This window comes from Dipteris shenzhenensis, chromosome 13 (assembly GCF_047967505.1).
Source record: "Dipteris shenzhenensis isolate YYH24624 ecotype China chromosome 13, Dip_SZ_1.0, whole genome shotgun sequence".
NCBI classification, from domain to species: Eukaryota; Viridiplantae; Streptophyta; class Polypodiopsida; order Gleicheniales; family Dipteridaceae; genus Dipteris; species Dipteris shenzhenensis.
Window position 1 is genome coordinate 15,200,625 of NC_141608.1, and position 72,089 is coordinate 15,272,713.

Below are 72,089 nucleotides of genomic sequence, written 5' to 3' on the forward strand. Positions count from 1 at the left end.
GAGTATACCTTGGTAACTTGATGTGTAATGTCCCTTTGAAATGCCTTGGATAGAGATTCCCCACCTTGATTTGTGTGGAGGGTTTGAAATTGGCATTTAAATTGATATTCGATGAAGACGACAAAGTTTTTTGATCACATTATGAACTTTGGTCTTTAGCTTAAGAGTAAAGATCCAATTAGAACATGTGAAGCCATCTATGATTTTATATAATGAAGATGAAGTTGACCTACAAGAGACAGAGTGTACATGGGTTCACAAACAGCAGTAGAATGAGTTGTAGTTTTCGCGTGGCCCATAGTGTACCATCCTTGGGGAAGGAAGCATGGTACATTTTACTCAAAATATGGCCCCCATATATTTGGTTTGGAGGAGACTCCAAATAAGGTAAGGTATCAATCACTTTAAGCTTTTGCAACAATTTAGTCTGCCATAATATACATATCCAAACTTGGCATGCATAACTCTACATCTTGAATGGTAGAGGTAGAAGCCACAAAATTTGAATATGCTCTTTCCTCATAGGCATCAAGCTCAAATAACTTGTGACATAATGTACTGATGAAACCAAGGCATAACTTCTTGCCTATCTCACGGACTATACATGTGTCTTCATCAATGATAACGTAGTTACCTCTTAGAGAATGAGAAGAGATAGTGAATTCTTCTTAATCCTAGGGACATACAACACATCTTGGAGATCATCCCCGGTTGTGAGTGAGAAGAATTGTTCGCACAAGAAATTGGCTTCTTAATCGGTGCAGTGGATATCTTATCAAAGAAAGATTTATGTGAGGTGATATGCCGACTCATTTACACTAAAATGCGCAACTCCCAGGAAACATCATAGCTGTAGGTAAAGAAGGCTCAATTATGCTCAACAACATGAGTAGAAGTATCATCCATACCTTTATAATGAGTTGTGCTTGGAATTGTCATACCTGACTCTTTCTTCTTCTCTTTTGCAATCCTCTTGGGGCTTTCACTCATGTGAACCAGGTGTTTTGCAATAATGGCACTTGCCTTTCTTGAAAGGCAAGTGCTCCTTTTAATCTTTCCCACCTGCATGTGCATTTCCAAAATCAATGCTAGAGGCATGATTGAACATTCTTTTTGCCCTTAACCTTTATTGAAATATCATGCTACCCACTACAAGGATGCGAAGCCATATCTTTTTGTGTTTGCACCTCCTACACCAAGAGTGCTACCAACTCTTGAAACGTGAGGCTCTCATGGAAAGGTTGAGAGATGTGAATAGGAAGATAAGACTATGGCTAGAAGTTGAAAGTAATGGTAATAAGTTGACTTCATTTTGTTAGTAAGAAAGAGGAGCTTTTTCCATGTTTGACCAAACCCTAGGTATCCTAGCTACATAAATTGGAGCCAAGGATGCATTTAAAGAACTTGCCAAGTATATACATGAATTAATTTAGGATTTTGAATATTAGCTTGATATTGTGAAAAGATCGGTTTCCATAGATTATCTCAAGTTCTAAAAAAAGGCTTGGGGATCATCGAGTAAAATATTTCTATCCTATGATATGACCTTTATTATCCTTGTTCGGAAAGAACAAGTAGAAGAAAGAGGCCTCACATATAGATACTCTCTCTACCTACGCTACTAATGCCCTTCTCCTTAAAGATGGTTGTGGCCTGTACACGGAAGAGCCTCTTAAGCAGAAAAGTAAAGAGAGATAAGTGGATAAAGCTTTGGACCTATTCCAACATGCTTCCACGAAACCCCCATCCAGCATGGAGTAGTCATCTACCTCAAAGACAATTTCCTTTGACCTGATAATAGAAATATAGTCCTATTCCCTAATCATTATTGATGGAGAACATTCCTCTATGACATTGATGTAGTTTTTGGTTTGAGGGAAAATGAGGAATTGGGTGTGCCTAGTGCTTTTGATGTTTGGCAATAGTGTCAAATATATGCCCAATCGTTATAAATATAAATTGAGAAATAACTGTCAAATCTAATTTGAAAAATTTAGACATGAAACTACATAATAAAAGCATCAAAGTTATGCACTATGTTCTACGTCCTCCAATTCATGCAGCAACTAGATCCGGGCAAGCAGTTGGATTGAGAAGAAAATTGCATTATGTTGTTTGGTTGTAGGATTTGTATAGTTCTATTCAAGAAAGACATGAGCTTGGAATTGAATATTGAAAATAAGACAATGTTGTTGTGTTGTTAATTGAAAAGAAATTTGCATTTTGTTAATAGTACTTTAAGTTCTTTAGTAACCACATGTTTGTGTGAGAGGAGAGTTGGCTCGCTTACTTTCAAAAAATTATAAGTCCAAGATGCGTGCCCTTCCTTGGGCACATAGTAATTTGCATTCAACATATAGCACTTTGCAAAGTGAGCTTGGAACTGAATATCGAAAAAGATATGTTAAATTATTGGAAAGCATTTTGCACTCTACACATAGCACTTTGCATTTAACGCATAAATAGCTACACAATTTTGTGATGGCATAGTTAGCACGCTTCATCTCTAAAAATTATAGGGTTTATAGCTCATTGCATTTAACACAATAATTTGCATTCAACACATAGTATGCAGGTATTTCATGGAAAGTAAGAAATAATATGTAAGGAGAGAAGTCCCAAATCAATATGATATGAAGGTTGAATTGCAGCACATGATTTTCCTATGAAATGGGGCCTTCTATTGAACATTTAAAATTCTTGAACCCATGATTTGAATGAAGGTAGAAAAAAGCTTTTTTGTTGAAACAAATGACAGAAAGTATGCATCTCAACGTTTGCAAAGAAAGAGAACAAACAACAAAAGGGGAGGGACTCGCATGATGATGTAGATACTCTAGGAGAGCACTTGCAAGAGGGAGACCTCTTAGGAGTTGGAGAGCAATGGAGGGGAACACCCTTCTCTATGTTGAGGTGGTTTTTTTTGTAGGTGTGTGAAGCATCTTAATAGCTACATAACATAATGTTTAATGACTTGAGCAAGGAAATAATAAAATGGATTAAAAATTGGTCCACTTTCACAGACGAGAATGATGACTCCTAGCTACCTTGTTTTCTAAAACTGCTTGTTTCTCCCTTGTGGCTTGAGTCTTGTACAAAATTTAAGGATCTACGTTTTGCATTGAGTTGCTTTAAGACATGAAAAACGTTGAATCCTTGATACTTGATTCCCTTGTGGTTTTATTCTCCTTCTTAAAGTACACGGAGTTTAAGAGTGAAATAGTCTAACTAATCAAGTCGCCAAAAACTTATCAATACAAGCTATCAAAACCTCCACTTCTTGCAATGAGAATTGAAATCCTTAAGCAACAATATCACCATTGATTACAATACATGTGCAACCATCTGTCAACATGCAAAGCAATATGCTTGCAAGACTCAGTAGAAATCATTCTGAAAGAGCCTCATTTTACCACAACAAAATTTCTATTAAGAACTCTAACCTGCAAATATGAAGGAGTAGTCTTTGTATCAATTTTTTTATTCTCATCAACCTTTGGACTTTTAATCAATTATTTCTCTCTCTCTCTCTCTCTCTCTCTCTCTCTCTCTCTCTCTCTCTCTCTCTGTTTCTCAATAATATAGCCAATGATTAAAATACATGTGCAACCATCTGTCAACATGCAAAGCAATATGTTTGCAAGACTCGATCGAAATCATTCTAAGAGAGCTTCATTACCACAACAAAATTTCTTGTAGGAACTTCAAGCTACAAACATGTACGAGCAGTCTTTGTATCAATTGCGTTTAGTCTCTTCGACCTTTGGTCTTCCGAAGACTTTTAATCAACTCTCTCTCTCTCTCTCTCTCTCTCTCTCTCTCTCTCTCTCTCCACTTATCAGTGCATTATTGTATCAGGTTTCAAGATGTGATCTTGGCATCCGTCTCATAATTTCCAAATTTGGACCAACTCTAAGGACTACACCTTGCGCCTTAACTTGCTAGATGGATGTTTTGATCCGTTGTAAATTGCCATTGGAATCAAAATCCTTAAGTTACAAATTGCAGATTCTTGAGCCTCATCGTTTCTTAGCATAGTCTTCTTATAGGGAGAAAAAAAAGCAAGATAATAAACATATGAACAAAGCAATCATGAAAGAACAAGCGCAAGAGAAGAAGCCATTGGATAAAAAAATGCCTCTTAAATCAAGCATACTGATTCTTAAATACCTCCATACACAAGTGCAAGAGAAGAAGGAGATTGAAATGCCTCTCAAATCAAGCAAAATGACTCCAAATACTAGATGCAAGTTTGGGTAAAGCATAGAACGCCTTCTGGAAAACACTTTGCATATGAGGAAGCAGGCTTCTGTCCATGCGTGGGATATTTGGTGGAGGAGGAGAGAGGAAATTAGAAGGGGAAGCAAGGTCTTTAAAAAGACATGGAGGAGAAGGCAAGGAGGGGGAAAATCTAAGCAGGTAAGGAATAAGGGAGGGAGGGGAAGGGCAAAGAGGAGTTCAAGGGGGAGAGAGTTCGCCATGGAAGCTCGCAAGGAGGTGCAAAGGGCGATAGAAGAAGGGAGAATCTTGATGAAGAGGAAGCTCATGAAGAAGATTAAATCATGAGATAGCTTTGTTTAGAGCTCAAATGTGGGTCAAGGAGAAGCCAAAATTTCATTTCATGTCATCCCAAAATGTTGCTTGCCTAAAGGCATGTAAATGCCAAAATCCAGAATCTTGAGTTTAGTGCCTACAATCGTCAAACACATTGTTTACTATCTTAAATGTTGTAAGAGAAATGAAATTGGCATTATGCATGCACTTCTGTGTGCCCTTATCTACCTGTTCACCATTTTAGGTTAAGTTGAAGGGTTCTTACGTGCCATCCTCCATGACCACAAGACGGTCCCTTAGAGTCCATTGTGATGTGACAATCACATTCTTGATATCTTCTTGATCAACATCATTACCCCTATATTGTCATCATTGTTAGAGTCATGGTGAAGCTAGCGGCAACCTATTTTCTTACAGTACTTGTTGTGGGGGTTAAAGGTCATTGTGCCTTTACCCCGGTTATGTACAATACTCAAACACATATATAAATGAATGAAAAAAAAGATTAGGGTGGTTCTGCACCCACTAAAACTTGTGTGGCTCTCTGTCTCTCTCTCTCCTTCTTCTGTTCTTGCTTCCGTTGAGAGCACTCTCAACTGGTATCAGAGCCCGGGTGATCTAGCTGAGCGTGCGTGAATGCTTGAAGCTCAGCAGCTCTATGGGAGAAAGGAGAAGCTCTGTGGGAAGCTTTGTGGGCGACTTTACTTGCATCCGAGTGTGCAGAGACCTTGGAGGAACCTTTGGAAAAGTCACTTTGGTTTTGCGAAGTGGTTTTGAGAGCCTGTTAAGAGTTTTCAAAGAAAAAAGTCGTTTTTTTGAGCTTTTCCCTGTTCCATTCGATGACAGAGACTCCATATTGACTTGTAGAGGCAACTATTGCTTGCTTTTGGTGTCCACTTCACTTCAGAAGCTTGGAAACACCTTCATTCTTGAATCTGGAATCATTTCATTGGATTTCTGACTCACTGTGTCAGTTCTTGCGTTTTTTGCCCGGGTGTTGGAACTCAAGTTTGGAGCAACCATTTGCAGATCTGTCAGTTCCGGTGACTCAGGAGGTCCTAAAACTTCTATGTTGCTCATCATTCGCACTCCGGTGGAGTTTACAAACAGCTCTGTTTGTAAAAACGTTTTTCAGTCCGTGTGTTGGACCCAGTGATTGAGACCACGGTTTCCAAAACCGTCTGTCGCATTGCATTCCGGACGCCCAAAAACCCCTACCTATCAGTTCTTGTGCGATTCGGTGGAGGATTTTCAGAGTTATAGATCTCTGTGTATTCGATTTCGTCTCTCTGTTATGCATTTTTCATTCTAAGGTTTTGAAAACTTAGATTTATGCCACATGGCAGTGGATAAGTGTTGACTCCCATTTCTCACTCATCGGTTGGGATTTTGGAGTTTTGGCAGAAGACAGATATTTGTAGATTTTCTTGCTGAGTCCGATTATGCAATGGCACCCATGTTTTGAGGCATCTCAGGTTCTATTTTCACTAGCGGTCATTACTGTGGGACTATGATTTCTTGAGCATACCTTATGTCGATCACTCTGGTTGCAGTTTGAGCAGTGTGCGCTAATTTGTGGTGTACATTGGGTTGCAGTGGATGATTTATAGGCCATTTGGATGCATTACGGTCCTTATTGGATGCACTGATAGGCCCAAATTGCCTTGTGGGATGCTATTTTTTATGGACGCTTTGCACATGGATGCTATTTTATGCTGAGGGACAGCTTTGACACATTGCAGGTGATGCACTGATAGTGCTATGCTCTCTTGGATGAGATATTATTGATGCATATGCCAGTGGACGGTGTTTATGCTTGAGTCATTTGGCACTTATTGGCATTTTCTTTTGGGCCAGATTTGCTCATATGGATGCATAGTATATGCACATGAGTCAGATGTATCTTTTGATGCTTTGAGCTTTGAATTTTAGTGATATTTCACTCTATTGTGGCATACACATTTGGGTGCACCTAGTATTTGGTGTGATTCTCTCTTGCAGGTACTAGCATTTGGGACTTTGTTTCATTTGCATCATGGCGTCCTCTTCCATGTCTGAAAAGGAGTTTTTCAACATTAAAAAGTTTGATGGGACAAACTTTTCTTTGTGGAAAGAACAAATAAGGGATGTGCTTATTCAAAAGAAGCAGATTAAACCCTTGGCAGGGATTGAAGCTAAGCCTGCAAATATGTCTGAGGATGATTGGAATGAGTTGGATGCATTAGCAAAGTCTACTATGGCGTCCTCTTCCATGTCTGAAAAGGAGTTTTTCAACATTAAAAAGTTTGATGGGACAAACTTTTCTTTGTGGAAAGAACAAATAAGGGATGTGCTTATTCAAAAGAAGCAGATTAAACCCTTGGCAGGGATTGAAGCTAAGCCTGCAAATATGTCTGAGGATGATTGGAATGAGTTGGATGCATTAGCAAAGTCTACTATTAGACTTCATCTTGCAGAGTCAGTTCATTTCACAGTAGTAAATGAGTAGACTACGGAAGATTTGTGGAAGAAACTGTGTGCCACTTATGAGAAGGAAACTGCCTCTAATAAAGTTTACCTCATGAAGAGGTTGTTTGAGCTGCTGCAGATGAAGGAAGGGGTCTCCATTGCTTCTCACTTGAATGAATTCAATATTATTTTCAGCCAGCTTCAGGCTCAGAAGATGAATTTTGATGCGGAGACTAAGGCAATATTTCTCTTATGTTCATTGCCATCCTCATGGGATACCTTCCGTACAGTTGTCAGTAACTCTGCACCTGGTGGAGTACTGAAATTTGATGATGTTGTGGGTAGCTTGTTGGCCGAGGAGATTAGACGAAAGTCTATGGATGGCAACAAGCAGGATGCAGCCTTAAATGTGCAAAGGGGTAGATCACAGTTCAGGGGGAAGTCCCAAGAAAGAGGGAAGTCTAGTAGCAAATCCAGGGCATGGAACATTGAGTGTTACCATTATGGCAAGAAGGGCCATATGAAAAAGGATTGCTACAAGCTGAAAAGAGAGCAAAAGGATAAGAAAAAGAATGCAAATTGGGGTGCAAATCAAAAGGAAGAGAGTCCAAGGGAAGACAAAGGAAAAGTGAAGATCGAGGAGATCAATGCAGTCACACATGATAGTGACAATGACGTTCTCTTCATGTCTAGTTTATATGCAGAGTTGCTTACCACTTCAGATGATGCATATTCCCAGGATTGGATTTTGGATTCTGGTGCTTCATTCCATGTTACTCCCCATAGGGAATGGTTCTCCACTTATGACAGTGGAAAGACAGGTTGTGTGCATCTTGGAAATGACTATGCATGTGACATAGTGGGAGCAGGTGACATAAAGTTTTCTTTTGCAAATGGGTCTGCATTTGTTTTGAAACATGTGAGACATGTGCCTAAGCTGACCAAGAGTCTTCTTTCAGTGGGTCAGCTAGATGATGCTGGTTTTTACACCACTTTTGGCTTTCAGAGTTGGAAAATTCAGAAGGGCTCTATGCTTTTGGCCAGGGGTGCCAAGTGTGGGACTTTGTATCCCTTACATGTATCAGGGGTATTTGATCATGTTGTTGCAATAACCGAGCAGCCAAGCACTTCTTTATGGCATTGCAGGTTGGGGCACATGAGCCAGAATGGAATGAAACTCTTATGCCGTTTGAGTTATGTACCGCATTTGAGTTTCTCTGATTTTGAATTTTGTGAGCACTGTCTCTATGGGAAGCAGACTAAATCAGCCCATAAAAGAAGGGGAAAGAAAGAGTTTGAAATGCTTGATTTGGTGCATTCAGACGTATGTGGTCCCACGCCTACACGGTCATTAGGACGGTCATTAGGCGGGGCTGAATACTATGTGACATTCATTGATGATGCAACTAGGAAAGTGTGGGCTTATGCTATAGCTCGGAAGAGTGATGTGTTCCAGGTATTTCAGAAATGGCTGGCCTTGGTTGATCAGTCAGGTAGAACGCTTAAATGCCTACGGACTGACAATGGTGGAGAGTATCTCTCTCATGACTTTCAGCATTTCTGTGATACACGTGGGATTAAGAGGGAGTTCACATCCCCTCATACTCCAGAGCAAAATCCAGTTGCAGAAAAGATGAATCGTACCATTCAAGAAAGGTTGCAATGCATGCTTTCCAATGCAAGTCTTTCTGGTGGTTTTTAGGCTGAGGCAATGAAGAGTGCAGTGCATGTGATCAATAGATCACCTAGTAAGACTTTGGATGGTGGTATTCTTGAAGAGGCATGGAGTGGCAAGACGCCCTCTTACTCTCATTTGCATATATTTGGGTGTGAGGCATATGCACATGTGCCAAAAGAGCTTCGAAAGAAGCTAAATCCCAAGTCTAGGAAATGCATCTTTCTGGGTTATGGTGAAAGTGGAGAGATGGGCTATCGTCTCTGGGATCCAGAAGCAAAGAAGATCATACGCAGCCATGATGTGGTCTTCAATGAGAAGAAGATGCATAAGGCACCCATGAGGGATGTGGAAATGAGGAGAATCACTTTCCAGGATGTGAATCCACTTGCATATGTTGATAGAAAGCAAGCTGTCCATGCACCAAATGTGCAAGAAATGGTACCACCAAGTACTCCCACAGGTATACAATCAAGGGTAGATGATGGATCATCTATTGGTGGGAATGATGAGCCAAATGTGGCTGATATGAAAATGGGACAGCAAGCTGAAATGCCCTTGAGAAGATCATCTAGAGTGTCTAGACCGCTTGATAGGTTTGTTCCAGGGGTAGACTATGTGATGCTTACTGATTGCGGGGAGCCTTCTTGCTACAGAGAGGCTATGATGCGTGAGGATCAACGCAAGTGGGAGTATGCTATGCAATCAGAGATGAGTTCACTTATGAAGAATAAGACTTGGGACTTGGTTTCTTTGCCACATGGAAAGAAAGCATTGCCATGTAAATGGGTCTACAAAATGAAGGTCACAGGTGATGATGTGCGTAGGTACAAGGCCCATTTGGTCGCTAAAGGGTTCAAGCAAGAGAAGGGTGTGGACTTTGATGAGATATTCTCTTCGGTTGTGAAGATGACCACACTTAGATGCATGCTTGGACTAGTGGCATCAAAGGATATGGAGCTTATGCAGATGGATGTCAAGACAGCTTTCTTGCATGGGGATTTGCATGAGGAAATTTACATGGTGCAGCCGGAAGGTTTTGAAGAAAAGGGCAAAGAGCATTTAGTTTGCAAGCTAAAAAAGAGTCTCTATGGTCTTAAGCAAGCGCCTAGAGAATGGTATAAGAAGTTTGATGCTTTCATTCGGTCCCAGGGTTTTAGAAGGAGTGAAATTGATCACTGCCTCTACACTAAAAGGGCTAAGGATAGTAGCCTGATAATCTTGGCACTATATGTGGATGATATGCTATTGGCTAGCAAGAATACTTATGAGCTAGATGCATTAAAGGCCAAGTTGCATGAGGCCTTTGATATGAAGGATTTGGGATTTTAAGGTCATATTGGCCAACTGGTTCACTTTGATCTTCACTTGTTGGTTGCACACATTGGAATACAAGCTCTCCTTCTCTTTGGTGTTGTATGGCATTATCTCATAGTGCCTTTCATGAATTCCGTGTTCTCTTCTGATCTTCCCTTCTTCTCCTCCTCTCCCTTCTCCCTCCCTCTTTTTCTCCTTATAGATTCACGATCACAACAAGCTGAGAGTTGTTAGGGTGACACTAGTGGATGACATTTGCATGCATTGCTCTCAACCCAAAGTAGCTTAGAGTACTCCATTGGCATTCTTACAATATCCCCACGACATGTGAGTCATCATTAGACTAAACATTTTTGATGCCATTACCATGGAGTTCCAAGTGCGCTTTTGCATTGCATTTGCCCACATGTAGAGTAGACTTCGCTATGAAAATTTCCTTATGATCCTTCTTACAACTTTTCCTTAATAGGGGGTCACATTGAAAACCCTCTCTCAACCTATCTTAGGTCTTCTAAGGTAGCCAATGAAACTACCTTGGACCACACTTTTGATGCAGCAAAGTGATCTATAGGATAGCTCCAAAGCTTTAATTTACAAAAATGACTAATGTAATGTAGTTAAGTGTGATGTATAATGGAACTTCTACAATGGATCATTTTAATATAACAATATATTGTCTTGTGTTAGTCTCTAGAGTTTTGATTTCATTCTTACATTTGTGTTTTTTACTAGATTGGAAGACTGGAAAAGGAGAAGTATGTGTGCTATGCAAATATACTATTGATCACAATGATTTCAAACCATCTACCTTACCACTCTAGGTTTGTGAGAAATTCTATGAGGTTGTTTCCCTTCATGTTTGCTAGTTCAACAATTACTGGAGCTAGCCTTGGCTTATTTGCACTCAAAACCATTGAAATTGAGAAAACTATTCTACAACATGGAGGATCAAAGTACAAATCTTCTTATTTGAGGACTCTATGCTTGTTAAATCATCGAGCACTAAAATATTCTTTTGTTGGGGACCCAGAAGTTGATGGTGAAGAGAATCAAGTGTACATTGTTGGTGATGTACATGATGGTAATGAGGGAGGCTACATAAACTATTGTAGAGATTGGATGGAGTATTAAAATGTATGTTATATGTACTCACGCACCCTAGAACCATGTTAATGTTATTCTTGTGAGTTTAACTCTATGAGGCTACATATGGAAACATTACTTACAAACAACCCGTGATATCAACACAAGGGAGGGACTATTTGCAAACTATGACTTTTATTTTATTTTTTAAATTGGTTGTCATCGATTTCCCAATATGGTGTTTTAAATTGTTTATCTTCAAATTAATTTGAGGTTCTATTGCAAACTACTTTCTGCGATTTTGTTGGGAATGCCAGTGTCAGTATGTAGGTTAGTATAGGCTTTGATATAGACATCGATAAACCACTCAATGACAAGCAACGCCTATAACAACCTATATATTGATGCCTGTATCGACAATTTTTTTGCCCGCAACAGTGCACCAATTGCAATGCAAAAAAAAATCAAAGGCACTCAAAGCATATGTGTCAAAAATGATGTAATAACCTTACCTTACATGGGTGTATGCCAAGGTCTACCTAAGGTTTGCACAAGACCCAAAGCCTACAATTTTAGATCTATGGTCATTGTCACCTTGTAGATTATACATCATCATTGTTAATATGGTTTATAATCCTTGACAATTGAAAGGATACCAAGGTGGGTTCATTTCTTGTAGACATATGATCAATGTTAGTCCTAGATGATGTTGATTAGCAGTTAATGGGAAAGGAAAGGGATTAGCTATATAAGGATGACACGTTGATTGCCAACATTTTACTTCTACTAGATCTCATTGTGAATTTTCAAATGCGCACACCATGCACCCACCAAAGCCTATCACAAATTCTACCAAAATTTTGCTACAACACCCTATCACATTTTTTCCATGAAAAAGACTTCTATTAAGTAAGAACAAAAACCCGCGAGAGCAAGCTCAAAGCGGAATACATCATAAAATCATGAGGATAAATTAAAAAACCCCTCAAAGTGAGGTGGAAAAAAGCCAAGGCTGAGGCTGAAAGTGCCATCTCAACCCTGTAGTAGTTTCAGAGAAGAAAGGAGAATCCTTCCATTCCCTGAAGAAAGAAGCCCTCCTAGCTGAGGCTGCACGGGAGTCCCCCTGCATACCCGTCCATACGGCCATCAGAGTGTGTACGATGTCTATCCAGATACTAGCCAATGTGTGCGAGGGATGAACCTGAGTACCCTCCATAGCCTCTGTGCATCTGGCTCTCCAGATATGCTAGGCTACTATGCTCGCTAGAATCTCCCAAGAAGTATCCACACAGGCATGTACAGCTGTAAAAGGACGGTGTGGTACCACATCCAACGAACAGGCCGATGACGTCGAACCGAAATGGCCCGAGAGGAGTCAACTCCCTCATAGAAAACCTGAGGTCCTGTAAGAGAAAGCCAAGCCACCGAGCCCCAAGTCATAAAAAGTGGGGAATGGGCAAAGTGACTGAAAATCCTGGCTATCCCCATCCAAATCAATCTCGCCTATCTGCAATCCCATAAGCAATCTCGCCTGTGTACCTGAGGGAGGTGGGGGTCGAGGAGCAGATGAAGGACCTGTACCACCCCCTGGTCGAGGCCGAGGAGCAGGTGCTGGACCTATACCACCACCTAACTGAGGAGGACCGCCATGCGAAGGTCGAGGAGCAGGAGCTGGACCTATACCACCCCTCTGTCGAGGTCGAGGAGCAAGTGCTGGATCTAAACCACCCCCCTGTCGATGCCCTGGGGCGGTAGCTGTACCAAAGGGCCTCTTGGGCCTTTTCTTCTTCCTGGGGCAATCCCTGGCAAAGTGTCCAGAGGTCCTGCAAATCTTGCACTGGTCCTGCCTGCCTGAAATCTCTACTCTCTGGCAAAAAAAGGAACCATCCAGGCGCTGGATCATAACCTGATCCATCTTGAGGTTAGGATCCTTGCAAAGGACCCTAATTCTAGGAACCCCATCAGCCTTGGTTGCCTCTGCTACAGTCAATGGCAACCCAAGGAGGGGTGGGATCTCAGCAATTGCACCAAAATGCTCCCCAATAACAGAAAGAAGTCGATGGTAAACCTGGGGAAGCCCGGGGAACCTGATGAAGAGCGAGAAGATTTTCTTATCTACCTTTACTGGGTCGAAACCAATATGAAAGGCTTCAAAGAAGATCTTCCTGTGTCCCAGGTGTAAAAACTCAGCCTTGAGCACAGTGCTCACAGCCTCTGGAGTGTCAAAAACAACCTGAAAAAAACCTCGTCCCAGAAGACGGACATCTAACAATCGTGGAGTGAGGTCTGGGGGGAGAGCCGCAAGCATCCAGTCTCTGGCTTGGGATCTGGAGGGGTGAGACCCGAAGATGCGTGCTAGCAACGTGGTAGAGCATTCAAACTCTACATCCTTCTTGAGCTGCTGCAACTCGTCTTTAGAAAAAGTGATAGTTTTCACGACCGGTGGAGGTGGAGTAGGATTGGCTGACGGAGTATCCATCGCCAATCGGGGTGAGGAGGCCGACTCTAACAAATTAAAGGCTCCTTCCGTTCCAAAAAAGCTGCGGGAGAAAAGGGGGGCAGAAGAAGGGGAAAGGAGGCAAGGAGGAAGCAGGGGGGAAGGGGAGGGATGAAGGAGAGGGGCTGAGAGGGGAAAGGGGCAAGCTGAGAGGGAGGGAGGGGGCACTGGAGGGGAGGGCTAAGAGGGAGAGGAGAAGGAGAGGGAGGGGGAGAGGAAGGAGAGGGAGAGGAAGGAGAGGGAGGGGCAGGGAGGGGGCGAGGCATGCTGGGAGGGGGAGGAGAGGGAGCGGGAAGAGAAGGGAAGGGGGAGGAGAGGGGGGGGGGAGGGGGCGGAGAAGCAGGGAGGGGGCGGGGGGGCAGGGGAGCAGGCTGAGAGGTAGGGAGAGGGATGAAAGGCAGAGAGGGGGCGGGGGAGTAGGCAGGGAGGGGGCAGAACAGCAGGGACGGGGCAGAACAGGAGGGGGGAGGCGAGGGAGCAAGCAGGGAGAGGGGGCGGAACAGGAGGCAGGGGGAGGGGGCGGAAAAGCAGGGGGAGGGGGCGGAACAGCAGGGAGGGGACGAGGGAGCAGGCAGGGGGAGGGGGCAGAGCAGCAGGAAGGGGGAGGGGGCGGAGCAGCAGGGAGGGGGCGAGGGACAGGTAGAGGGAGAGAGGGAGGGACGGGCTGAGGGAGGGGGTGCAGCAGGGGAGCGGGGAGGAGCAGCAGCTCGATGCCAAAAGACCCTATCACATTTTGACCATCAAATTTGGCAAAATTATGTGCATTGGTTGCACCTTGCATCAGTAATTTGATAATTATGTATAATTCACATAAATTCAAGAAGGATTGTTCTTCTAAGGAATGTGGTATAACCTATGGGAAATGACCAAATATTTAAGTTGTTAAAATATTCCTTAAGCAAAAAGGCATAGAACTTTTCTTTGTCTAATTGTTGAACATGTTGGCTAGCACTAAGTCGTTTCTTTTCTTTTTTTGGAAAAAACTACGTGGGCAAAAGAGAAGCTATTGATTCCAAAAATTAATGGATGCCCTCTACTCATTTGTCTTGTGTTTGCAAATCTTGGGAAGTTAGGATTCCTACTTGAACTTATAACTTATAACTTCTAATGAACTAGCTAGTTCTTTATTCCTCACATGAGTGTCCTCCCATTGGTCATCCCTTGGCTATAGAGTAATGCATGTGTATCTTGAATAAATAGCCTCTCAAAAGTGTGCAACTTTGATTGTATAAATGAATTTGTATTTGCCCTTTAGGATTCCTTTTTTTTCACCCTTTGTATCAACTATCATTCTGAGATAATGCTAGTTTGCTAGCTTTTGTTTAACTTGAAGCTCATCATTTAAATCCATGTATCAAAAGGGGGGAATTGATAGTTTCATGTATATTTCAATTCTTACTATCCTCATTATCTTAATTGTGAATATGACAAAAATAATCACAAAAATGCCCAATAAATTCGGGAGTCACATATTGGAGCTTGAATTTAAAAGCAAAAGGATTAGGTAAAGGTGAAGAACTTTGGACCCAAGTATTAGGTAAAGGTGAAGAACTTTGGACCCAAGTATATCAAGACTTACACTGGCAAAGAAACACAAAGGGTCATGCGATAATTCAATGCAAATATGAAGTACATTATTGCAAGTTACATGAGATTTTTAAAGGCAGGACAATCGTTGATATTTGTGAATCTTGTCTTAAGGTATTTTGTTGCTCTTTGTGAATATATAACTATAGCCCTATTATGTATCATTCCTAGAAGTGAATATTGAATTACATTCAATGTACATTTAGCTCCTTGGAAGCAACTTATAAATGTTAAGATAAATTTCTTATTCAAAGCTAAGTTTAATAACCTACTTTGTTGGGAAAAAAAGCTTGAAATAATGGAAAGAAAAGTTCCATATGAATAAATATATCAGGTTGTGAAGCCTCAAGTTTGAAAATTTTTATTTTAAGTTTAAGAAGATAGAGCAATTATATTTTGGATAATTGTATGAATTAGGAAGTTAATCTCTTAATGTTTTAAAATAATATGGTCTTTTGATTTTGTTCCCCTTTACCAAAATGTGTTGTGACGTAAATCCATATCAATATTTAAGATTCTTATGTAGATTTGGTTAAGCTCTATAAACATAGATATTTGATCCCAAACCATTCATCAAAGCATGGATGACCAAATTCTAAAATAAATCAGCTTGAGGAAAAATGAACGTTGTTGCCACATGTATGGTTTTAATTACATAGAAGGAGCTAGACTCAATATGAAATCCAAAGTACATGAACATGGAAATAATGGATGGAGATTGATGTTGGGGAACTATGACCTTGTAATTTAATCTCTACTTGAATGGTAAAGGATGCATAATCTTATGTGAGATGAAAGTTGTATTTTTGTTCATCATAAGTCAAATGTAAACGTGTTCACATATTATAGATGAATGCTCTTAGGAAGAATCCATCTAGAAATGAATAAATATGTAAGGTAGTTTTAACAACTACCACATGCAAATTAAATTTCATCCAATAATGATCCCCTTTTGGTTGAATATCACATGGCAAAAAAAGAAAATTGTAGCTTCTTGAAGTTCATGGTATTTTCTCCTCCCATTTGTCTCTTCAATTTACAAATCATTGGCAATTGGGGATTCCCACTCACAATCCTATACATTTGAAGTCGTGGTCCATCAATAGCTAATTCAAATTTCTTGGCTCAATTCTCCGTTAGGTTGTTTGCTCTTGTAGAATTTGCACACCCATATATCTGCAAGGAGTGTCAAAGATTACATTCAAGAACATTTTACTCATGCGATTGGAAGAAAAGACTTAGGTTATATGTGTGCATGTGAAGGGTCGAGGGTGGTTGCATGATAGCACAAAAGAACAAGTTCGAGCTTTTGGTCATTGCTAACAAGATCAAAGTTGACAGTGACCAGATTCATATAGACATTTGCGACACTGTCAACTTGGATCCTCAGCCCTTGATGTTTCTTGAAGGTGCTAGGGTTGGCTACAACCCCACATCGAGCCTCTCGATTATCGACCCTTTAGTTGACAATGTGTGTGTGTGTGTGTGTGTGTGTGTGTGTGTGTGTGTAGGTGTGTGTGCGCACATTGTCAGTGGGAATCACACTTGCCAAACGTCACATTGCACCATCCACATGTTTACGATGTCAGGGTCCTTCAGAGACCGTCCCTCATTTGCTACTGCCCGTGTTCTAGGAACCTCCTCGGGAGAATTTCAAATCATCTTCGGCTCCGTTTCCCGAGTCACTGATTTGGGAAACATTTTTGGTTATTTGGCAAATTTATGAGGTCTTTGTCTCAATACTCACTATTTCTCTCATGGGTGAGATATTGGGCTCTTTGGACAATCTGGAGTGAGCATAATTTGGCATCCTTGGGTCGGCAGATTCACAAGTCATATGAATCTTTCCGAGCCTCATTGCGGCAATCCTTATATGATGCCAGCCATGAGGGTGATATACATGCTTCTTGCATAGAGCTTTTCTTTTTATGTTTCTGATCTTTGGGATACTCTCCATTTTGGAGACTTCCCGTCTTGTAAATTTATAAGAATATAAAATATACTGCACTGGATTTTACTAAAAAAAAAGTGTGTGCGCGCGCGCACGCTTGCTTTTCATGCCACAAGTTTGGCCATGTGGCTTCTGAGTGCCCTACTGTATTGCATCCTCCCCCACCTGCTGCCATTCCCCCTTCACAGAATCAGCCAGCTCAAAAGCAAGATAATCCTTTGCTGAAGAACATGGATAAGAATGTTGCCAAGAATGGTAAATTGGTTGCACAGATGCTTGCAACAGGAAGAGGAAAAGATAAAGGCAAGAAGAAAGCCAAGGATATTGATAATGATAATTTCCAACAGCCCAAGAAAGTTTTGAGGCAGAGGCCTCTTCAGTCTCGACACTGGGATGCGGCAGCCCCTACCCCTGGTCAAGCCTCCACTTCAGCCCCCTCCCAAATCCTTGAAAACTGGGCTGCAATCCTTTAAAAAAATATTCCACTCTGTGAGTCAGAAGATTAATTGGCCTTTCACATTGAAAGAGAAGGGCTGCAGCCTATGATGGCAGATGCATAGACTTTTATGTCTGTATATTCTGGGTTTCTGATTCTTGTATATACTCCTATGCTTTATACTATTACTTCTGTTACTTTCAATGTACAAGGCCTCTGCAATCCTTCTAAGTGGAGGCTACTTTGGAATTATGTATTGACTAGGCAGCCAGATGTTCTCTGCTTGCAGGAGCATAATCAACATTCCATGGCTGGTCACGCTGGTTTTTTTGGGGGCTATGATATCTTTTATGCAGGTACTAAGGATTTCTCGGGCCTCTGCATGTTAGTGAAGCATGATATGCAGCCTCAGGTTGCATTTAATGATTGTGATGGCAGATGGATGGTTATCCAGTGTGATATAAATGGTGTCATTTATGAATTTGCTTGGGTATATGCCTCTCAGACTTCTTCCCTAAGGGCTACCATGTGGCATTCTCTTGCTTCTTACCCATGGAGATCTTCAGCTTTTCTTGGAGGGGACTTTAATAATTCTCCTTTGGCTACAGATAACACCTCTCACAGGTCTCATATGATGCCTAATGAGAAAAGGAGATGGCAGGAGTTCATTATGGATACTCATGCAGCTGACATATGGGCTAATATGCACAGTACTGAACCGGGATTTACCTATCATCATAATGCCCTTACTCATTATTGGGCACTGTATATCTTGCATGCTCAACAATTCACTGATCTCAGCCTTGACATCAACATTGATCACTCTCTTGGTTTATCAGATCATGCTCCATTATGGCTGAATATTCAGTTTGGTATGCCTTGGGATGATATGCCATTGCACACCATCAGACTAAAACATATTAACAAAGCTTATTTACAGCATGATGAATTTCAGCATATGGTTAGATATGCCATTTCTCCCCTTGAGGCTCATGCACAATATGACTGCAATTTTGCTTGGAAAGGACTAGTGGACAGATTGCAGTACGCAATTCAAGACTCTAGCAAAAATAACATGGCTGATTGGAGGAAGCAAGTCCAACATGCTAAATTCCAAATTCAACGCAAATTAGCCAAATGGCAGACTAGAGCACGGATGAGGCAAATGATGGACAAGGGTTGCTCTTCTAAATCTTTTTTCCGAGGATTGCATGCTTCCAGGAGAAAGAATTCTTGTCTTAGGGTCCGCAAGGTGGATGGAGAATGGACTCAGTCCTTCTCTGAGCTTCAACATGAATGCTGTTCTTATTTTCAGAAAGCATTTGCCCCTCCTGCAGCCACCTCTAGGCAAGAGTTGGATGCTCGGCACACACTTCTGCAACATGATTGCTCTGGAGGATGCCCTTAAGCTTGACATGCCTTTCACTGAGATGGAGCTTGATGATGCTTTGGCTCACCTAGGCAAAGGCAAAGCTCCAGGATGGGATGGCCTCACTGTTGAATTTTTCTCACAATTTTGGGAGGATTTAAAACAGACTATTTTGCGGATGATCAATGAGGCATGGACTACAGGAGTTTTGCCTCCTTCATGGAAGCATGGCATAGTCAAACTTATTCCCAAAAAAAGTTTATGTGACCATCTAGCAGACTGGAGGCCAATCACATTGATGCCTGTCATCTATATATTATTTGCTAAAATGCTGGTACACCGCCTTCATGAGATGCTGCATCATGGATTGCATCCTATGCAATATGGGTTTGTCCCTAGGAGACAGATACATGACAATATTGCCAATGCTCTCACTGCCATTGAATATGCTAAATATTCACACCAGGATGTGTTGATTATGCAAGTGGATATTGCCAAAGCCTTTGATACTGTCAACTGGGACTTCATCTCACAAACCATGAAGAAGATGGGATTTGGGCCCCGCATGGCTAATGTTATCTACTGCATGTATGCTGACTCTACAGCTCAGTGTATTCTTGGCAGTCACTTGACTCAGTCTTGGTCTCTTGGTAGATCTGTGCGGCAAGGGTGTCCCCTCAGTGCATTGTTGTATGCTATTGCCACACATCCCCTTCTCAGGTACCTTGACCATCTCACGACAGGGGGCCATCTCACTGGTCTACAGGTTCCTTGTGGCACAAGCGTATGCAGATGACTCTTTTTTCCTGCCGCATAATTCTCCAACAGTTGCGGAGGCTTATGGACACCCTTTCTTTGTACGGGCTTGCTGCTGGTCTGCACGTAAATTTTGATAAATCTACACTTCTGCCTCTAAAACACTGTGATTGGCATGCCATTCTTTGGCCGGGCCAGATTATGCAGCCTCATGAGGTGGTTCGGCATTTGGGCTATCCCATTGGTTGGCAGATTACAAACTTAAGTGGATTCTGGATAAGCTCCATGTCAAGCTTCATTATTGGAAGATCTCGACTTGGCCTCTTCATGTCAGGCTTAGGATAGTGCAGTCTATCCTCATGGCTTATGTGCAGTACTATTTGCCTTTATTGCATTGGAATCTTCACGACATATCCACTTTTATGTCTCAAGCCATGGAGGTCCTATGGAAAACAAAGTCTGGGGTTAAAGCCTTAAGACTTATGCGGATGGAGAAAGTTTGTTCACCTAAGATGCATGGAGGTTTGAATGTGCTGCATATTGGTTATCATGCCCTGGCACGGAAAGTACCGGTTATGCTTACTTTCTTTGCTCAGAATCAGCCCTGGACGCACATGCTTGCTGAAATGTGTACGGCATTGTGCACCTCTGCATATGGTAAATGGAAAACTGATTATTGGGAGGTCATCTTGGGTAGATTTGAGGGATCTATACCAGGCTGTCCATTTGCCAAGAAGGATTGGAAGAGGGTTCTCTCTCATATTGACTGGACTCCTCAGCTCCCCTGCAACTCCCTTAGGAAGGAAAGTATTTACTGGAGTGTGGTTTTAGATCATGCTTTGGCTCTTCAACAACCAGTTCGAGCATATAACTTCAGTAAATTGGGGATACGCTATGTTGGTGATGTGGTGGATGATCATGGACACTTGCTTTCCTTCCCTCAGGCTATGGCTGCATATTCATTGGGCGTGCACCACAGGCTCTTCTGGAACAAAATTTCTCATTTCTTGCAGCCTTTCCTTCCGATCCCTCCTTTGGCAGCAGATAGGGACTGATTACAGGACTGGTGCTTGCGACCTGTGGGCATCAATTTGCGTCCTATCCCTCTCTTACAACTTAATGCTAAGAACACTTACAACTTGCTACAGCCATCTCCTTGGATACACTTGCATGCCAACTTCATTTGGCATCTTAGAAAGCCTCTCTCCTGGTGGCGGAAGACACTGAAGAATTTATGGAAGAGTAAGAAGCTTCTACTCAAGCAGAGGCTCTTCTTATGGAGATGTCTTACAGGTACACTATCCGTTGGCGTCACTCTTGCTCGACGCAGCATAGTGTCTGCCGCTTGTCTCCGCTGTTTGGCCCCTTCAGAGACAGTGCTTCATCTTCTCTGGACATGCCCTGGTATTATGGCTCTTCTAAACAAAATATCTGGATTTCTTCGCCTTCGTTTCCCCACCTTCTGTTTTGGGAAACAGTTCTGGCTTTTTGGCAGGTTCCCCTCCTCCTTGGCTCACTACTCCTTACTCTTTTTTTGGACTCCTTACTCTTTTTTTGGGTAAGATATTGGGCTTTCTGGACCATATGGCAGGAGCACACTTTGGCATATTTGGGGAAAAAGATACCTAAGCCCTATGAGTTCTTCAGATCCTCCTTGCGCCAATCTATTTCTGATGCTTGTCGGCAAGGAGACCTTCAACATTCTAGCCTGGAGTTGGTTTACTTATGTTTTTGATCTCTTGTTTCGGATTCTCCACTTTGGAGACTCTCTGATAAAGTGGAGACTCTCTGATGTATCTTCTTTTCATGTAATATAATGCTACTGGATTTACCAAAAAAGAAAAAGTGTGTAAGTGCGCGCGCGGGCGCGTGCACGTGCGTGCAAGGAATTTAGAAGTAAAGGAAGGAGGAGTACCTGCCGAGCATCATGACAGTGGCCTGTGGATTGGCTCCAGGGGAAGTGAGGAAAGTTGAGCCATCCACGACTCTGAGCCTAGTGACACCGGTGACGCGATAAGTTGGCCAATCAACGACCTTGCCGAGCTGGCAGCCACCATGGTAGTGCCAGATGGTGGCAACCTTGTTCTTACAAAAGAGAGACATGGCAATGGGGTCAGAGGTGTTGGGTGGGACGAGATTGCCCATCACGCTCAAACCAGAGGTAATCTCCTTGGGGACCTCTTCCTCCCACCAGAGGTAGGAAACATTCTTAACGGCCTTAGACCTCACCACCTCTCCCACAACCTTCATCCCCTTAACGCACTTGTCCATGTCTTCTTTCTCCTTGAAATAGTTGAAGCTCACCGCCGGATTGTCTCTCACATTCTTTGTTTTCAGCCTTAGCCTCCCTTTCGACGCAGGCCCGCTCACCTTCACCAGCAAAAACCCCACCCTATCCCTTAATTCCTCGAAGATCTCAGGCTGTAAGCTCATAAAATGCTCATATAACGAGCTCACGGCATCTGGATCTATCCTTTTGCTTGGTACCAATACGCTCCAGATCCCTACCAACGCTCGGATGTAGTTCGCATCACCCCCGTTTAGCGTCTCGATGAAGGTGCCGAATGATGTCTTTCCCACCACTTTGATGAGCGACGGTGGAAGCGGTTGGCGGAAGGGCAGCAAGGTCGGCACGATTGGATTGTCTGCCATGCCTTCCCCAACGTTCGGAAGGTCTACTACTGGATCGATATTGAGAGAACGAAGATACTCCCTTGGACCGATCCCGCTCAGGAGAAGCAGCTGAGGACTCCCTAGTGCACCTGCAGAGACGATCACTTCGCCACGTCGAGATAAAGAAGCTCGATGCACACCTCCGTGTTCATCAACGTACTCTACTCCGGAGGTTTCCGGAGCTCCATTGCCTGCATAAAGACGGAGAAAGACAAAGATGGGTCACCGAAATGATCACGAAAATTGTCAATCTCAACAGAATAAAATCAGCCAGTGAATTGAAATTTCAAGGATGAACATTACGTACCTCGTTGGAACAAGATCTTGTCCACTTCGGCAAACAGAAGAACATCGATGTTTTCAGGCTTCGCATAAGCTAGCAAGTCCTGAGCCGACCGCCTATTGCCATTGCTATCGAAAATGCTGGCACTGGTCTTGGTTCCATACCTATCATCCAACGTGACTCCGTTATCTGGCAGCACTCCGGCCTGCAGAAGTCCCTCGCGCACAGTGGCTTGCCACTCAGGAAGCTCCAAGGGAAAGCTGGCGACCTGTTTCTCCACCCACTCATAAGATTTCTTGACAAGATGCTTGTCCCACCCAACTTGCTCAATGTATGCTGCGCTAGCCCGCGTGTAGAACCCAACGTTTACAGTGCTTCCACCCCCCAATACTCTTGCTCGATGGTTGGCCACTCCTTCCTCCGATGCAAAAGCTTGAACAGGGGAGGTGCTGGAGTTGTTGTCAATGATCTGCATGAAAAAACTGCTTTCCTTGGTAAGAAAGGGGTCGGGGAATCCCCCACGTTCTAATAGCAGGACCTTGAAACGTTGTGATAGCGTGGCAGCTAAAGGGCATCCAGCTGTGCCCCCGCCCACGACTACGAAATCGTATTCCGAATTCGGGGAGGAGAAAGATGCGTTTTTAACGAAGGAGAAGGTCGAGGTACGTCCTGCACAGAAAAGAGGCGACGATTCAATATGCAAACAGTTTTGAGTCGCTAGTTGAATGCGGGAGGAACATCCGACGATGAGTACGTAGGTTCGTTCATTAAACGAATATCGTATCGCGCTTGCTACAAATGTGAAATCGGCGATGCACTTAATTGGAGAATGGATATGAAAACATGGCAGAAACGACTGATGAAAGAGAGCTGAGCATGAAGAGAGACGTGTCACTGAGAACTAAAGCCTGTGGGAGCATTCGCGACATACCAGCTGCTGTGGACTGATCGACTCGTAAAGCAGTCGCAACCAGCAGGCATAGTATACTCATTAAGAAAGCCATCTTGCATGTGAGCTAGCAAACCTTGAGCGGCTTCCTAACGCTGTACAAGACTACAATTCGTTTCTCTCAACTGATCAATTTGTAGGACAAGAAGTTGCAGTAACTTGTGCAGAAGATCCCCAGAAACTGTCAGCATCGTAAATGAATACATAACTACAGGATTGATCGATGAGTACGTACCGACACTCTCGATAATTCAAGCGCGGCTGTCAAGGAAATCACCATCGCCTTTGTGCTGGCTGTACGAATGCTAAAATTTTCTCGAGCAGTTGAGCCGGACTGCGATTTTCTTTCATGACAGGGAAGTATAGTGAAATGTACTTGGAAAGGTTTGGGTTTGGTGCACTGTCTCCCATTCCGATGATGACCCCTGCTTCCAACAAATCCAGCCTTCTCAATTGTTGGGTTTGTGATGGGTGTTTCATATTTTTAAAAGGTCACTCATTCACCACCCTTTTGTTAATACGACACTCACCATCCATCTCTTGAGTTTGTTCCTTCACAAGTTTAATTCATATATAATGAATAACAGCTTTTCAAGCACGTGTGGCAGAGCCAATTGCTTTCACTACCCACCCCTTGGAGATGTGGTAAATATGCAAGCACGTGTGGGACACTGGGAGAGCCAATTGAGAGCAAACTGCCACCATATATTTTTTATTTTCCCTAGACTTTCACCTTTTTTCTTCCCTAGGGAAACCACATAGTATCCTTGGGAGTAGGACACGTTGTTCCCAAATGAGTAAGAATCTCTAGTTACACTTGTTAAGACATGGTGTTCTAAATGATATTGACACGTCCTCCCAAATGAGTAAGGATCTCAAGTCCCATCATGTAGTGAGCACATAATGAAGCTAGGACCAAGAGCCCAATGTGGAGTCCATTTGGCAACAATTAGACTTGAATTGGTGAGACTTCTTTTAATCTACATTTGTAGTAAGATAAAAATAGTCAAATTTTAGAGTTTCTCTTGGGGCTACCTACTTATATGAGGGTTTTCAAAAACATTGAATATGATTAATAATGTAAAAATAGACCTTGTGTGTATTATTTTTCATATGCATGAAAAAACAATTGACCTAAAACCTCAAAGGCATATGAATTAAACTAGAGTTTAAGGCCTTTGAAGAGAGCCAAAATACCCCTGAAATTCATGTGCTTTTCCACACCTTATGTATAATGAACTAGGAAAACAGAAAATTCTTAAATTTTGCTCAAGTCAATATCCTAATATTTTTATAGGAAGCACAAAAAGCAAAGGAAATCATCTTCTGCTTATAATTATCTAAATGAACTTTCTTAGAAACATTTTAGCAAAATTTCATTTGCGTCAGAGATCACCTCCTTCTAGAATGATTTGAGAAAATAATTTTCTACTTATAACTTAACCAAATAGACTTATGTTAGCAAACCCACTTTGCATCAATGAATGCCCATCTTCTCGGCAGTATTTTGCAAACATAGGCTTGACCATTTGAAAATATCAAATCCTTCTAGAAATTATGATTTGATAAAGTCATTTTCCACTTATCTTTTTCTTTCTTAAGGAGAGCTTTGGGGGAGGACGATTGGAGAAATATGATCCACCATAGATTGGATTTGGTAAATATCCATCATTGGATTAAAATATTAAAATGTTTATCAAACGTGGAAGTTGAATGCAAATTCAAATGTGGAAGTTGCATACAATTCCAAAGTCATTACATGCAACCATTCGGGTTGCATTCGGGCTGCATCACGAGTGGTCGATCAACCTCGACGATTGTAGGACTGATTCGAAACTCTTATATGGTCCAGGCTGACAATCACGGATCAAAAACTCTCCTTTGGTCCAAGCCAACAATCATGACTCGCTACTCAAAAGTTCAAATCAACCAGGATCATCCTCTCGAGAGGTAAGCCTTTTGAATTCCCTTTCTGTGGATTGGAGTACGTATGCTAGCCTCTCGAGAGGTAAGCCTTTTGAATTCGCTTTATGTGGATCGAATTATGTAGCATACGCTCTGCTTTGCATTGCTCATGGGGTTTTCATCGAATCAGATTCAATGCTATCAGGATAGGAGCTGCAGGATGTGTGCAAATGTTATCGGCAAATTTACGAGACGATCATCTCACAACAAATTACCAAAGAAGAAGTAAGCGAGAAAAGCTAAGTGCATAGAGGAAACGAAGCTGGTTTGACACATCAAATTGCATTTACCTATTTCAAGAGGCAATTCCTCTGGTTGATTACAACAATGGGATCTTCTTTACAAATCTGCTTCAACACAGGAACATGCGCCAATTTGCGATAAGCATTTATTTCCAAAATTTATTGCAACTCACAGGCATAATATTAATCATGTTTTATGTCCCGATTCTTATATTAATCATGTTTTATATCACGCTCTTCACTTACACTAGTGTAAAACCCGTGGCAAGCCACGCAAAACAAAATTTTCTTTTGATTATCTAATTTTTTCCCCAAAAGCATTACATTAATGACTGATAAATAATTTATATTTAATTTTCATATTATTGAGATATTTTCTAAAATTAAAATTTTAAAATTGTCCATTATATATTTAATTTTGCAATTAATATTTATGAAAACATTTAAATAATGGTATATAAATTGAAAAAAAATAAAATTTTCAATGAAATTCCAAACTATAATAGTTTTGAAATCATTCTCAAAGACTTCAATTGCAATAAGCCTTTAGTCCACGCAGTAAGCAATTGCCGAGAGGATCATGGGCGCAATGTATGCTAAATGTGAGCATATTGTGATTGGCTTGGTGGACACCGGAATCGATCCGACTCACCCAATTTTCTCCAAGAAGACAACCAATGCTTACAAAACAACGACAAATTTGAAGGGGGGGCTTGTGACGTTCAACACAGAGTTCCCTGAAGAATCTTGAACAGAGTTTGCCACAGAACTTGCCCAAGGGTGCTTACATTCAATAGAGACCCTCTGAATTTGTTGTTCTGCATCCTCAGCTCAATGAGGCTTGCTACGTTCCTCAGAGAGCCAGGAAGCGTGCCTTCCAGAAGATTATTTGCAAAATTCAAGACCTGTAAACTTCGAAGTAATCCCACAGATTCCTGTATAGAGCCTGAAAACGAATTCGAGGAGATGTCTAGTGTCCTTAACTGGACACCTGCAAGTATTGTAGAGCTGTGAGGCTATCGACGAAGGGAGATAGTGCTCCCTCGACCCAGCACTATCCAGCTTAAGGCTAGTAACTCATTGTACACCCTTTTGATCTGCTCCACAATCTAAACCGCAAGTGAATACTGCTGCAAATAAATTATCACAGTGAATCCAAAGAAAAATCCTAGGTGCTCATGCACGATGTTGCTTGAATACTCGTAGAATCAAATGAAGCTTTCAATTGCATCAACACTTCAACATCCGTGGGCTCTGTGATTGCGCCAAGCAAAAGAAGAAAACCCAACACTATAGATGTCTTATTGTCGTTGCTTCTTCCCACAAAATTGGGCATAGCTGATCGCAAGGGACGAAATCACCACAGAAATGGGAAACCGTGCTCTCATTTCAAATCCCTACATTACTAAAAGAAGTATATAAACCCATGGCAGAGCCACACTTCGAGGTAGGAAAGGCAATGCTGGAATCGACGGATGTCCATTCAAGTGCTGTTCTTCTTAATGTTCTTTCATTTCCTGTTGGGCTGCAGCTAGAAATTCTTCTTGGAATTATTTCCATTAGTGAGCTATCGTAGGACGCAATTCAGAGACAAAACTATGCAAAAATCTAAAGAAAGATGGACGGAATTATGTGTAGGACGCATGCGAGGGTTTTCGGCTCTATTATTTTGCCGACTCATAGCTTGCTTCTCCACTGAAATCCTCTTCTTCTCGCCATCGCCATCTTTTCATTTTTTACAATAAGATTGGCCCTTCCGTCGTCATTGCCCTACTCTGATCATTTGAAGGGTCACCCACCTTGGAACCCTGTCCTTGTCTACCATCTGGTTGGACAACAGGGGTTTCTCCGATGGAGGCACTGCCAGCTAATTGTCTTGGACGTTTCTTGACCACTTTGCTTGCTACTCTAGTAGAGACAACGCCAGGATCGGCAAACTGCGGATTTTGCTTAATGATTTTGACGATTGATGCATCTTCTTTTCCTCAAACTTAGAAAGGGACTCGGGAACCACAAGTCTGACAGGAGATGGAGATTGGCCTTTCACCATCAGACTTCTCAAAACCAAGGGCTGGGCGGCCATGATAAGTGGTTCTCAGGGAAAAATTCAACAATGGACACTTCGTCCTCTTCCGCAATGTCTGCTACCTTTACGCTTTCAGGCTGCATGGGTAACTAACGCAACGACGCGAGGCCAATCAGTTTTCATAACCACCCTTGCACCGATTCATGGAGCGATTTAATCTAATGGCTCAGATTGATTCGATGGAATCCAACGGGCCATTTTCCTTAAATCGTCCTCCCCCAAAGCTCTCCTTAAGAGAGAAAAAGATGAACAGTGAAGCTTAATTTCTATCCATGCTATGCTGCTTCAAATCCTACATTTTCTTTTTCTATGAGATGGCTAAATGGCAATGGTTTTGTAAGATGATTTTACGTCCCAACGTTCACGAGGGATCTATTCAATTTGTTGTTGCTAGATCTAGACGAGAACAATTGTGAAGGTTGGCTAGAGATCCAGGAATAGGGCCAGAGAGCTGATTTCCTGAGAGATTGATGGTCTCCAAATTGCTCAAGTGCTCAAAGAAGTTAGGAATGACACCCCTGAGCTGATTGTCACTCATATCCAGGTACTTAAGAGAAACAAGATTTCCCATCTGAGAGGGTATAGTCTCGTATATCGAGTTCCCAAAAACATCTATATACTCTACTCTAGAGGGCCAGGTGTTTCTGGGTAGCAGCCTAGCTAGGTTCACCCTTGACACTATGAGCTGCATCACCAATTTCCAGCCCTCCATCATGACATACAGCCCACTCACAGTACTCACCTCCACGTCTGTCACAGATACTACTTCCAGATTATTCAGTTTGCTCAACCACACCCCGATAACATCAGCGCCTCCTCATTTGTTCCGGTCCTTCCCAGACTCGTTGTACACACAAACGTAGTCAACGACTAATTGATGAGAAGCAACGGCACATGCATAGGTAGCATGGGATAATCCTATAAGAAAATAATAATACGTCTGTGCTCAACAGATAACAGGATCTCATACGCAAGAGAGAAAACAAGATAGTATGGAGAATTAAAAAATTGATTACTGTAGAATTGATACAATAGATGGCGTTGCCTCCTAACTGTGCGCTCCTGTGAAAGAAGCTTCGATGGCGTGCTGGAAACAGTAGAAGACGGAGGCTGGATGCTAAGGAATCAGGGTTGCTATAGCCAGTGATGAAATGGGCTTCACGGGCTTGCTCTTATATAGCCACCAGTCGTAGTCAGTTAGGCTCAATTGGGTGACCGACCCAGTCCGCCCAAAACGGTCGACTGGGGGTCGGTCCCGAAATAGGCCACCGACCATACGATAGAATTGTTATGTATTGCTGTCCACGTCTCCTACCCAATTCGAGTCACAGAATCCGGTCAAGATGTTGCCCTTAGTATAGGTGATGCCATAATCAAGTGTGCCTTTGATGTATTTCAGCACCCGCATCCCTGCCCTCCAATGGTTCTCCCGGGGCTTATTGGAAAACCTGCTTAGTACACCAGTTGCAAAACTGATGTCCAACCGTGTGTTGCACAGGTAAATCAAGCTGCCCACAAGCCTTCTGTACTTCACTTCGTCCACCAGTGGTGATGAATCCTTGTTTGAGAGCTTCGCATTAACCTCCATAGGATACCAACTGTCTTGCACTCAGCCATGCCAAATGCCTTCAGTATCTCTCTAGCATACTTCAGCTGTGAAATGAAGATCTGTTTCAGCTCCTGCCAAAACTTCAATCCCCAAACAGAAATGCATCAGTTTAAGGTCTGTCATTTCAAACTCTCTTCCTAGCAAATGCTTCATCTACGAGATCTTCTCTTCATGGTTCCCTGTTATGACAAGGTCATCCACATAAAGGACCATGATCATACACCTGCCTCCTTCTCTGAAGATATACAAATTTGCATTAGATGGGCTCCTCCTGAACCCGTTTTGTAGAAAGTAGGCATCAATTCAGTGGTACCATGCTCGTGGGGCCTATTTCAGCCCGTAAAGTGCCTTCTTCAGTTTGCAGACTTTACCTTCTGAACCGGGGATCTCAAAACCTGGTGGTCGTTTCATGTATACCTTCTCCTTAAGATCTCCATTTAGAAAGGTGGATTTTACATCCATCTTAAACACGGGCCAACTTCCCTGGGCAGCTAAAGCCAAAACACTACGAATTGTGGTTAGTTGAGCTGTGGGAGCAAAAGTATCTTGATAATCAAAACCATGTACCTATGCAAATCCTTTTGCCGAGCCGAGCCTTGTACTTATCCAACGTGCCGTTGGACTTGTACTTGGTCTTGTACACCCACTTGGTTCCGATTACCTTGTGTTTTGGTGGTCGATCCACAAGGTCCCAAGTGTTGTTCTTCATTATGGAGCCATACTCTGACTGCATAGCCTCCATCCACCTATCATCGCCCTGTGCCTCTTCAAGAGACGGGTTCATCAACACGGATCACTTCTGTCATCAAAGCATAGTTGACCCAGTGTTCCTGCGCCCTTCTTTGCTCCTCTAATCACTTGGACCGGTGGTGTTCGGATGGTTCCTCCTCAATGGCTGGAGGTTCTCTGCCATCCAAAAGCTGCTTTACCCACTTCGGGAATGGCCGTTGCCGTTGTGGTTCTGCAGGCTCTTCTTCATCTTCTTTGTCTTGAATCCTCCCAAGCACCGTTGGGGGAGTTCGGTCTACTATTGGTGGTGGTACTGGATGGATATCCTGGTCATGGTTGTCCCGATTCGTGGTCTCGTACTGATTTTTCAAGACCGTCCATGCCTCCTCCGCTGTGGTGACATGTTGAATTAATGCCATGACGGAATCACTAACACTGCTGACAATAGAACATAGCGCATCTGCATTTCTACTTGTCCACACGAGAATCTCATCCGTAGTTGGTGCTATCTGTTGTCCTGCATTGGCTGGATCCGGTCTCGCAACCAGCCTCACGTCCACCCTAGTAGCAGTGTCCCAAAGCTCGTATGCGCTTAGGATGGTCTTCATCTTGAACTTCCAGAGTGGATAGTTAGAGCCGTCCAACTTTTCGCTTTCGTCGAACGGTGGGATTCGCAGTCTTGCGGGCTAGGCCATCTCTCACAATCTGCTTGCAAACAGAAACACACTACCAAATCTTCTTGCTAGAGTCCAGGCTCTGATACCATGTAAGAAAATAATACAACGTCTGTGCTCAACAGATAACAGGATCTCGTACGCAAGAGAGAAAACAAGATAGTATGGAGAATCAAAAAATTGATGACTATAAAACTGATACAATAGATGGCGCTGCCTCCCAACCATGCGCTCTTGTGAAAGAGGCTTCGATGGCGTGCTAGAAACAGTAGAAGACAGAGGCTGGATGCTAAGGAATCAGGGTTACTGTAGCCAGTGATGAAATGGGCTTCACGGGCTTGCTCTTATATAGCCACTAGTCGTAGTCAGTTAGGCTCAATTGGGTGACCGACCCAGTCTGCCCAAAACGGTCGACTGGGGGTCAATCCCGAAATAGGCCACCGATTATACAATAGAACCGGTGTGCAAAATAGAGCAACTAACCTACGGTCTCCGTTTGGCCTAGAGCCAACCGGGATCATCTGAGGCTCCAAATGAGCCCCGCAACCCGAGAGTGGGTTGCCTTGGGAAATGCTCCATCTACCCTCAGTGTGGTCAGTCAAGGGATGCCTTCCCGCACTTGCATGTAGCCTAGTTGGCGGTGTTCCAACTCTATCTAAAGCCATCCAGCCATTAGGCCACACATGCCATCCAGCCATCCGAGCTACTCAAATGCCTTCTCCTCATGTGGAGGGATTACAAGTAGAGTTAGCTGGTTCCCGTGTAGTTACACGAGAGTGGAGCATTGATATCTAACAAATCCGAGAACGTAAGTGCTTGGAGGACACTGAGGTCGAGTAGGGCATCTGAGGACGATGAGGTGTCTGGTGGTAAAGCCAGAGTCATAAAGCAGGGTACTTTTCGAGGTAGAGCAGGGATTGGACGTGGTGAAATTGAGCTGGAAGGAGCGCAATGCATCTTGCCATAAAGCTTCCCAACGAGGCCCTGAAGCAAGAGGCTATAGGACGGGCGGTGGAATGAATAAATAGCATGCAATGCAAAAGGTTGGGGAGCATTCGACAAAGACAATGATCAGGGTGATAGATATGACGAGCAAGCGTAAGGCTCAGCGAAACGATAGCTTCGTCCACTCTCCCATGATAGTGAGTTTTGATCATGCTCTCAATGATGGCACCCAGCGAGGTAGCTAGTGGAGTTGCAGAGAAAAAAAAACAACTGACGGAGGATGGGCTGAAGGCTGTGATAGTAATGCATCACAGACTGCATAGGCAGTCTAGGATCTTATGGCTGCAAAAGAAGCTCTGGGAAAGTTCTAGGTAGAATCCATAGAGAGCAGAATTGACTATCTTATGAACACTGAACAAGTAGATGGATGTTGGTATGAGAAATACTTCACGGGAACATGCTTTCCTTGCCATTTCTACCTCAAGTACGCCTTGCTACGATACGTAGCAGTTCTTACTACTAAAGCTAAGCACCTTAGAAGGACGTGTACTAGCATATGCAGCCAGTCGACTAACATTTCTGTTTTCGTAGAATAAAATTTAGGTGAGCTTTGCATGATTGTCACCTTTACTGGCTTTTTGTAAGCGGTTGTAATTTCAAATGTGCTTTCAAATGTTGTTTTTATAGGAAATTGTGGTTTTTTTAATGTTCTTTGGCACAACATAAAATGTATGGTTTTACATGTAGGTACTCCCATTTGACCATCAGTGATATAAAAAATAAAGGATTCCCTAATATAATGTAGTAAAATAAATAATTTTAAACATAAATAATGTTTGACTTCTTGCAATTCAAATTTATTTATTTTGTTTCCATTAGTTATTTCTTAATTACTACAAAAAAGATGCCATTAGTTATTTCTTAATTACTACAAAAAAGATGCCATGTTATATGTATCTCTTAGTAATAGACATAAAAATAATAATAATATGTACCAAAAAAAATAGACGCATAATCAACTTAGCTCTAACTTTATTATTTTTTTATTGTAGTTATTCCTGTGTAAACATTGTTGGATCTCTAGCACTCAGTAAACCATTACATCCCATTGCCTCCTTCATTACATTAGGTTGGTGAAATTAATCTCTCTCTCTCTCTCAATCTATCTCACACACTCTCTCAGACACACACACACACCCAAAAAAAAAAAACACAAACATACACAAACAAAAACACACACACACACTCTCACACACAAATAAAGACACAAATACACACACACACACACAAAAACAAAAAACAAAACAAAACAAAGTTTAATAAACATCTCTCTCTCTCTCTCTCTCTCTCTCTCACACACACACATGCACGCACACACACACACTCAGACAAACATACACACACACACAAACAAAAAAAAAACAAAACAAATTTTTTAGACATCTCTCTCTCTCTCTCTCTCTCTCTCTCTCTCTCTCTCTCTCTCTCTCTCTTTCTTTTTCATAAATGTATCTTTTAAAAATATATATACATTGCTTTTAAAAATAATGAAATATATTAAAAGATATCATTTTAAAAACATAAATAATATTTGCCTTCTTGCAATTCATTTATTTAGGTAAATTTTAGTTTGTTTCATTATTATAAAAAGATTTATGATTATATTATATTTCCTTAATAAAACAACCTATGTGCCATGTAAATATACATATCTATACTAAGAGATTAAAAAGGATTAATAAAGATAAAAAGCAATAAGTATATATATATATAAATTATAAAAACACATAAACACTTTCTTTAAGATTAGTTAAAGAGACCAACAAACATACACAACACCAAAACACCAAATAGATCCAACGTGGTTGCTAGATTTAAAATAATAAACAAAAAAATTATGCCTTAGATTATTATTCCATTCAAATATAGACTATTAAAAATTATCCATATAGACAGGAAGATGTTACTTTATAAAGGAAAGAGATGTGTGAGTAAGACAAGTAAGAGTCCTTCATTAACAAGGATGAAGTGGAAGAAGCCATCATGGGTTCATATGTCGAAGACTTAAAAAGTCCTTGGAGAGAAGAAAAATAATAAAACAAAAATAATCAGGAATCTTTTTCATCGTCCTACAAATATTTTCAAGAGGATTAAGAATTTAGCTAAGCATTTAGTTCTTAAATTTGGAAATTACCTCATGAAGCTTAATTGGAAGAAGATTTATGTTGTAGGAAAAATTAAGACTTGAGCAACATATTACAAAAGAAAACAACCTTGATCTCTCAAAAAAAAAAAATCATATTGTCCACAAAATCAATGATCATTCTCATTGTATATCTCTTACCCAAGCAACTTACTTGGTGAGAGAATGTGCCCATCTACGCTTCAAATGCGTCAAAGGATGATTGATATTTGATGTTGACAAATTACAATGGAACTATAGTGTGGCTCCATACATAGGTACAATCATGACCATAGAACAACTTGGAGTACTTAATTGGATTGACATAAAATTCTCATTTGATGTTGGGGCAATCCAACCATGGTAGAGGCATTGAACTTATTTTGCACTTTCTTGCCAAAGAAAAAGCTATGTTTCTACAATGGACACAAACATCTACCTTTAGTTGGTTTTCAACACTAAAGGATACCTCTACAAAATTTATGTAAACCTGAGAATAATCTTATTCAATCAGAAATTGATGATTTGTACTTATATCTTGAATAAACTCAAAAGAGATGCATATTTTTGTTATCCAATATAAGGTTAAAAAAATAAAATTTCAAAAAAGATATTCATTTTGAATTCTAAATTTCATAATCATTCCCAATATACACATACATATATAGATATACATATACATATATACATATACATATATACATATACATACATATATATATATATATATATATATATATATATATATATATATACATACATACATATATATATACATATATACATATCTATATATATATATATATTCTAAATTTTTTTAGAAAAAAAACTAAAACTTTTATATAAATATTTTTTTCACACAGAACAAAAGACATGGATCGAGATTTAAGAAACAAAATATGTAGATAGTTGTATCAATCAAAACAAATGGCTAATATAACATCCCAAAGTGGACGTAGACAACGTTCAAGACAATTAAACGATATATACAATAGCAACGATATCATCAGTAATATGCAAGATGAGGTCTGTATATATGCCAAGAGTGATATTATTCATACATATTGCACATAATCGGTATTTGTAGTATAGATGAATAGAAATATATTTAGAGCCTTGTAGTATAGATGAATAGAAATATATTTAGAGCCTTACTCATCTAACAGTATATAAATTTTTAAAGATTAAATAGATATTCTAATCCCTTATTTAGAAATATCTTTCTTTGAAATTAGATAAACAACTTTCAAGGCCCTTCACAAAGTACAAATATATACGAGAGCTTTTGTAGAATGATTGAAGAATCGGGGAAGAATCCCAAAGAGAAGAAACTTATTCAAGACAAGAAACGAGCACAAATGCATATATGGAACAATCACATCCTTCATTTGAATAGTTGAAAAATGTCAATGGTTGAAATGATCTTGGTAGAATGAACTTAATTTGACTATTTTGTGGAGCCAAGTTTTGGAAAGGCGAGAAACATAATAAATCATCAAATGATACATGCTTTGGAAAGCTATGTTGCTTTAATGGAAGAGTGATCTTGCATACAGTAAAAAGACCTCCAATATCATTGTAGACGCTATTGTGTGGTAATGATAGAAAAAGCCAAGATTTCAAAATTTTAATTCAAGCTTACAATAGCATTCTAGCTTTCTCATCATTGGGAGCAAGGATAGATGAAAGTGTTTGTGGGAATGGCAGAATATACACTTTCAAGATACATGGATCGTTGTATCATCGCATTGGATCATTAATACCATCTTTGAATATAGATGAAAATCAACCCCAATTTCAAGGTCCAAGATTTGCACAAATGTACATATATGACACTGAACATGAATTGGAAAACAGAATGTCTTTGATGCCAACATTGGACCCTGTGGTATTGGAGTCAATACAAAACATGATGCATGAAGTAAATCCTTATGTATGTTTTTTCCACCAAGTGAGAGATATTTTGGAAGAAGAGCCTAATGAATCCTTGAAACTTGTACTCTTGGCAAAAAGAGGTAATCATCAATATAATATTCCAACAAACAGTGAAATTGTTGTCTTATAATTGGAGAAAATGATCAAATAACAAACCACCATGATATAGTGCTACAAACAAAAGACAATGTTTTGCATCATGTGTCAAATCTACACCCCTCTTACATGGCCCTACATTATGCTCTTTTATTCCCTTATGCAGATGATGGATAGCACCCAAAATTGGTTCTAAATACATCAAATTGCTCAAAAAGTTCAAGTGCAAGAAATAATGTGTCGCAAATGCAATTCTATTTTGCAAGGCTCCAAGTTCGTCAAGATGACTGTGAAGGTCTATTATTAGCAAGAAGATTGCTACAACAATATATTGTTAATACATATGCTAGCATCGAACAATGTAGATTGAATTGGATCCACAACAATCACATAAACTATGAGTTGAAATGTATAGAGGACTTCAAGAATGATCTCTAGGGCAGACAGTTGTCTTCCTATCCTTGGAAACACTATAGGGCAATGGATAGTGTTGCCTTCATCTTTTATCAGTGGACAAAGACAAATGCATCAATTATATCAGGATGCAACGGCTATAGTTAGATATGGAGAAAAACCATATTTGTTTATCACATTCACTTGCAACCCACAATGGCCAGAAGTCAAACGTGAATTGTTGTTTAGACAAACGGCTAACAATCGTCCTGATATAATAGCACATGTTTTTGCTTAAAAACAAAAAACTCTTATGGATGACATTGTGAAGAATGAACTATTTGGAAAAGTGAAAGGATATGTTTATGTCATAGAGTCCCAGAAACGTGGCCTTCCACATTCTCACATCTTGGTAGTTCTAGAAAGTGCGCAAAACCTCAAGAATGTGAATGACTATGATAAATTTTTTTGTGCAGAGATTCCTTGCCACAATAGTTACCCACTGCTATATGAGACCATTTTAAAGACTTCTATCCGTGGACCTTGTGGATCATTTAATACAAAATCAAGTTGCATGCAAAATGGAAAATGTTCAAAGCAATATCCTAAGACTTTCTTAGAATCCACAATTGTTGATTCAGATGGCTACCCACTTTATAGATATTCAAACAATGGAATAACAGTAGAAGTAAGAGAGTGTCTTATAGATAATCATTGGGTTGTGCCATACAATCCAACATTATCTACAAAATATAATGCACACATAAATGTTGAAGTCTGTTCAACTATATCTGCCATTAAATATGTCTACAAGTATGTTTACAAGGGACATGATCGTGCAACTATGCAAATACAAAGAGGTGATCGGGAGACAGAAACAATTGAAAAAAATAATGAAATTAAGCAATATCTTGATGCATGCTATGTGTCCACACTAGAAGCAACTTGGAGAATTTATGGATTTCCATTACATGATGAGAAACCAGACATTCAAAGGCTTCAAGTTCATCTTCCAAATGAGCAGAATGTGACTTTTGCAGACAATGAAAATCTTCATGATGTTATTCAAAATGAAGAAGGGAAGCATACAACATTAACAGGATGGTTTCATTGTAATACAATGCATATACAAGCAAGGTCAACATTATACATAGATTTTCCAAAATATTGGGTTTGGTTAACCAAGGATAGAGTTTGGACACTCAGAAGACAAGGAAATACAATTGCTAGGATGTATTTTGTACCACCTTCAGTAGGAGAGCGCTACTACTTACGCATGTTACTTTACGTTGTTCTAGGTATTAATTATAATTAATTAGTATAAAACTATTAATAAATGTTAGATTTTAAGAAAAGATGCTAATTATATAAAAGCTATACATTTTAAAAACTAATTTCCTATAAAATAGATAGTTTATAGATATTAATAGATTATTTTACAAAAAATCTTATAGGAGCCACCTCTTTTGAATATCTCCGAACTTTTGAAGGTGTTATGTATAACACATTCAAAGAGGCATGTGCAGCTAGGGGATTATTAGAATCTGATGAAGAGTGGCATGAATGTCTGCACGAGGCTTCTCAAGTACAATCAGGGCAACAACTGCGACAATTATTTGCTACTATACTACTCTTTTGTGAACCAAATATCCCAAAGATTTATGGAATTCTTTCACTGCATTCTTTTTTGAGGATTTTATTTATAAGTTCCAACAACAAAATAATTGTCTTGATGTTAGAGATATTGAAAATATGGCTATCAATAGTGCATTATTAGATCTCCAAAGAATATTGCAAGCAAGCAATAAAAGCCTTAATGCCTATCTTGATCTACCACTTCCTGATGAGAGCATTTCAAATGAAACAAATAACAATTTGATAATTGAGGAACTTGGCTATTATAAGGAGGAGATGTCCCTTCAAGCTCGCAAATTGTGTTCAACGCTCAATTTAGATCAACAGACAGCATTTGATATTATTGTAGATGCAGTAAACAAAGAGCAAGGAGGTCTATTCTTCTTAGACAGACCTAGAGGCACAAGAAAAACATTTGTCTATAGATGCCTGCTTTCACACTTTCGAGGGATTGGAAAATTTTGCTTGCCAGTTGCATCCTCAGGTCTTGCTACATTACTATTGTCTGGTGGTCGTATAGCACATTCTCGATTTAATCTACCTTTAAATCTAGATGAGAGCTCTACTTGTAAGATATCTAAAAATAGCCATCTGGCAGAACTCATAAGAAATACATCTTTGATTGTTTGGGATGAAGCGCCCATGACACATAGATATGCATTTGAAGCAATGGAATGAACTTTGAATGACATTGTTTGTAGCAACTCAGACTCTTATAAGCCATTTGGAAACAAAGTGATCCTTTTTGGAGGTGACTTTCGTCAAATATTACCAATTGTATGCAAGGGATCACGTCAAGACATTGTAAATGCATGTTTGGTAAAATCAAGCTTCTAGAATCATGTATTTAAGTTCTTCAATCGACACGCAATATGCGTGTCCAAATAAATCTTAGACATGATATAAGTGACAATGATTCATTTTGTTCTTGGTTGCTTTAGGTTGGAAATGGAAGCCTTCAAATTAGTGAAAACAATTTAATAAAACTTCCAAAATCAATTATCATCAAGTCAAAAAACATCATAGAATTGATCAAGTTGACATATCCATCATTGTCAAACATGCCAAACCCTTCAGAATATTTCAAAGAAAAAAAACTAGCTTGTGTTTTGCCATGCTAGATGGTCGGTATTGTGGGTGATTCCATGTTAATACTGATGTCGCTAGTGTTATTGGTGTCGTGCTTGATTATTGTGCTTTAAGTGCAGTTATGTTGGGATCGGTTGATTCGGTGATTCGTTCAATCGATTGTTAATAACTAATGTAATTGGCAGCTTGAGTACAAGTGATGGAACTCATTGCGAGAATTGGAGTTAGTGCAAGGGTACCGATCGAGGTGTCGCACAATGCATTATGTATGGCCATGGGCCAATTTTGTTTTTGTTTTATTATTGCAAGTTTGAGAAATATATTTTGTTGTGGACATAATTCATTTTGGGCCCTAAGATGGCTATGTAAAGCAAATCCCTCATTTTTGGATGAGAGGGATAAGTTTGGCTCCTTGATGCTTTTATGGAATATCATAAATACTCTAAATGAGGAAGCGTGAGCCACTCATCTAGGGGGGGAGATTGTACCCAGCCTGCTATCGCTCTCATAGTGTGATTGTGTTCGTCTTCTCCAATTGATTAAGTGGTGAATTTGTGTGAAAAGAATTACCTTCTGGTTTCAGTGGTATCAGAGCTAGGGTCATGCTCCTATGAAAGAAAGGAAAGACTAAAGCTTCCTCATGTGAATTGAAGAAGAAAAGACCTTGGAAAGAGAAGTCCTGTGAAGAATTCAAAAGGCCATGATTTTCCTCTCTCTCTCTCTACTTCAAGCACTGAAAAACATTCAACCTATCAATTCCTAGTTGTCAAAGCTCTCAGAGCGCGGATTCCAGAGTAGGCATGCATTAAAACCACCTTGCAAGGAAAGTTGATCACATGCGACCCTATGCCTCTAGCCTTCCGAGATTTTTCGCCAGCCCGCATAGTTGCAAAAACCTTGCACAAAAAAAAAAGCCTAATCTATTGGGAATAGCCAACCATCGCGCAGTAGCTGCCTTTGGCAACCTCGGGATTCGGGACTCCTCTCTTCATTTACGTGCCTATCTGTAGAAGTGCCAAGACTGTAGCCGCAGCAACTCGCCTCCAGCCTTCGTGATCCGTGCTAATGTCTATGTGAACCTATAGTCACCATCGACCAACAGCCCGTTCTCTGCCCGTGCGCAGTGCAGCCCTGAGCCGTGTACTCAAGCAGTCCCAATACAAAGGGGCCACCTCTACTATTACTCTGCCTGCCTGCAATCTTTCGGCCCACATGCTCTTGCACTTCGAATTCCAAACCCGAAGCCTTTGGCCCTTTTCCATCCGGGACAGTAAGCCGAAGATAGTGACAGACTCCATAGTGCCACCCCGTTGCCCTTGGAGAGTAGCCTCTGCAAAGGCCCTTTAAAGAATTTACTTTATTTTATTTATTTAAAAAAAAACTTTGTCCTTCGGTGATTTGCAACACAAAGTGAGAGGCCACTCCACCGACCAGCAAAGGCATTTAAAAAAGAGAAAAGAGAGCAAAGCAAAAACTGAAGAAGCTCAAATCAAGAAGGTGATTGGAACCATGAATCACTGAGTAATAAATTGGAGATCAGTCGAGCACAAAGGCAACTTCGAGTGACAACATCAGTCACATATCTCCCACTCTAGTTGCTCAATGGATGCCTGAGCGGTTCTTTCAAACTTTTCCAAACGTCCTTAGTTCCTATAATCAAACACGCAACTGAGGTTAGTTGCAATCCAAGCAAGAGGGATGTTATGAAAATTATATTTCTGATATATCTTGCTTTGGACATTATTATTTTTAGCCAAGTGAGACTATGACAAAGTACTCCATAGGAGCGCACCGAACGTGACGAGGGTCCTAGTGGATACTTTGTGTGGTTAGTTGGGGATGCATGACTAGCTTGTGTTTTGCCATGCTAGATGGTCCGTATTGTGAGTGATTCCATGTTAATACTGATGTTGCTAGTGTTATTGGTGTTGTGCTTGATTATTGTGCTTTGAGCACGGTTATGTTGGGATCGGTTGATTCTGTGATTCGTTCAATCGATTGTTAATAACTAATGTAATTGGCGGCTTGAGTACAGGTGATGGAACTCATAGTGAGAATTGGAGTTAGTGCAAAGGTACCGATCGAGGTGTCGCATAGCGCATTATATATGGCCATGGGCCAATTTTGTTTTTGTTTTATTATTGCAAGTTTGAGCAATATGTTTTGTTGTGGACATAATTCATTTTGGGCCCTAAGATGGCCATGTAAAGCAAATCCCTCATTTTTGGATGAGAGGGATAATTTTGGCTCCTTGGTGCTTTTATGGAATATCATAAATACTCTAGATGAGGAAGCGTGAGCCACTCATCTAGGGGGGGAGATTGTACCTAGCCTGATGTCGCTCTCATAGTGTGATTGTGTTCTTCTACAATTGATTAAGTGGTGAATTTGTGTGAAAAGAATTACCTTCTAGTTTCAATTGCGCTGCAAACACCCTGCAATCCGCACACACCTCGACGTGACCTTGCACAAACTTTGAAGAATTCAAAAGGCCATGATTTTCCTCTCTCTCTCTCTACTTCGAGCAGTGAAAAACATTCAACCTATCAATTCCCAGTTGTCAAAGCTCTCAGAGCGTGGATTCCAGAGTAGGCATGCATTAAAACCACCTTGCAAGGAAAGTTGATCACATGCAACCCTATGGCTCTAGCCTTCCGAGATTTTTCGCCAGCCTGCATAGTTGCAAAAACCTTGCACAAAAAAAAAAGCCTAATCTATTGGGAATAGCCAACTATCGCGCAGTAGCTGCCTTTGGCAACCTCAAGATTCGAGACTCCTCTCTTCATTTACGTGCCTATCTGTAGAAGTGCCAAGACTGTAGCCGCAGGAACTCGCCTCCAGCCTTCGTGATCCGTGCTAATGTCTATGTGAACCTATAGTCACCATCAACCAATAGCCCGTTCTCTGCCCGTGCGCAATGCAGCCCTGAGCCGTGCACTCAAGCAGTCCCAATACAAAGGGGCCACCTCTACTATTACTCTGCCTGCCTACAATCTTTCGGCCCACATGCTCTTGCACTTCGATTTCCAAACCCGAAGCCTTTGGCCCTTTTCCATCCGGGACAGTAAGCCGAAGACAGTGACAGGCTCCATAGTGCCGCCCCGTTGCCCTTGGAGAGTAGCCTCTGCAAAGGCCCTTTAAAGAATTTACTTTATTTTATTTATTTAAAAAAAAACTTTGTCCTTCGGTGATCTGCAACACAAAGTGAGAGGCCACTCCACCGACCAGCAAAGGCATTTAAAAAAGAGAAAAGAGAGCAAAGCAAAAACTGAAGAAGCTCAAATCAAGAAGGTGATTGGAACCATGAATCACCGAGTAATAAATTGGAGATCAGTCGAGCACAAAGGAAACTTCGAGTGACAACATCAGTCACATATCTCCCACTCTAGTTTTTCCACCTCCGATCAGAGAGCGAGATAAGTGATTTCTTTTACTTTATATTTCATACACTTAGTATCTTCTGCCATCCATTTCTTACCATACACTCGAATCGCACTTTTTCATCCGTTTAATTCTCATACACTTAGTATCTTTATTTTTTCTCTGCTCTGCTTTATTTGTACTTATTGCATTAGCATGGCACATCAACCACAACCACCCACGCTCCAAGAGCAATTAGATGCACTTCAGGCATAGTTGGCCGATGAGCGTGAGCATAGGGAGAGATTGGAAAAGAAGATCGATGGTAAGAAAAGGAAGAGACATTCATCTAATGATGAGTCATCCGACAATGATTCTAACAATGATACTATTATCAGGACAGTCAAAGCCACACTGAGAGCACAAAATTTGAGGAAGAAGAGTAAGATAAGTAGAAAAGCTTTCTCATTTCAAAATTTTGATGGAAAGAAAGAAGCACGCACTGTCTTGTCTTGGATCAGTCAGCTAGATGATTATTTTTCAGGGGAGAAATTCTCTGAAAAAGATAAGATTAAATGTGCTGCAAATCATTTAGTAGAGAGTGCTGCACTTTGGTGGAACATCACTAAGCACAGTAAAAGGCGACCAAAATTTTGGAAGTCTTTTCAAAAGCTCATCAAGAGAGATTTCCTTCCCTCACATTTCAAAGCAAAAGCTAGACAATAGTGATACTTTCAGGCAGTTCGATAAGGAAACGATCTCCACATATACTGATAGGTTTTGGCAAACATTGATCCAACTACAGTCCTTAGAGAAAATTAATGAGCGAGATCAATTCAAGAAGTATGTGACAGGTCTAAAGTCTAAGTTGAGAGCTGAGATTAACATGTTTCATCCTCGCTCACTGAGCTCTACAATTTCTCTTGCAATGAATTGTGAAAGGAAGAATGGAATCCCAAAAGAAGGAAAAGATTCAGAACGACATGTACCCTTCCATGAGAAAAAGAGATTTGATAAAAAGTCCTTCTTTAAATCTAAAAATGGTTTTGTACTACAGAAGACAGATTCTTCTTTGAAGCCAAATGGTGGGAATTTTCCAAAGAAAGAAATAAGGTGTTTTAAATGCAACAAGCTAGGACACATAGCCACTGAATGTCCTAAAAGAAAGAAGACCCTGATAGTGAAGGTGCACATGATTGATGACAAAGCAACCAAGCAAGAGGGAGGTAAGTATAATTGTCATGCTCTTCTAAAGATGAAAGGTTTCATTAATGGCAAAGAGGTTGTTATTTTGCATGACGATGGTAGTACACATGATTTCATTTCGGAAAGAACCTTAGCAAAGCTTAACCTAGAGTCTTTCCCATCTAACTATAAGGTCAAAGCTGCTTTTACCAAAACAAAATACGATTGCACTAGAGAAGTCAAGAATCTTGAAATCTCAATCAAACCCTACAAGGATACACAAGACTTTCTAGTGGCACCCCTACAGGGAGTGGACATCATCTTAGGAATGCCATGGAGGCATCAATACAATCCTAAGATAGGTTATGATTCACATCAGATGTGGATTGAGAAGGACAGACAAGAAATATGTTTGAAAAGCTCAATGAAATCTGAGATCAAGTCCTTTACTCAACCACACACAAGCCAAAAGAGCAATTAGAAAAAGTGAGAAGACATATCTAATTTTGGTGAATACGGTAACGGCTACTCAGCCAAACACTAAGCCTACACACCAAAAGTTTCTTTCTCAATTTTTTGATTGTTTCTTAGAGGATTTACCACCTGGACTACCATGTTCTCGACCTGAAGATCATAGGATAGAAATCTTACCAGGCAATACTCCACCTTGCAAAGCTCCTTATAGAGTCAACCAACTAGAGCAAAAGGAAATACAAAAGCAAGTGGAGGAACTGATAGAGAGAGGATTGATAAGACCTAGCAGTTCTCCTTATGGAGCACTTGTCTTATTAGTCAAAAATAAAAATGGAACCTATCGAATGTGTATAGATTATCGTGCACTAAACAAAATCACAGTGAAGAACAAATATCCAATCCCTAGGATTGATGATCTTTTGGACAAATTGAAAGGGGCCAAGGTCTTCAGTAAGATAGATCTCAAATCTGGCTATCATCAAGTTTGTATGGTAGAAGAGGATATATACAAGACTGCCTTTAAAATTCAAACGGGACATTATGAGTTTCTAGTTATGCCTTTTGGGCTAACTAATGCTTCGGCTACTTTTAGTAGAATGATGAACCGAATCTTTCTTAAACACTAAGATTGTGTGGTAGTATTTTTCGATGATATTCTGGTCTTTAGCAAAGATGTTGAGGAGCATAAGGAACATCTGAAGCTAGTCTTTTCACTCTTGAAAGAAAATCAATTGTACATAAATCCTAAAAAGAGCAATTTCTTTCAAGATCAGATAGAGTATTTGGGTCACATTGTATCCATCGATGGAATTCGAGTAGATCCAAAGAAGATTGAGTGCATAGTCACATGGCCTAAACCCCGAGATATACATGAATTGAGATCATTCTTGGGATTATGTAGCTTTTACAGAAAGTTTGTCAAGAATTTCGCATACATTGCACATCCATTGACAGACCTTCTTAGAAAAGCTAAGCATTTCTTATGGACTGAGCGTTAAGATAAATCTTTTATAGCTTTAAAAGAAGCTCTCACACAAGCTCCTGTGTTGCAGTTACTCGATTTCTCTAGACCATTCTTTGTAGTTGTAAGCAATGCTAGTGGATATGGAATTGGAGCCATACTTATGTAAGATGGACATCCAATAGCATATGAGAGCCAAAAATTAAAACCAACAGAATGCAATTATAGTACATATGATAAAGAATTAACCATTGTTGTGCATGCCTTACGAATATGGAAACATTATTTGATGGGATCTGAGTTTCTTATCAAAACAGATTAGCAAAGTATCAAGCATTTGTTGACCCAGCCACTTATATCCGATAGGCACATCAAGTGGGCATCATTTATATAGAGTTTTCAGCCCATGATTCAGTATCAACCTAGAAAAGAGAATGTAGTTGCTGATGCTCTTAGCAGAATGCCAAGTATTAATCACATCACTGCTATATAGAGACCTAGCCTTTCAAAAGTATGAAGAATTCTTATCAAGGGGATCCAGACTTTTCTGATATATGGAACAAATTAGAGAATAACAATTGGAATCCTATGTTGGACTATTCATGCAATGATGGATACCTCTTTTATCAAAAGAAATTATGCATCACTCGACCCTTTAGATAAATTGTAATGGAGGAAATGCACCAATCACCATATATGGGACATAGGGGAGTGACTGCCACTTTACAAGTGATAGCAAGAGAATTTTATTGGCCTACTATAAGAAAAGATGTGGCTAAGTTTGTAGCCAAATGCATCACTTGCCAGAAGATCAAGAGTTACAAAGGAAAGACCCTAGGATTGCTAATGCCTTTGCCTATTCCTACGCAACCTTGGGAACAAATATCTATGGATTTCATAACAGGTTTTCCTACTACAGCGAATCAAAATGATATGATTTGGACGATAGTAGATCGCTTTAGTAAGCAAGCTTATTTCATCCCATGCAAGAATACTTTAACAGCTCAGTAAGCTTCACATTTATTCATCAAGCATATCTTTGTTCATCATGGCTTGCCAAAGATTATAGTGTCTGATCGAGTCTGATCGAGATTCAAAGTTTTGCACTAATTTCTAGACTGCATTATTTCATAATCTAGGCACTAAGTTAAGTTTCTCATCAGCTTTTCATCCAAAATCGAATGGACAAACTGAGGTTACAAATAGTACTATTCTAGATATGATAAAAGCTTATGCGGGAAGTCAACCAAAGACTTGGGACAAATACATTCATCTCTTACAGTTTGTTTATAATAATACTCCTCACTCTGCAGCTGGAAGAGCACCCTGTGAGATTATCTATGGGAAGGATTTACCTATTCCTATCACATGATTGACCCATAGAGTGGAGGTAGCAGATTATCTATGGGAAGGTTTTACCTATTCCTATCACATGATTGACCCATAGAGTGGAGGTAGCAGATGCATTTACCCATGACTACCAAAATATTCTCAAAGAAGTTCGAGAAGCGATTGCAATAGCTCAAGAGAAATACACAAAACAAGCTAATAAGAAACGAAAAAACATGCTTTTTAAAGAAGGCGATTATGTACTTCTTCGGATTGAGAAAAGAAGATTGAAGAGTGTTGAGAAATGGCCAGTAATCAAGATGTCACCACGTCTTTATGGACCATTCAAGGTGATTCAGAAAATCAATGATCTAGCTTATAGGCTTGAATTACCTGTTATTTGGAAAATACATAATGCTTTCCATATCAGCCTATTAAAGCCCTTCAAAGGACCTTTACCTATTCATCCTATCTATGAAGAGGCCCCATTGATTGTTGATGAAGAAGAAATTCTAGAACTTGAATGCATTGTTGATCATCAACAGACCTCGTCCCGAAAAGGAAATGTCTATACTAAATACTTGCTCAAATTTAAGAACCATCCAAGAGACGATGCTCAGTGGATGCCTGAGCGGTTCTTTCAAACTTTTCCAAATGTCCTTAGTTCCTATAATCAAACACGCAACTGAGGTTAGTTGCAATCCAAGCAAGAGGGATGTTATGAAAATTATATTTCTGATATATCTTGCTTTGGACATTATTATTTTTAGCCAAGTGAGACTATGACAAAGTACTCCATAGGAGCGCACCGAACGTGGCGAGGGTCCTAGTAGATACTTTGTGTGGTTAGTTGGGGACGCATGACTAGCTTGTGTTTTGCCATGCTAGATGGTCCGTATTGTGGGTGATTCCATGTTAATACTGATGTCGCTAGTGTTATTGGTGTTGTGCTTGATTATTGTGCTTTGAGCACGGTTATGTTGGGATCGGTTGATTCTGTGATTCCTTCAATCGATTGTTAATAACTAATGTAATTGGCGGCTTGAGTACAGGTGATGGAACTCATAGTGAGAATTGGAGTTAGTGCAAGGGTACCGATCGAGGTGTCGCACAGCGCATTATATATGGCCATGGGCCAATTTTGTTTTTGTTTTATTATTGCAAGTTTGAGCAATATGTTTTGTTGTGGACATAATTCATTTTGGGCCCTAAGATGGCCATGTAAAGCAAATCCCTCATTTTTGGATGAGAGGGATAATTTTGGCTCCTTGGTGCTTTTATGGAATATCATAAATACTCTAGATGAGGAAGCGTGAGCCACTCATCTAGGGGGGGAGATTGTACCCAGCCTGATGTCGCTCTCATAGTCTGATTGTGTTCTTCTACAATTGATTAAGTGGTGAATTTGTGTGAAAAGAATTACCTTCTAGTTTCAATTGCACTGCAAACACCCTGCAATCCGCACACACCTCGACGTGACCTTGCACAAACTTTGGCTTGCCATTGTCTTCTTTTGGGTAAGTTGTATTCTATTCTTTGCTTGCCTCACCAACTAGTTTCTCTGGGTCTATTCTGGATTGATCGTGGCCATGGCTTCAATGGCAACATGCAGCTCGCCATGGCTTGCAAGAGAAGCAAACAAAGGCTACGAGACAGGAAAGCTGAAAAGCCAGGTCAAGGCACAAGGAACAAACCCACCGAGCTGGCAGTTAATTACTAGCCACCGTAGTGGCCTGCTCACATAGCAGTGGGCATTTGCTTCAAAATAAAATGCAATTGACAATATGGCCCTTGAGGGGTCCCCTCTAGGGGCAAGGGCTATATCGACATGCAATATACAATATCCAGGATGCCACTGGACAGATATGGCATGTTGATATGGCCCTTGTCCCTAAAAGGGGCCATATCGTCAATTGCATTTTGCTTGGTTGCACAAGGAAATACATTTTCCTTGGTACACAAATATATAACTCCAAGAACCAACACGGTGGCTGTCATAGATCTCCTTCTATTTGCCAATGCGATGGTCATCATAGACCTCCTCCTATAATACATAAAAATAGGTAACGGAGCTATAACTCGGGTTGCTTTAAGACAACCTTGAATTTTGGGTGATGATAGGTCGTCTAGCCAGGGCTTGTGTTGAGGCAATGTTCATAATGATAGATTGCATCTCATTATTATGCCAAAATCCAACGACTGCTACATGAAGCAACACAGAGATGCACGAAGTAGTGCAGAGCTGCCATGTGTTGACCCCTACGGTGTTCAAAATAAATAGATTGTGTCTCATTATTACACTAGTGTAGCATCATGACGGAAAAATTTTCGACGAGAGAGTGGGTCTGCGCAAAATTCAAAATTTTACCCAAAAATGCATCTCATCGCAGCCCCAAAATGGCCCCAAAAATAGTTTCACATTTAGCTACACTCAAGTAAACGTTGACCCTAAACAATAAACATTAAAATCAAAGCGGAGACTACAACACACAACTCTCATAAAAGAGATGAGTGCTAGCCCCAAATGCAAATATAAATATTGAAACCGAGACTGTAACACACAACTCTTACAAGAGAGATGAGTGCTAACCTTAGATTAAAAAACAAGCATTAAAATCAAAGCGGATACTACAAACACCTCTTTTCAAGAGATGAGTGCTAGCCCCAAATGCAAGCATGCAAACATAAATATTGAAATTGAGACTACAACAAATAACTCTCATAAGAGAGATCAGTGCCAGTCTTAAACATGGGAGATAAGTTTACCTATGCAAAATCGGTGCACTGGTAGATAGGAAAGAGGAAAATTATAGGAGTATTTGTTCGAATACAGGTTGCAAATGAAGGTCTAGTTTATTTATATTGCTTGTATTCATAAGAATAAATTATGTTATTCATATGAATAAATTTATTCATACAAATACCCTATTATTCATACAAATAAAAATATCCGATTAAAACAAGATAATTCAATTTTACTGTGTTTTAAATTGGAAAAAATGTGTATTTGACCCATTTTTTCATATTAAAAATAAATTCAAGCAAACTAATGCAACTTAGTATGGAACTAGGAACCTAAACCTCACTCATATGGGCTGGAAACACCTCACTCATTTGTAAGTTGGAAGTGCTACTGCTGGAGGCTGGGAGCTGAGATGCCCAAATGAAGGGCAAGGCCCCCCTTTATACAGGGGCTAGAAAAACCCATTTTGGCTGACCCACCCTGCCTGACACATTAAGACAAAATTTCTTCATGAGCACTTACAAGAGGAAGTCTATGTTACCCAACCTCCTGGCTTTGAGGTTGAAGGTTCTGAAGGGTAGGTAAGCCAGTTGAAGAAATCTCTTTATGAATTGAAACAAGCAACCTAAGCTTTGTATGCAAGGATACATGCTCATTTACTAAGTCGTCTTTCAAAACAGCCCTATAGAGGCTACACTTTTACATCTGTAAGAGGGGGATCGATTTGCTTATTTAAATACTCTGTGTGGATAACATGCTTCTTACTAGGACACATGCTGAACATCAAATTGCAGTATTTAGGCTTGACTTGCAGAAGTCCTTTGCTATGTCATATCTTGGTCCTTCACACTATCATCTGGGCATTCAATTTACTAGCAGTGATGGGGATATTATGATCTTGGTCCTTTGCACTATTATATGGGGATTCAATTCGCTAGTAGTGAGGGGGATATTATGATGTCGCAATCCAAGTACATTGGGTTTCTTTTGCAATGTTTTCAATTTGAGGATTATAAACCAATATCCATATCATTAGAGCCTAGTTTTCACTTCCCATCTGATGGGGACTTGCAGAGCAGCCTTATGGGGACAAACAAGGCCATAATGGCCTGTTGCTTGCCCTTCAATCGACTCCACCAGCTCCGCCTTTGTGGGGCTATGAGCCCTATGGGGACCTGCAGGGTAGCCTTTATAGGGCTGTGGGCACCCCCCATGGGGACCCAAGTCAACCTCCTTCTGACAAGGCATAGTCCTCTAGTCAATCCCATCAACTAACCCCACCAGCTCCCCCTTTATGGAGTTGTGGGTAGCCCTTATGGGCACCAACAGGGCCATAATGGCTGACTGCTACTACTGGCCCTTCAACTAGCCCCCCCTGCTCCTTGGTTATAAGGATGTGGGCAGCTCTTATGGGGACCAATAGGGCCATAATTGCTGATTGCTATCCCTTTTACAGACCCCACTAGCTCCCTCTTTATGGGGCCGTGGTAGCCCTTATCAGCAAGGCCATAATGGTTGATTGCTATGCTGGCCCTTCAACCGACCCCAACAACTCCCTCATAAAGGGTTGTGGGAAACCCTTTATGGGGACCAGCAAGGCCATAATGATCAATTGCTAGCCCTTTCACAGACCCCACCAACTCCCCCTTTATGGGCCATGGGCAGCCCTTTTGGGAACTAGCAGGGCCATAATGACCGATTGCTCTACTGGCCCTTCAATCAACCCCACCAGCTCCCCCTTTATGGGCAGCCCTTATGGGAACCTACAGGGCATCCCTTATGGGTACCTGCAGGGTAGCCCTTATGGGGACCAGTAGGGCCATAATGGCCAACTATTGGCCCTTTAACAGGCCCACTAGCTCCCCCTTTATGGGTCCATGGGTAGCCCTTATGGGGACCAGTAGGGCCATAATGACTGACAGTTGGCCCCTGAACCGACCCCACTAGCTCCCCCTTTATGGGGCTATGGGCTCCAAGTGGTCTCCCTCCTCTCAAGTTAGTGGAACATGTAATAGACTTGGCTCCCAGCTCTTCCCTTCCGATGAACAAGGCTCTTTATAAGAGTATCCCCCTGAAGAATAATGAAATTAAGAGGCAACTGCAGGAGTTCTTGGCTCTTGGCTACATCAGGCCATCCTCTTCTCCATGTGTCTCTCTGGTTATCTCGGTTCCCAAATCTAATGGCATAGGTTGTGCACTGATTAGAGAGCTTTGAACAAGATTGCAATGAAGAATAGGTATCTCCTTCCCAGGATTGATGACTTACTGGACCAACTTCAAGGAGCAAGATTCTTTACCAAGCTAGATCTCAAGAGTGGGTATCTCATCAAGTCAGAATCAAGGATGTTGACACATGGAAGACAAATTTCAAGACCATACAAGGCTTTATGAATGTGTGGCTCTCCCATTTGGAGTCAACAATGGTTGAGCTACATTCATGAGAGCAATGAATGACATATCCCACCCTTTTATTACCAAATAGGCATTCTAACATGCAGACAACCCGAGCAGCCATCGAAGTGAATCTCATAGCCATGTGAAGGGAAGGCAAATCATGGCTGAAACAAAGGAATCATCTTGCACAAGCAAGAGAGGAGCATCCATGAGGGGAAGAGGGAGGTGAGATCATGGTGAAGGAGGAGGGGGCACAATAGAATGGTGGCCAAGTAGCATGCTGAGGCTAAGGTAGGCTCTCCAAGAGGAAAGAGGGAGAGTAGCTTCCTTTGAACTCCCTCAATCTCAATCCCTTAGAGAAGCAAGGAGGAAGTAAGAGAGGAGAGCTGGCTCTGATACCAAATATTGGAGCATAGAGGAGTAGGAAGAGGAGGTAGGTTAGGGAAGAGGAAAGGCAAACAATGCAAGAAATGGAAATGGAAACAACTGAAAGAGAAATGGAAGTACTAAATCAATGAAAGACTTACATTGATAGAGCTTAATGTTGACTCCTATGATGTGACACACAACACAAGTATAGCCCTATATAGGCTAGACACTAGACACTAGAATAAGGTATATGTGGGATATCTCATAATATGACACATGGCATCCATAAGATAGTCACTAGATGAAAAAAACTCACTAAACTTGACTCCATTTCCTAACATACCTTAACACCTTGCTTCCCTAGAAGATAGCCTAGGTTCTAGCCCTAGATGAGCTCAGTCTATAGCACCATTAGGACTCCTCTCCCTCCTAGATGTAGGTCAAAGGGTGAGTCTTTTGCTGCATCCCGAACTAGTGGCTTGCTAGATGTATAGTGCCCTACCAAGAGGCTCCTTTTATAGGCCCCAAGGGGGCTTCAAAACTGACTGACTAGCAGGGCCATAATGGCCCACTGCTTGCCCTTCACAGGGTTGTGGTGGGCAGCCCTTATGGAGTACCTACAAGGCCATAATGGCTAACTACTAGCCCTTCAACTAACCCACCAAATCCCCCTTAATGGGGCTGTGGGAAGCCCTTATGGGGACTTGAGTCACCCTCCTTCTCGCAAGGACACAGTCCTCCAAGCGTGGCCCTTGAACCTATTGGAATGGTCACCTCTCCATCTATAAGCCCCCAAATGAGGAGTGTGGGAAAGGGAGTCCTAAGGTAGGATAGTCCCAGAAAAGAGAGAAGGATTGGCTGCCACATGGACAGTAGCAAGCTCTATACATTGGTCGTCTCACTGGAGGGTTCCATGTATTTGGTTGCTGTACAAACGTGCATGTTCACCCCAGGTATAGGTGGCCTATAAGAGGTGGTCATCAGGGATGGCCTACTGACATGTTTTGTGGCCACAATCCCCATAAGGAACGACCATTTTTCGAGCGAAATCTTCCGAGCATCCAATCGAAGGGGGAATCGTTTCCTATGTGGCCACAGATGCGTCAATTTTACAAGCAAAAACCTATGAGCAAGTTTATTTGAGCATGTTTTTCCAGAGATTTAAAAATTTGTATTTCTTTAGAAAACATGGTTTTTACACTTTATTTTCACTAGAACTAGATTATTTTATCATAAAAATATATACACTAGTCACTCATTCATTTTTACATAACATAAATTTTCTTATGACAAGATGTTTCTAGTGTCTTTATAGTATAAATAATAAGATATTTATGGATATGTTTCTAAAGAAGTTTAAATTATTATAAATAAGTATTAACTTGGGCTTATATATCCCTCTCATAAAATACATGTAATATTTAATACTATGGATGCAAGAGTTTCCAAAATATAACCCCATAGATATGCTCAAATGGGGTTTTCCGATCAATTTGAGTGGTTGAATGACTATATTTGGACATTGGATGTGAAAGTTATGGAATCAAGTAATCATTCAAAATTCCACTACATAACCTTCTTGTCTACCAAAGGACACATATAATTGAGAACACCAAGTCCATTCAGGATGACTTGAACCATTTCTGCTGGATTCATAGTCTCTTATGTTGCTGCGAGTGGATTGTTGTAGTCATACGTAAGCATGACTGGTTTCACTTCTATTGCAGAAACTCTGGTTGATTTGGTTTCTTAGTGTGAGAATCCTAGAAGTGTTCTTAGACTTGTAGAGAGCTGCGAACATATCCCATGCTTCTTTCGATGTCTTGATTGTGTTGAGCTGTCCTAGCATGACGTCTTGCACATTCTGCTTGATCAGATGATATGAGTACTTATCTTTCTTATCCTATTCTGCCTCAGCTCAAGCAATGGTGGGATCTGCTACAAGTGCGAAAACTAATTGTGTAGCTAGAGATCCTGGTGTAGATCCTACTGTTGGTGCTATGACAATAGGTGGAGTATAGCTACTGTTAGCTAAAATAAACAACCAATTGTTTCTTTGTCTTCAGCTGACCACTAGGGATTTGCATTATGACTTGGGGCTGGCATAACAGGCTGAGCTGGGAGAGAGGGCATAGCTAGAGAGCACACCACAAATGACTAGCTGTATACTAGATCTAGTTGAAAATGTAGAATATATATACAAACCCATTTAGAGTTAGGGTTAGGGCATATTACACTTTCCTTTATAGCACTCTGTATGTGTTAGTGCTATGCACATATAATCACATGATGTTGAGTGTGATCTCTCAACACCTTCCCTCAAGATCAATATCATGAGGTAGGCCTTCCCTCAAGATGATGATTCTGGGGAATCAAGCAAGGATTGAGAATTACATTCCATCACACCCTTCAATGGGAATGTCCTTCCTCTGTGTCCTTCCATCACACCCTTTAATGGGAATGTCCTTCCTCTGTGTCAAACTAAGAGCTTGTCGGTGCTTCTCAAAAAGCTCTTTACTGAGTGGCTTGGTAAAGATGTCTGCAACATTCTCTTTGCTATCACAATGATACAGTGTGATGTCACCAAGTAATACTCTTTCTCTGATGAAGTGCTCTCTGACTTCAATGTGATTTGGAGTGATATACTGGACTCTTGGCCAATGTTTGAGCTAATTGATTATCACAGTATAGTATTGTTGGTTTTGATTCATCAAAGTAGTTTGTTTTTGAGACAATAGTATTCTGAGCCATATAGCCTCACATGCACCATTAGTGAGTGCCCTATATTATGCCCATTGACACACAGAGAGAGAGAGAGAGAGAGAGAGAGAGAGAGAGAGAGAGAGAGAGAGAGAGAGAGTGAGAGAATAAAAGTTTTTTTATGAAAACCTTTAAGATTGAAGGTGTTCCTACCAAATGTGGCAAAAAGGTATGGCCATGTGGTCAAAATGTTTTGCTAAAACTATAAAAGATTAAAGATAGCTAAGAACACGAGACAACACTATAAAATATTCAAGTGTTCGAATATGTCATTTGTTTTTTTTGGCGGGTAAATAGTGACAATTGATAACAAACAAGGATAAGAAAAGAGAAATACAGCCTCCTAAAAAAGGAAGGAAATTCCAACAAAAAACCTACAAAGGTTATTCTTTATAATTCCAGTGCATGTTTGCTTAAGTGGAAATTTTTCCTAGCATACAACCCAAATGTGGCTCTTAAGCTACCCAAAATCTCCTCCATTGGAGATGCATCTCTTTGAATCTTCTTGAAAATCAGATTATAGCGCAAATTCCAAACTACATTCAGCGTGATTTCTTGGGCTAATTGCCATACATCCCAAGGCATCATTGAGCTTACCTTTGCCACCTAGTACTACAATTTTCCATGTGACTCTGACAATAATATTAGCATTACAAAATACTTTCCCAATTTTACTCCACACATTCTTGACTCTATTGCATTGGGTTCCATTTGGCCAATCTTGCTCTTGTCAGTAGCTTTGAAAGAATAATATTCCAAAGGAAAAAAATTAGTCTGAGTGAGGGAGTCACTTCCCATATTCTCAACAATTTGTTCTTCCATATTGGCAACCTGTCATTTGGGGCATAAAGTTCCCAAGTTTCTTGTACCTCAGCAAAAGACCATAATTCGCTCTATTTCTTATGATCTTGAGTCAAACATCTATGGAGTGTTTTAGTAGCTTTGAAAGAAAATCCTCAAAAGTCTTCAACATGGTTTAATGCATTACTTGTAGGCCATTCTTAACTTGAGAAAACATAGTTTGAAGGAAACTGCATACCCCTCAGGTAAAACAGAATCGCCTTGCAATTTCATTAACACTACAAGGAACATGCCTTTTTCCGATGGGAATACCGACCTTTTTTACACTTTTTTTTTTTGACAGGTGCAAAGGTCAGTATTTACGTCGCTATTAGCATCGAAAGAGAACGATGGCTATATAAGTGTTGCTATATAGCAACACTGGTAAATGTCGCTATATAGCGACACTAATAAATGTCGCTATATAGCGACGATTAATAGAAGCTAAAAAAAACATTAGTGGGGCTAAATAAGGCCACAACAAGCCCTATTTTGCCCCACTAATGTTTTTTTTATAGTAATACAAAAGAATGTTATTTGTTACAAAATTTTCCTTGTGAAAGGGGTGATACAAAATCACTTAAATGAGCCGAGCAATAGAAGCATATACATGTCGAAGATATACAACATTGTTTGTTACAAAATTACCCTTTCGAAAAGGGTGATACAAAATCGCTCAAACTAGCTGACATACAGAAGCATATACATGCTGAAGTATATACAAACTACTACTAATACTGCTCATCCGGATCATCCTTGTCCTCGTCGTGGTTGCGTTGGCCTGGGATCCCTAGCCCTCGTGACCTACGCCTGATCTTTGGCCCTCGTCAAAGTTGTGTAAGCCTAATCCCTCGTCATGACCGCTCACCTCCACTGATTGAGCTTACATTCTAAGAGTGAAATCATATTAATTGGAAATTAGATTGGAACTTAAAGAATAAAACAATTTAAAAAGTGAGATTACAAGTAGTAGTAGACTTATACCGTGCGAGCAGCCACCTCAGCCCAATCGACTGTCGCTCCCATGGCCTCCATCTCAATAAACCATGGCTTTGTTCCTATGCGGAATGCGTGTCTCGCCTCTATTATGTGGGAAGGTAACCCATTGTAGCTTGCTGTGGGCCCAATTTACGAGAGTTAGATAAAGTGCATGCAATATGTAATAAAACAAATAGAACAATAAATTAAATGAGAAGAAGTAAACTTACCACGGTTGCCTTGAACACCAACCATCCGCCTACATCAAAGTGCAAAGTACCTATGGAGTCTAGCCGTCTCATTGCAGCCCTCCTTTGACCCTCAAACATTTCGGGATGGTCCCTGTATTGCTTTTTGAAAAACTTCCAGTCAGCTTGGTCTGCCTAGCTGCCTTCCCCTTTGCGATGGAAGTACACAAGATTGACCTACGATGCTTCAAGACCCCACCCATGCGGTCTTTCATATAATAGTTACTGAACTTCCAATTTGGGGGTTAGGGTATTGTCTTTTCAATTCATCAATGACTGGATTCTTCTTTTCGTCATCTTGGTACCGCCAGTCAGTAGCTATGCCACTCTTGAAATGGTGGCTCATCAACCACCTCATGGTGGCCATCACTATTGTGAGCTCTTTTTATTTTCTATTATCTCTCCAGCCATCGTGATTTCATAGGACAGGTCCTCGGGTAGATAAGGAGGACTCATGGGAGTGCTAGAGCTAGAGCGAGGGGTGTTACTGCGAGCGCTTACGGAGCGAGGAGTAGCAGAGGGAGTAGGAGAGGGCAAGGGACCTGACTGATATTGGGTCTCATGACCAAGTGGAGACCTGTAGGGATGTGAGTGTGCTGACTCGTCTACATCTCTCGAGTCAGCACAGCATAAGCGACCTTTCCTAGTCTTCCTTCCCTTACAATGGGTACACCTAGGTGATGACCCCTCAATCGAAGGGACTAGAGGGAACAACTGTTGAGTAGGTCCAGCCATTGGTGTAGGAGAGAGAAGAGTTGAGGTCCTCTGGGATAGCAGTGAGAAGAATCTCATTGCCTCTGCATCGGTCATCTGTGCGACAAATTCATCGGGACTCCTGACAAAGCCATGGGCTGCTAGCAAAGGAGTTCCTCAAGGGGTAGTCACAATGCTAGGTTCGAAAGGAGTCGGGCCAAGTGTTGGCCCTTGAGGTGTCGCTTGAGTGGAATCAAAGTCATTTGGACAGTAGAGATCATGATGTCTTCTCCTACGTACTCATCGGATGTGCGATGTGATCCCATGTCTAATTTGGGGGGATTGGACAAATGTAGACACAAACACAAAGACAAAAAACAAAAAACAAGAGCGGATAAGAAGTGGAAAGACAATTAATTACTTAAGACAATCATGAAATTCAAACTCAAGAAATTATGAAAAGGTAATTAATCACTTGTGAAAATCATGAAATGGCATCAATGCATAAAGGATAAATATGAAAGGATAATTTTTTACTTAAGACAATTATGAAAAGCCAGTTTTGAAATGACAAATATTTATGACAAGTGGAATCTAAGAAGATTTTCATATATTAAAAATATCACCAAAAGTATGTCTCCAAAAGTATGCATATAAAAAATAAGTCTCCAAAAGTATGTATATAAAAAAGATATGTCGCCAAAATTTGTCTCCAAAAGAGACATTCTCCAAAAATGCCAAAATGGTGGAGGAGATCTACTGCTTTGCGTTACTGTCCGAGGTACTTTCGTCCTCCGCGCCACTAGGCGGGTCACTGGGGACCTCATCCTTTACTTCTTCTAATATGCGGTCATGCTCTTTCGTGATTATGTACTCGCAATCCACGAAGGCCTCCACACAATCCATTATGTTCTTTACACAATCATATTTGAGGATTCACTGGTCGTGGTGGTCTCTTCATAACCTACAGAGATCCTGTAGGTTGTGTCGTGTGTTCCTCAATCGCCCTTGCTCCACTACCCTTCGGCTTGGACCCCACCCAAGTGCACGCACCCCCACGTTGTACTTCACCCAGTCGCTCTCTTGCGCAATCTTCTCTTTTACACGAGATAGCAGAGAAGCTATGTCTATAATCCCTACAACATGGGGAATTGGGTTGGGGTTTAGGGAGGACACCCGTGGGTGAGGGCGTGATTGTTCCATTTAGAATCTATTTGAAAAAAAAAGAACCAAATACGGCTAAGGAGCATGTGAAAAAAGAATGGAATATGACTAAGGAGAAGGAAATAAGCATAACCATAGGCAAATGCATATGAGGGAAAGCATTTGAGGGAAAGTTTACAGAAAGCATATGCTTATGCTTATCCAAACCATGAGCATATGAGCATATGCTCATGCATAAGCATAAGCATAGGCAAATGCATATGCTTATGAAAAGAAGAGAAAAAGAGAGGAAAAAAGAGAAAGAGAGAGGGAAAAAGAGAAGGAAAAAAGAGATATGAAAATAAGAAAAGAGAGGAAAAAAGAGAGATGAAAAGAAGAAAAGAGAGGGAAAAAGAGAAAAAGAGAGAAGAGAAAAGAAGAGAAAAAGAGAGGAAATAAGAGAGGGAAAAAGAAGAGAAGGGTGAGGGGAAAAGAAGAGAAGGAAGAGGGGAAAAGAGATTGAAAGAGAGGAAAAAGAAGAGAGGAAAAGAAAAGAAGGAAGAGAGAAAAAGAACAGAAGGAAGAGGGGAAAAGAGATTGAAAGAGGGGAAAAAGAAGAGAGGAAAAGAAGAGAAGGAAAAGCATATGCATAAGAGAAGGAAAAGCATATGCATAAGAGAAAAAGAGAGAAAGCATATGCATATGCTTATGCTTATGCTTATGCATGAGCATATGAGCAATATGCTTATTCATGAGCATATGAGCATATGCTCATCCATAAGCATAAGCATAGGCAAATGCATATGCTCATGCATAAGCATAAGCATAAGCATAAGCATAGGTAGATGCATATGCTGATGCATAAGCATATGCTCATGCATAAGCATAGGCAAATGCATATGCTTATGAAAAGAAGAGAAAAAAAGAGGAAAAAAGAGAGGGGAAAAGAAGAGAAGGAAGAGGGGAAAAGAGATTGAAAGAGGGGAAAAAAAGAGGGAAAAAGACCATAAGCATAAGAGAAGGAAAAGCGTATGCATAAGAGAAAAAGAGAGAAAGCATATGCTTATGCTTATGCATGAGCATATGAGAGAAAGCATATGCTTATGCTTATGCATGAGCATATGAGCATATGCTCATGCATAAGCATAAGCATATGAGCATATGCTCATGCATAAGCATAAGCATAGGCAAATGCATATGCTTATGAAAAGAAAAGAAAAAGAAAGGAAAAAAGAGAGGGGAAAAGAAGAGAAGAGGGGAAAAGAGATTGAAAGAGGGGAAAAAGAAGAGGGGAAAAGAGCATAAGCATAAGAGAAGGAAAAGCGTATGCATAAAAGAAAAAGAGAGAAAGCATATGCTTATGAAAAGAAGAGAAAAAGAGAGGAAAAAGGAGAGGGGAAAAGAAGAGAGGGAAGAGGGGAAAATAGATTGAAAGAGGGGAAAAAGAAGAGGGGAAAAGAGCATAAGTCCATTGGTACATGTACTTAAGCATAATTTCATATATATAATTGATGGCATTTGGCACCCATCTTTAATATAGGTGGTTTTTCATCCAGATCATTTTGATCCAAGATGGTGGTACGTGATCCAAGTTGCACCACAAAGTAAGCAATTTTTTGAAGATAAAGATGTGGATATGGAGATGCCACTACCAATGCTGGATCCAATTGATCCACATGGATCTAGCGAAGAAGATGATCACAATATGAGCCAAGAGGAAGATGCGCATAATGACATCGTACGGGAGGAAGATGGAGATCACGATATTGAGGAAGATGATGACGATCATCCACAAGAATCATCACACTTTATTAAAGAAGATGGTTAAGTCTTAGGTGAACGTACGATGCTAGAGTACGATGATGATATAGGAGATCAACTCGGTATAGAGTTGGAGATAGACTTGTTTGGCGTGCTAGACTTGGCTCAGGATGAAGTCGTTGATGTAAATGCTCTTCATTGATTTTTTTCATCTCAAACTTGGACATGAATATATGAGCTTCAAACTTGATGTACATGCTCTTGTACTTTTATTCTTTCAAAGGATCAAACATGTATGAAAAGGGAAGAATTTTTGTCATTGGGAAAAACTATCCTTAAAGGTCGGTATGGGGAAAAACAGTCTGTATAAAACATCGCTATAGGAAACTATCTCAGTGTTGCTATATAACAACCTTCTACAAGTCTGGTAAGTGTCGCTATATAGCGACTCTGTAAAAACGTCGCTATATAGCGACACTTGCCTAGAGTCGCTATACAGCGACACTTGACTAAACCTGCTTTGCTTACCGATGATTAGCACCTTGCGCATGCTAAACATTGGCGCTTAAGCATGGGAATAGGGCCTGTGTGTAGTAGTGTAATGGGGAGCCAATCTCCCCTATTAATATACCACGTCAATCCATCTATAGATACCCAAGTTCCTGTTAATTTTAGTGGCAAATTTCGAATTGACTTCAATAGGGCACAAGCTATGAGCATAGACCTTGTTTGAAATACATGGGCTAATCTCCAATGAGGCATCCCCTACCATAGACCATTGACATGACCAGTAAACTTACTTAAAATTTGATTTCCATACCTGACATAACTTAGCAAAGATCTAAGATTGTGGGATTTGACTTGGAATTCAGAAAGAATTGTCCTACCATTGCACATTATTACCTTTAATTCCCCTGTGTCTGTTTAGGCATAGCCAATATTGGGCTATTCTAGGCCCAAGGCTGATTGCACCCTAGTTTTAGTAAACATTTTGAACATAATCTGTCGCATTTTATTTTCATGGGTTCTAATCCAAGGCCTCCACTATCTTTAGATAATGTGATTACATCCCATGTTATTGCATGCCACTGATTTTCTTAGATTAAATCACGTAGCTGCATCTATCTTCTTCAATACTACATTAGAAAAAGAAGAAATTGATAGAATTAAAAAAAAAAAGATGCAGTCATATGCTTGGCAAAACAAAACACCCTACAAAGGATATTTTTCCGCTTTTCCACTTGTCAAATTTGCCTTAAATCTATTCCCAATGGGGCATCCTGACTATTCTCCCAATAATACATGGTATTCATCAATATATGGGTCATTTTAGCTCTTTGCATCACTTTGGTGCTGAAGCAACTACTCAGTACTACCATTTTGAGGATGTGGTTTGGTCATTTCCATGCATTCCTATCTGTGGGTGGGAGGTACCTTATTGCCTCACCCAATGGAATCCATTTGAATTGAAAGTTGTCAGACCGTATGCCATTTAGCATCCCATCCCAACCAAATGTTAGTTGTTTTATCATCATTTATTTTCAAAGTATAAGGTGGTAGTAAATTCATCAAGCACTCTAAGCATATTTTTGATATCCTCCTTTGTACCATGCAAGCAACTGGGGTTATCATCCACAAAAAATTGTGTACAAAACTACTAGCCATTTGGAAAAGAAATCCTTTTAATTGTTCCATGATTCATGTAGTGTTCTAATTGGCAAAGAAGCGGCTCTATGACAATTGCAAAGAGGAACAGGGCTAAAGGACACCCTTGATGAATAGAACGATTAAGCTAGAAAGCATTGTATTGATAACCATTTAGACTAAGCATTGCATGAGCATTAGAAAACAAAGTATTTGTCATTATTTTGCATAATCCCTCTCCCAAACCTCTCCAAAACCAAACCTTCTTATATTTTTGAGAATGAAACCTCATCTTATTCTATCGTATGCATTTTCTAAGTCTAGATTTAGCATGAGTACCTTCCCCCCACCTTCTCATTTGATGCAAAAACATAATCCACAGTCAGCAATGCATTAAGAATGGCATTATGTATACTTTTGCCTTGCACAAACCCATATTGTCAAGGGTGAATCAACCTTGAGAGAATAAATTTAATTTGATTAGCTTAGAGATTACCAATAATTTTATAAATGCAATTCAACATTGTTAAAGGCCTCCAATGACTAGGAAGGATTTTGTTCTGAGTTTATGGCACTATTTTAAAACTCATAGGCAAACATCATTTTTCAAAGCACTAGTTCAGACATACAATGTCTTGCCCACATAGTGTCTAGTTACATGGAAAAAATGCAATGGGAAACTTGTCCGATCTTGGTGCCTTCCCCTCAGGCATTGAAATGAGTGTATACTTGACTTACATATGAGAAAAGGGTCTCTAAAGTTGCAATGCATCATGAGTTAAAACAAAATGCTAAAGACCATCAAGACAAGTATTGGTAAAGTTTCCTTTACTTGAATTGTCTCGTGATACCCAGACAAAGTAGAGGGCTCTTGCATCATTATCCACCTAGTTATGATTTCTAGTGCTCCCTTTAGGAATATTGTGTAAGTTCTCCTTGAGTTCCCTCTCTCTTTATATTATTCACAAGTGGAGCTCTCTCTAGAAACCTCCCCCATGCCATTCCTGGATGCTAGTGCTTGCCACTTGGCTTGCTCATATGGTGCCATGTGTCCTATAGGACCCTTACGTTAAAGCCCTCTCAACATGGCTTCCCCTAGCACCTCCTTATTAATGCTTAAGCTTTGGATTAATCCTAGACCCCAGCCATCTAACCCACCATTAGTGCAAGCACTATCGAACACTTTGGTCCCCAACTCACCATAACCAAGCAATAGGCTTCCATGATTATGGTTGACACAACATTCCCTTCCCATTACGAATGTTTTATACTCTTGAAAATAAAATTGGAAAACCTCCTTTGGAGATTACTCACCCGTTATCTTTAGGCCTATCTTTTCACTTAACCCGGAATTCTTGCCATATTGTATGTCGCATTAATTTTTCTTGTCTATCAAAAATTATTTTTGGTTCATGTGGTAAAGTAGCAAGTTCAATGAGTTCAACTAGGACTTAATTTACAATGAGATTATCTCCTAATGCCCTTTTTAACTTACATGAAAAACTGGATGTACTCTATATCCCTTTGGTAAGGCTAATTTGTAAGCAAGTTCTCCAATTCTCTTAAGTATTGTGAATGGTTCACAACATCTAGGAGACAACTTTGGACATTTACCTTTCTTTAGGGTTTTGAAGATTTAGGTACCCTAAAGGTAACTTTCTCATTTTCTTCAAACTCCAACCTTCTTCAGTGGGGGTTTGCATAACTTAGTGCAAAGAAGTTCCCAACCTCATAAACACAGCCCTCCAAAAATCGCTACTAAATTTGCTATCCCATTCATTAACAATACCAACTGGTCACCCATACAACTTATAAATATGCTCCACAAAATAGCCTAGCTAAATTTGGAGTTTTAACCTATTCATTGGTTGGGATAAAGTGATCCATCCTAGTCAATTGATCCACAATCACCCACAATCAATTGTGTCCCGTCTGTGTCCTACGTAATCCAACAATAAAATCCATGGAGATGCTTTGCCATTTGCCATATGGAATCTCAATGGGGGTAGGAGACCTCCTACCTTAGGGCATTCAACCTTATTCACTTGGCAATTTTGACACTTTAATACATAGCCTTGGACGTCCTTATCTATTCAGACCAAAAGAATTGCCTCTTCAAAAGCAAATACCTCTTCTAAATTCTCAGGTTTCCAGTACTTGGACTATCATGACACTCAAAAAGAATTTGGCACCTAAGGAAATTATTATCCGAGACACATATTTGACCTTTGTAGAGCAGGTAGTCATCCTCAATAGTATACTTTTCCCATTTGAGTCCTCTATTACCAACCTATGGTGTGTCACCATTTCCATGTGACTCCTAAGTGAAAGCTCCTTCATTAGTTGGATCCTTCTTCCTAAATTATTTCCAAATTTTAAAAAAATGAGGATAAAACTCATATTTTCCTTTTAGGGATTCCAGGAAAACATTCTGAAACTGAGTGAAACTCAATTTATTAATAATTGGCATTTGGCTTAGAGAGTCTGTTACCACATTGAACTTACCCTTCTAATATGTCAATTGGATATCAAACTTTTGCATTATTTCAGCCCATCTAGCTTTTTTTCCTTTAAGTTCTGGATGATTACAATCCACTTAACGCTTTCTTGATAAAAAATGATCTCAAATTTGGCACCATATGAATAGTGCCTCCATTTCTTCAAAGCATAAACTATATATAGCATATAGTTCCTTCTCATATGTTGAGTAATTTCATTGGGCACGGTTTAACTTTTTACTTTCAAAAACCACTAGTCAAACCTTTTCTAAAAGTACCACCCCATAAGCAAAATCACTGGCATCTGTTTTAACCATGAATGGTTCATTGGGATCCACTACCTTTAAGACATGAGCAGATGCTATAGCCACGTTTTAATTTCTCAAAGCTATTATTTTGAGGTTCATTCCATATGAAGGTACTTCTTTTCCCCTTAAGCTAGTCCGTCATCATCAAAACAACAATGTTAGCAAAGTCTTGGATGAATCTCCTATAAAATCTAGGAAAACCTAAGAATGTTTGCAAATTTTATAGGTTTGTAGGATGTGGCCATGGCACTCACCTTTTCAGGATCCATACAAATTCCTTCTTGGGATATAATATGTCCCACATACTTCACTTATTCTGTAAAGAAATCATTTTTTCTAAGGCTCATCCACCATTTATAGGCCTTATTTCCAAAGGAAAGACTCACTTCCATTCGGAATTGGGGTCTCCAAAGGGCCCCCAATTAGTGTTTCCTAATTTCAAGGGATTAGTGAGGTATTTGAAGTGTACCGATGGGAGTGCTCCTTTTTGTGGGGCAATGCCATGTTGAGGTAGAGGGTGGGTAGACTTGCAAACAACCCCTATTGGTTACTCCTCTTACACTGGGGACCACTCAAACCATCCCCCCCCCTCAACCCATGCTTGACCCTCGTCCTATATGCAACTCCCCCAAACAATCCTACAAGTCATTCAAGAGGTAGTGAGCCCTTCTGGGCAAATTTCCCCCCCTCTCAACTTGTTATAGGCCTGCTCCCTCCTTTTCTCTGGTCCAGCTCCATTCTCGCTCCATTTTTCAAATGTGGGAACTGATTTGGCAACTTCTCTGCCCCCTCCTGCTCTGGTCCACTGTCTTTTACCCTCTCTAGCACCTCCTATAGCAGCTGCTCATTCTCTTGCCATTCCTAGCTACAACATCTCCTATAGCAGTGGCTGCTCATCCCCCTATGCTCTTTCTCCCCCCATTCCTAGCTACAGTACCTCCTGTAGTGGCTACTCATCCCCCTCTGCTCTTTCAACCTCCATTCCTAGCTACAACACCTCCTAGAGCAGTTGCTCATCCCCCTCTGCTCTTTCTCCACACATTCCTAGCTACAATACCTCTTGGAGCTTCTTTAGTTGCATCCTCTATACCTTCTCCCATTCTCTCCCTCTATCAGAGCTGCTCTCTCCCTCCAAGCTACACTTTCTAGTCCACTATTGCTGTTGTGACCTCTGTACAAGCATGGTGAGGAGACCATACATGTACTCTGTGTCCCACAAGAGCAAAAATTCATTGGGTGAATGGGTGCCTTGCATATACAGCTTGAATGATTGGATAGTCATGAGAGGATCTGCCAAGGGTTCACATAAGCTTCCCAAGAGCAAAAGAGGTGATCTTTTGCATGAATGGAAGGGCCGCATCATGAAGTTCAAGCTTGGGAAGAAAGGATGGCTCGCAAAGGTGCAACACATCTACATGGGGAAGGACATGTGCCTTCCTTCGTCAAGCAATCAATTGACAATTCCATTGCATTGTAAGTCTGCATTTTGTGTAAGATTTCTAAGTGTAATGAGTCAGTTTGAAATTGTATTTTGAAATAGCACCAGTGTAATGCATCAGTTTGAAATTGTATTTTAAAATAGCACTTGTGCATAACAGATGTATTTCCTTTAGACTTTGAGGAGTGGGAACTAGTCGAGTGCTTCTTAGGTAAGTTTACTGCCATTCATGAGGATTTAGGAAGGCAAATACATGCTGGAGAGAAGTCCTCTACTTTGAAACAGAGAAATATCTATTGGTATAATGCCAAGTACATTACTCCAAGGGCGGCATCAAGCTATGGCCATCTTCAATGCATTGCAACACCACAACTTGAAGACATGGATTGTAGCATGGTGGACACAAGAACTGTGCAATCATATAAGGAAAAGATTGCAAAGAATGTGGACATGGCCATGAAGTTTACATTTGGCTCTAAATGGGTAAGGTTGTCTTGGTTTATGCCTCTGCACATTTTTACTTCTTGTTTTGAGAATATCCAGATGCACAGAACAAAATCATGTGGTCATGCAAGTGCCTACATGAGAATGCCCTTGAGGAATTGCTTGGAGTGAATTGGGGAAGCAGGTCAGGTGAACAAAAGTGTGATCTATTTCAATGCCATTGTACGTAAGGAAAATGTGGTTGTCAAGTATCACATCTCTTGCCAAATATTATATTTTGCTTTCCAATATAGGCGCTGGAAGAAAATAGGTGGTAATTGGCTCCCCCTTGACTCTAACGGCAATAATAATACAGGGGTAAGTTTATGTATTGATTCTCATTTAGGAGATGTCAAGAATGTGACTGTCATGTCAGAGTGGACTCTCAGGGATGTGCGGGAACACCTATTGGTCATGGAGGATGGCATGTCCGAGTCCTTTCACTTTACCTTAAATGGTGAAAAGGTAGGAATGTGTGCAGAGGAGTGCATGCATAGTGCCACTTTTATCCCTCCTACAATATAGAAGATTGTAAACAATGTGCGGTGGAACAATTGTGGATTTTGACATTTTCCAATTAATAGTGGTGCAATTAGTTTTGATGTTTTGAATGATTTTGTTTATGTCAATGTCAGGTTTTGTCCAAAACAATTATAATTCTTTTTATTATTTATATTTAGAACATTTATATATAGGTTATAAAGTTATTTTAGTTTCAAATTTTCACTATCATAGCCATAGTTCTCCTAGCTACCAAACTACCATGGATTCTGCTAGGTCCGCCTTCCATGATTTCATCTCCCATACTCCATTAGTTGATAGAGAGGAGGAGTTATTTCTAGTCTTTGATAAGAGCATAGATGTCCTAGGCACCTATTTGGGAGCCCGAGATGATTTTGAAGACCTCATCAAGTACATGCAAGACCACATCGCGAGTTTACAAAAAGATGGGTCCCAATTGATTATTTGAAGTACTTGTTCAATCAAGAACCTAGGTTCGTGAAGTGTTTAGATCACTTTCGAGCCCAGCTCACACCCCTAGGGTTTAGGGAGGTGGACACTGATGACCTCCTAGCATGTGGAGTCATCAAAAACACAGGAAATAGGTTCCTATCCTGGGAAATGACCTTTATTTTCCTTCTCCAAGAGGGACAAATGGAAGAGGAGGCCTCGAACTCAATCCTTGACCCTACCATTGCCCTTTCTGATCCTCTTATTTTTGTAGATGAGCCCAACATCTACAATGAAGAGCCCATAGATAAAGAAGCTGAGGAGCGAGAAGCTGTATTGGCCCTAGAAGTGCTCTAGCGACCTCCTAAACCCCATTCTACTTCTCAAATTCCATCCACCTCGGGGACCACCTCTGTTGACCTTGCAACAGTGATATGGTTTCTTTCTCCCTTCTTGTCGATGGAGAACAATACCTCTTTCTCCATGACATCGAGGTTATGTTTGGGTCTCGGAGAGGACAAAGCTCTTGGTGTCCTGTGTGGATATGACTATGCAAGAACCTGGGTTTTTGGAACCAAATGATTCAATAGAAGAGGTTCTTTCTTTAACACTGGCCAAAATCAAAGATGCAGAGACATCAATCTACTTCGACCTACCTAATGTTCCAAAAGAAGCCTCCACATCTCACTCTGGATAGCAGGAGGCCTTTGGATCCATCCTCATTGACAAAGAGGAAGGGATTGAGCACGATGACTCCATAGTGGTAAGAAACTATGAGCTTTGAATTTCTTCTCTCTTGGTATAATTTTGCTTTATCAGCATTCTAATGTAATGTTGGACTATTGCAGGAGGCATTTGAGGTCGACCTCTTCTGATCTTGGCAATGCCTTGTTTGCAGTAGCTTCAGCTGAGATCACTCACTGGCACATTACCTTGGCCAAGCAAAAGGGTGCTTTGTGGTTATCCACAAAAAGTTTTCTCCACATGGCATCGATGACCTCCTGAAGTACAAGGCCTTGTCATGAGTGATTGGTCATGCTGACAGCAATCGCAATGCTGACAAGGTCATTTTGGTGAACCGCATGGCTGCCCTCAATGCTTTTGGAACCAATTTTCAAGGTATGGCATTGATGGCAGTAGCGATGTCCCTAGCTAGCAACAACAATAGCATTGACACTCTATCGACTAGGTTTAGAGCTAGGAGTGTATTTGGGAATTCAAAGCCCGATGTTCTCAGTGTTTTAGAGAAGAGAGAAAGGCTGTGAAGCCTTATTGTATAGAACTTTTATGAATATAGATATGCTTTTTATACAATGTCCCATTTTGTGTTCTTTTACAAAATTTATTTTATACTGTCATTGTATTTTGTAACTTAATTGTTGTTGGCATTAATATTTTCATTCACTATTCTATTCAAAAGCATGCTATCAGACAAATTTTTGCACTATAATGGTCATTTCTTAGCAATCCAGTAAGAATCTCACTGTGGTGCGGAAAAGAGTCTCAACAGGCTCCATACGTGCCATAGCGGGTTTTGACCTTTTTGAGCTCCCCGCACGATGCCAAACACTTTTTCCTTTTGTGCCATGGCAAAGGCTCCATGGCCGCTTGTCCACTTTGAACTTCTTTCACCTCTCCTCCCTTGCAACCTCCTCTTCAAACTCCTCTTCCTATGTCTGGTGGGTCCTTCGAGGTGGCTTGTTGCACCTAGGGGTTTTCTTTGTCCTTGGTCCCTTTCCCTTTTGAGGAGGCTGTGAGATAGCAGGCTAAGGATCTTGTTCAGCTTGTACTAAAGGCTTCTCATATGTGACAATCTCAAGGCACAGAGGGTTGATGGTGCTCTTCCATGCAGTCTGCTTGGTTGGAGGATTGGGACCAAAGTTCATTATATCTGTGAGCCCACCAAATACTTCCTCTTGTTGTGGCCCCTTTAATCTCTCCATCTCCTCGCTTTGCCTTTCTTGCTCCCCTTGGTGGTCTAGATGCTCCATGCCAGGATCCCATGGAGGAGGGAGGGGCAGTTGATCACGATTGATTGGACTATTTTGTTCCTCTTAGGAGACGTCTCTACTTCCACTGTTAGTCATGTGGAAGGACTGAGAGGACCCCTGATGGTTCTTTGATCCTTCATCCTGCTAGGATTCCTCATGGTGCTAAGATCCCTGGGATCCCTTATGAGAGTTGGATGGTGGGGACTCGCATTGCTGGGACTCTTGATGATGAGAACTACCTTCAGATCCCTCCTGATCATTGCCCTCTTGGCCACTAGGGCTTGTAGTGTGTTTGGAGGCCATGGAGTTATGAGGAGGAGAGTGGGTAGCATCTAAACGACGTTCAGTGGGTCTAGCAGTTTGTTTAACTCATGCCATAGAAATGAGGGATTTTAGGATCTTAAAGTGCTTTATATAGTCTTTTTTAAAGCGCTTTAGGGTTTTTATTTATAGGCCCTTTTAAATTAGGGGTTTTTGAGTGCACCCCCTCCCCCTCCCATTCTTTTGTCGCCAGTTCGGTAATGCTTAATCTTCATCACCCTCCCTCCCAACCCACTCACCCCTCCGCCCTGCCATGTCGCACATGCAATTTCTGCAATTTCCAAACAAATTTGTGAATTTTGGAATCTATAATTGACTCAAAATAGTGTTAACTTTATTCATCAAACATTTTACATTTGGGGAGCGCAGCCCCTTGGCTCCCTATTGAGTACTTCCAAGCAGCACATCTCCTTGTCTTCTTGACATGCACTTTTGCGAGACTTGAGACCTCTACCTTATTGCGCTTGAGAGTCTTGGCCTCTGGACATCTATAAAACCAGTAGAACATTTTGTTAGTGCATTGCTTCATGCGATACCACCCCTATGCCTTGTATTCTTAAAGTATGTTGCCTTTGCTCTCTAGTGTGATTTGTCCATTCCTTGAGTATTCCAAATGGACAGAGGGCCCCATTTCTCCACAAACCATGGTGCATGTGCGTAAAGAATATGCTATAAAGAAAAACATCGTATTAGAAACATAAATTGACTCAAGTTTAAAGCACAAAATTTCAACCTAAGGAGGATTACCATGTAATGTGTAATATGTGACTCCCCCCATGCTTCTACCATCAATGATATGAATTCTCCCAATGTTGTCCTGAATCTCTCATAATAAAGCTCATCTATTTGACCTTGTCTAAGCAACTTTATAAATGCATCAAAATTTGTCCATAGTTTTGAAGCCATATAATGTAAGGGTCCTATAGGACATATAATCCAAAGCATTGATAAGCATTGATAAGGAGGTGCTAGGGGAAGCCATATAATGTAAGGGTCCTATAGGACATATGGCACCAAGCAAGCCAAGTGGCAAGCACTAGGCATGGGGGAGGTTTCCAGAGACAGATCCACTTGTGAATAATCTAGAGAGAGAGAGAGAGGGAGATCAAGGAGGACTCATGTGAGATTCCTAAAGGGAGCACTGGAAACTATGGTTCCTCTACTTTTTTTGGGTATCATGTTGGTTATAGAGACCAGGGATAGACTGATGCTCCTCACTATTTCCTCAATAGAAGATTGTTGTCCTTCATTCTCTCTCCTCTACAATAAAATTTATTTACACTGCAGTCATGAATCTTCCATATGCTTACCAGTATTATTTTAAGAGTGCATAGTGGATGCATGGAACGGTTATGGTTTTGTAATACTATCATGGCGGGAACATCTTTTCAAAGCTCCACCTAAGCATGGTCGAATTTAGCCACCCAATTCATCAACCTTCATCCTATGGGAGAGACATCGAGAGTACATGATGTAGAAAAACTAGAGCTTACATCGAATTCTATAATTTGATAATGACTGAGCGACAATCTATGAGGCCAATATTCATGCAACAAGAGGAGGAGTGAAGGGAATAAAAGGTGAAGAAGAAGCAACAGTATAATAAGCCAGTATTCTTGCAACGAGCTGAGGAGTAAAGGGAATAAAAGGTGAAGAAGAAGAATCATAATTAACATAGTAGCAATCATCTTATGCTATGTTTGGAGGCGTGGCCATGGCGAGATACATATGAGACACTAGACCTTTCAGCAAAAGGAGAGGTAGCACTTCGCTTGATTCACGGCAACTTGATTTGCATAGACTAGACCATCTAGAACTCCCAAAACTTGATATGCAAACCAGCAACTCATATAGAGGAAAAATCAAACCAAGCACGTCATCATAAGGTCTTTAGACCTTTGAAGAAAATCCACATCATGGACATGAATATTTACCCCTCTAAGCCATTTTCATTTCAAGGCCCCTCTTTCTCAAAAAGCCTCTCTTTTCTCCAAATACTAAGACCTATTCCTTCCAAGAATATATGTTCTTTCTTTAGCCTTGACATGATTAAAAGAAG

General features: G+C 40.7%; 1 protein-coding gene across 1 annotated transcript; it reads right to left on the reverse strand.

The window, feature by feature from the left end:
• Window positions 1-16,116: 16,116 nt before the first annotated feature.
• Window positions 16,117-23,669, reverse strand: LOC147895078 (protein HOTHEAD-like). The gene is made up of 4 exons (XM_087383750.1): window positions 23,561-23,669; window positions 22,654-23,298; window positions 21,589-22,537; window positions 16,117-16,337 (listed from the first exon to the last, which is right to left on the reverse strand). The coding sequence occupies exons 1-4, from the start codon at window positions 23,631-23,633 to the stop codon at window positions 16,298-16,300; spliced, it is 1,707 nt and encodes a 568-aa protein (XP_087239876.1). The 5' UTR covers window positions 23,634-23,669; the 3' UTR covers window positions 16,117-16,297.
• Between the last annotated feature and the right edge of the window lie 48,420 nt (window positions 23,670-72,089).

What these genes read in the sequence shown, in the direction of transcription:
- LOC147895078 (XM_087383750.1), bottom strand. Translation starts at nt 23,633, where the DNA reads ATGGCTTTCTTAATGAGTATACTATGCCTGCTGGTTGCGACTGCTTTA. An exon ending in CGATCAGTCCACAGCAGCTG is followed by an intron (nt 23,299 to 23,560) that starts GTATGTCGCGAA and finishes TTTTCTGTGCAG; the next exon opens with GACGTACCTCGACCTTCTCC. An exon ending in ACTGTCATGATGCTCGGCAG is followed by an intron (nt 16,338 to 21,588) that starts GTACTCCTCCTT and finishes CACTCCTTGCAG; the next exon opens with ATATATGGGTGTGCAAATTC.